The sequence below is a fragment of the Salmo salar genome, chromosome 20 (assembly GCF_965601325.2).
Source record: "Salmo salar chromosome 20, fSalSal1, whole genome shotgun sequence".
NCBI classification, from domain to species: Eukaryota; Metazoa; Chordata; class Actinopteri; order Salmoniformes; family Salmonidae; genus Salmo; species Salmo salar.
This window is the reverse complement of record NC_138310.1, coordinates 38865678-38937766: the sequence shown is the minus strand read 5'-3', so window position 1 is coordinate 38937766 and position 72089 is coordinate 38865678. Positions and strand designations below refer to the sequence as shown.

General features: G+C 43.8%; 3 protein-coding genes across 3 annotated transcripts; all 3 read right to left on the bottom strand.

Annotated features, from left to right (window-relative positions):
- Nucleotides 1-42773: 42773 nt before the first annotated feature.
- ga45g (Growth arrest and DNA-damage-inducible protein GADD45 gamma) lies at nt 42774-44468 on the bottom strand. Its single transcript, NM_001141471.1, is given in 4 exon segments — nt 42774-43534; nt 43755-43965; nt 44092-44193; nt 44322-44468. Coding segments are annotated over 4 exon segments (486 nt in total). The 5' UTR covers nt 44381-44468; the 3' UTR covers nt 42774-43420.
- Nucleotides 44469-47644: 3176 nt separating this feature from the next.
- On the bottom strand, nt 47645-54481 carry LOC106580597 (uncharacterized). The gene is made up of 10 exons (XM_014161839.3): nt 54345-54481; nt 53059-53196; nt 52417-52807; nt 51865-51971; nt 51487-51579; nt 50963-51069; nt 50699-50767; nt 50464-50548; nt 49672-49765; nt 47645-49445 (listed from the first exon to the last, which is right to left on the bottom strand). Exons 2-10 carry the CDS (start codon nt 53194-53196, stop codon nt 49018-49020), a joined length of 1512 nt encoding a protein of 503 aa, XP_014017314.2. The 5' UTR covers nt 54345-54481; the 3' UTR covers nt 47645-49017.
- A 4884-nt stretch (nt 54482-59365) lies between these two features.
- LOC106580563 (serine/threonine-protein kinase NIM1-like) lies at nt 59366-62458 on the bottom strand. Its single transcript, XM_045703369.2, has 3 exons — nt 62242-62458; nt 61769-61915; nt 59366-61266 (listed from the first exon to the last, which is right to left on the bottom strand). The coding sequence occupies exons 1-3, from the start codon at nt 62389-62391 to the stop codon at nt 60511-60513; spliced, it is 1053 nt and encodes a 350-aa protein (XP_045559325.2). The 5' UTR covers nt 62392-62458; the 3' UTR covers nt 59366-60510.
- Nucleotides 62459-72089: the final 9631 nt, after the last annotated feature.

Sequence of the window (72089 nt, the reverse complement as noted above, 5' to 3'; positions counted from 1 at the left end):
GGATTATTTGACAGAGGTTCCGTGTAGGTCTACTGTGCTGGGTATTGTGTTTGCACCACTGTCCTACTACACAGGGTAACAAGGGCATCCTGTCTGATGTCTCTCTTTCTCCTTATTTCCCTACCACTCATTATTTTCCTGGTTATCTCACTCTATCCCAGTTAGACACAGAGATGTTTACAGGTTGTAGATGATGTGTTAACTGCATTGAATCATGTCAATGTACAGTACATCACTTAAGGACCTCTTTTGGAAAAAGCAAGACACTAAGTTTTCTTTATTTCGATGTTGTAGGCTATTTATATGAGTAAGTTCTTGTCTTTTCAAAAGATTATACCCAGGGGATTTTTCCTCCAGAAGAGGAGTGTCAGAGCTGTTTTAGTCAGAGGCTTTTCTTTCCTTTAACATGCTGTACTGGATGAGTCAGTGTGCATAGCTTGGTGTCGGTTACATAAGTGAACTGTCCTTCTGTCCATGACAGTCAAACTGTCCTTGTCTCATAAGTCGGGTGGGGGAATTATAAATATACTTTTTTTTACTACGCATCCAAAACCAACAGTATAAAAACCACATGAAACCAGAAACTTTCCTGGGCAGCTGTCGCATGCAGCTGGTAACCGGAGACGCAGAGCTCTGAGAGTCCTTTAACGCCTCACATGTGGCGCTACCTGTCCAGCAGGGATTGGAGGATTTCACGCGCATGGGGCAGCTGCCACGAACCTTAAGACAGAAAAGGATAAAAGAGGGAGAGATGGATGGAGGGAGAGAGAGAGTGGAAGACTGTAAAACTGCCCCTGTGAGAACCATACTATCCAACTAACCAACTAACCATCCATCCATCCAACCATCCATTGGTGGCGGTTAGCACCATGTGTCTAGCCATGTCAAAGCCAGGGGAGTTAGGGAAAGCTGTCACCTCCAGTGAGTCTGTGTTTATGAAACATAATGACTCGCTGCACCCCCAAGGGCTCTGGGGACAGACAACTAAGTACAGAGGCCAAGGGGAGGTGGGGGGTAGTAGAGTCAATTTTGTAACTATTTCCTGGTTGTGATAATGTTCCTGAACCGGTCCCTGTTAGTTTGTGTTGTCTATGTGATCAGCATATGGTTAGTGTGGGTTAGTGGGTAAGTGCCTCTACTGGTTGTCTGGCCTAGGAGAAGGAAGTATCCTGAGGATGACATTAAGGACATGACAGTAACTGTTATGTGTCCTTTATGACAGACTGATGTTGGGAACTACATGTCCTTGTTTACAGGAATCACCTCAAAAGGCTCCCAGTCTGGCAAATTGATTGTAACACGCATGTCAACTATGTGTTTAGATTTGTGTGAGAGAAGAAGTGTATTTGTATGCTTGTGTCTTTGTGTGTGAAGTGTGTGTGGTGAAGCAGGTGTATGCTTGACTGTGAAAGGGAGAGTGTGTATGTGTAACTGTGTTTGGCCTCTGTGACTTCAGTTCAGCCTTCCTTGGCCTGCAGTACTGTACACATGCACTCTGCTCTCACCCATACCTCCTCTCCCCTCTTTATCCTTCGCCTGCTCTGGTCTGGCATCCAGCTCAAAGGACAGACCTCGGACATCCGTTCTTCTCACAGCCCAGAAGAGAGCGAGAGAGTGAGAGAAAAATTGAGGGAAAAAGATAGAGAAAGAGAGGGAGAGAGACACCTTTTGTGTTTGATGTGGTTACTCAGCTCAGTATACAGACGGTAGTGGACCCAGTTGACCCCAGATCATCCATGTGAGCAACAGCAGCAGGTTCCCAGGCCTTCTCTCTCTCTGACCCATACAGACGGATGTATACGCTCTCACTTGACAGAGTTGGCAAGCTGAATATAACAGGAACTGACCCACCCCTTCTCTGCTGATGCAGGCTTTACATCAAGGGGTTCTTAGTTAACCACACACACAGTTGAATGGTTGAAGTGGTGAAAAGTGGTCCCATTTCAATGAAACCCTTTCTTTTTTATGTGTTTTAAAAGCTGTCCATTCAGTAACACAGTAGACATAAATGGTGAGGATCTGAAAATGAAGTGTGACCCATGTGTAATTTCCTCAGCTGTGCATAGTTGCCTATGGGTGGGCCACTTAAGAGCCAAATGCCACTAGACACTTATCTAAGGCCAGTTTTGCACCCCAACCCAAACGGTTAACGTTAGGATTTTGGAGGAATGAGCTGATCCTGGAAACGTCATGTTTTTGATCAAAGATTTATCTATCTTTTGTTTTTTGAACTTAGATAAGAAAAGCATTCCTATCAGCCATAATGTTATCTGTGAAGTCCTTTTAGAAATCTAAGTGCAGACTTAAATTACACTCATCTCTCCATCTCGCAAAGAGAAAAACTCCCTGAAACAAAGATCAAAGGGGTTAAGAGGGTTTTTTCTTTCTCATTCTTCAAAGACTCTTAAAATACCTCATATAGTTATGTTTAAAACAGAGAAGAGAAAGCAGAAAAGCTGGAATGAACATGACTAATAAAATATATCTATCTCTCTCTAAAACAGAGAAGAGAAAGCAGGAAAGCTGGAATGAACATGACTAATAATCTCTCTCTCTCTTTCTCAGTGTCTGGTCTTTTCATGCCTTACTCTGCAGTTGTCCCAGAGTGTGAGTATGACAGCATGGTGAGTCAGCCTGGACTTATCAGACTCTTCTCTGTTCTCTCTGGAACTTACCTTCAAACAAGACACTTTTCCTGGCATCTGCTGCACACACATACGCACACAGACAGACACAGAGACAGACACACAGACACACAAACAAGACAGAGAGAGACGAGAGAGACGTACACACACACTTCGGATACTACTGCACCTGAGGCAGAATCACCTTGGGTAATAGAATTTAACACAGGGGTAGTTGTGGGGTACCTCCAGTATCTCCCTATTGTGTTTGGCAACATTATATCGGAAACTCTGTGTGTTTTCAGCATAGTGTGAGAGTGAGCCACAGGGGAATGTAGGTTAAATAACTGTAAAACAGTTATGCCACTTACTTAAAAGTTTCTGTAAAAAGCTAAAGGATGGGCCTGGAGAAATGTAACCACTCTCAAGTTCATAGACAGATCTATAGATGCAAGGACTCACCATGGTACTAAGCTCATGAGACATTTAGAATCAATGGGTACATATACAGTACCAGTCAAAAGTTTGGACACACCTACTCATTCAAGGGTTTTTCTTTATTTATATTATTTTCTACATTGTAGAATAATAGTGAAGACATCAAAACTATGAAATAACACATATGGAATCATGTAGTAACCAAAAAAGTGTTATACAAATCAAAATATATTTTATATTTGAGATTCTTCTAAGTAGCCACCCTTTGCCTTGATGACAGCTCTTGGCATGCTCTCAACCAGCTTCATGTAGTCACCTGGAATGCATTTCAATTAACAGGTGTGCCTTGTTAAAAGTTCATTTGTGGAATTTCTTTCCTTCTTACTGCGTTTGAGCCAATCAGATGTGTTGTGACAAGGTAAGGGTGATATACAGAAGATATCCCTATTTGGTAAAAGACCAAGTTCATATCATGACAAGAACAGCTGAAATAAGCAAAGAGAAACGAGAGTCCATCATTACTTTAAGACATGACGATCAGTCAATACGGATTGTTTTATCAGTCGCAAAAAAACATCAAGTGTTATGATGAAACTGGCTCTCATGAGGACCGTCACAGGAAAGGAAGAACCAGAGTTACCTATGCTACAGAGCTGTCGTGCTGTTAGGTGACCTAAACTGGGACATGCTTAACACCCCGGCCATACTACAATCTAAGCTTGATGACCTCAATCTCACACAAATTATCAATGAACCTACCAGGTACAACCCCAAATCCGTAAACACAGGCACCCTCATAGATATCATCCTAACCAACCTGCCCTCCAAATACACCTCTGATGTCTTCAACCAGGATCTCAGCGATCACTGCCTCATTGCTGGCATCCGTAATGGGTCTGTGGTCAAACGACCACCCCTCATAACTGTCAAACGCTCACTAAAACACTTCAGTGAGCAGGCCTTCCTAATCAACCTGGCCCGGGTATCCTGGAAGGATATTGACCTCATTCTGTCAGTAGAAGATACCTGGTTATTCTTTAAAAGTGCTTTCCTCACAATCTTAAAAGCATGCCCCATTCAAAAAAAATTGAGCCAGGAACAGATATAGCCCGTGGTTGACTCCAGACTTGACTGCTCTTGACCAGCACAAAAACATCCTGTGGCGTACGGCATTAGCATCAAATGCAACTTTTCAGGGAAGTTAGGAACCAATATACACAAAAGCAAAGGCTAGCTTTCTCAAACAGAAATTTGCATCCTGCAGCACAAACTCCAAAAAGTTGTAAGACATTCTACCTCACTCAATAAACTCAAAGGTCAGATGTGGAGGTATAACACACTCTACCTCACTCTACAAACTCAACGGTCGGATGTGGAGATATAAGATGCTCGAGCTCACTCTATAAACTCACCGTTCAGATGTGGAGGAATAAGACACTATCTTACTCTATATACCCACCATTCAGATGTGGAGGTATAAGACACTCTACCTCAATTTACAAACTCACCGGTCATATGCGGAGGTATCGGACACTCTACATCACTCTATGTACTCACCAATCAGATGTGGAGGTATACCTTTTCTACCTCGCTCTATAAACTCACCGTTCAGATGTGGAGGAATAAGACACTCTATCTCACTCTATAAACTCACTGGTTAGATGTGGAGGTATAAGATAACACTACCTCACTCTATAAACTCACCGTTCAGATGTGGAGGTATAAGACTCTCTACCTCACTCTATAAACTCACCGTTCAGATGTGGAGGTATAAGACACTCTTCCTCACTCTATAAACTCACCGGTCAGATCTGGAGGTATAAGACACTCTACCTCACTCTATAAACTCACAGGTCGGATGTTAAGGTAGACGACATTCTACCTTACTCCATAAACTCACCGGTCAGATATGGAGTTATAAGACACTCTAACTCACTCTATAAACTCACCGGTCACACGCGGAGGTACAAGACACTCAACCTCACTCTATAATCTCACCGTCCGGATGTGGAGGTAGAAGACATTTCACCACATTCCATAAACTCACCGGTCAGATGTGGAGTCATAAGACACTCTACCTCACTCTATAAACTCAACGGTCAGATGTGGCGGTATAAGACAGTATACCTCAGCCTATAAACTCACCGATCAGAGGTGGAGTTATAAGACACAATACCTCACTCACTCTATAAACTCACCGGTCAGATGTGGAGGTATAAGACACTACCTCACTCTATAAACCCACCATTCAGAGGTATAAGACATTCTACCTCACTCCATCAACTCACCGGTCAGATGTGAAGGTATAAGACACTAAATCTCACTCTATAAACTCACCGGTCATATATTGAGGTATTGGACACTTCCTCACTCTATAAACTCAACGTTCAGATGTGGAGGTATACGACACTCTACCTCACTCTATAAACTCTCCGGTCAGATGTGGAGGTATAAGACACTCCAACTCACTCTATAAACTCACCGTCAGATGTGGAGGTATAATACACTACCTCACTCTATAAACCCACAGGTCAGATGTGGAAGTATAAGACACTCTACCTTACTCTATAAACTCACCGTCAGATGTGGAGGTATAATACACTCTACCTCACTCAGTAAACCCACAGGTCAGATGTGGAAGTATAAGACACTATAAGACACTCTATAAACTCACCGTTCAGATGTGGAGGTATAAGACATACTACCTCACTCCATAAACTCACCAGTCAGATCTGGACGTATACGACACTCTACCTTACTCTATAAACTCACTGTTCAGATGTGGAGTTATAAGACACTGTTCCTCAATCTTTAAACTCAATGGTCAGATGTGGAGGAATAAGACGCTATCTTACTCTATATACCCACCGTTCAAATGTGGAGGTATAAGACACTCTACCTCACTCTATAAACTCACCCATCAGATGTGGAGTTATAGTACACTCTTCCTCACTCCATAAACTCACCTGTCAGATGTGGAGGTATAAGACACTCTACCTCACTCTATAAACTCACCCATCAGATGTGGAGTTATAGTACACTCTTCCTCACTCCATAAACTCACCTGTCAGATGTGGAGGTATAAGATTCTACCTAACTCTATATACCCACTGTTTAGATGTGGAGGTTTAAGACACTCTACCTTATTCTATAAACTTACGTTCAGAGAGGAGGTATAAGACTCTCTACCTCACTCTATAAACTCACAGGTCAGATGTGGAGGTATAAGACACTCTACCTTATTCTATAAACTTACTGTTCAGATGTGGCGGTATAAGACACTCTAACTCACTCTATAAACTCACCGTTCAGACGTGAAGGTATATGACACTCTACCTTAACTCTACAAACTCCCTGGTCAGGTATAAGATACTACCTCACTCTATACACCCACCGTTCAGAGGTATGAGACATTCTACCTCACTCTATAAACTCACCGTCAGGTGTGGAGGTATAAGACATTCTACCTCACTCTATAAACTCACCGTCAGATGTGGAGGTATAAGACATTCTACCTCACTCTATAAACTCACCGTTCAGATGTGGAGTAAAAAGACACTCTACCTCACTCTATAAACTCAGCAGTCAGATGTGGAGGTATAAGAAACATATACTTATGTTTCTCTCATACAACTCCCAGTTATTCATTCATCTGCCGGCATAATGTTCTTTGTGTTTGAACGCACACACACACAATATGATAAGGGAAATATTTAGCTACAAGGCCTGCCCATATGGTGCTTTTTGCACTGTATGAACACACACACACACACTCAACACACAATCTCTATTTCAAAGTGTGTCTGTTTACAGTCTGTTCTCCTGTCTCTTCTGTTTGCATTCATAACACACAATGCTCAGAGAGAGCCTGATAACCATCTGACTGGCTGCAGAGTCTGTCTGCTCGCACACCTGACGGTGTTTCCGTATCTGCCTTGCAGTCTGTCTGCTCGCCTACCTGACAGTGTTCCTGTATCTGCCTGCCTGTCCAGGCTGGTCACTAGATGACAGCACTGACTACCTGACTGCCTTACTGTCCATCCAGTGACATGTACAGTTTAAAAGATTATCATCAGGAGCGGCTATATACAATCTTTGACACTGACAGTGTTTCCAAATGAAACAACAGTCCTGGAGAGCAACAGAATTCACACAACATTGAAACATACAGTGCCCTTCTCTGTCCAGCTGCTCAAAGGAAAAGTTAATGGAGAACATGAAAGGAGTCACAGACAGCTGCATATACTGTAAAAACCTTATGAACACACACACACACACGCATGCTAACAAAGTTGACAGTCTGGTGTCTTTACAATGACTTCAGGCAGCAAACTAAGCAGCCCTTAAACCCTTCTATTGTAAAACCACTCTAGCAGACACAGGTGTGTGTGTGTGTGTGTGTGTGTGTGTGTGTGTGTGTGTGTGTGTGTGTGTGTGTGTGTGTGTGTGTGTGTGTGTGTGTGTGTGTGTGTGTGTGTCGACTGATGCAAAGTGTTTTCTTCCATAACTGTCATCCAGTGTGACGTGTGTCAGGTGTAAGGCATGATGGGATTCCTCCTCCATGATGGGCACATCTATACAACATGACCAAAAGTATGTGGACACCTGCTCATTGAACATATCATTCCAAAATCATGGGCATTATTACGGAGTTGGTCCCCACCTTGCAGCTATAACAGCCTCCACTCTTTTGGGAAGGCTTTCTGCTAGATGTTGGAACATTGCTGCGGGGACATGCTTCCCTTCTGAGCATTAGTGAGGTTGGGCACTGCACTAATGTTGGGCGATTAGGCTTGGCTTGCAGTCGGCGTTCCAATTCATCCCAAAGGGGTTCAATGGGGTAGTGATCAGGTTTCTGTGCAGGCCAGTCAAGTTCTTCCATACCGATCTCGACAAACCATTTCTGTATGGACCTTGCTTTGTGCACGGGGGCATTGTCATGCTGAAACAGGAAAGAATCGTCTAGAATGTATGCTGTAGCATTAAGATTTCTCTTTTCTGGAACTAAGGGGCCTAGCCCGAACCATGAAAAACAGCATCAGACCAATATTCCTCCTCCACCAAAGTTTACAGTTTGCACTATGCATTTGGGCAGGTAGCATTCTCCTGTCATCCGCCAAACCGAGATTCGTCAGTCGGACTGCCAGATGGTGAAATGTAATTAATCACTCCATGATGTGGCTGAAATAGCCAAATCCACTAATTTGAAGGGGTGTCCACATACTTGTACATATAGTGTGTATCTCATTGGTAGTGGATTAGGTGAGTTACCAAGACTTAAAACAGTGCATGTAGCTTGTTAAAAATGTAGCTTGTTAAAAATAATGACAAAATCAAAGCCACTTTGATCATTTTCAGCCAAGCAAGGAGTGTTAAGTACCCTTTTTTTGAAAGAGCAAACAGAGTGAAAAAAAACAGATCTCATGTTTTTACTGTTAAGAAACATTCAAACAGATCTACAGACATATTACAGGTTCAATGAAGTTTGGCATCTCAAACTCTGATCAGGTGCAGCAAACCACACACTTCCTGGACAGCCAGGCAGAAACAAACTTGCTGGACATCCAGGCAGAAACATCCTTCTGGACAGCCAGACTGAAACATCCTTACTGGACAGCCAGACAGAAACATCCTTACTTGATAGCCAGGCAGAAACATCCGTACTGGGCAGACACATCCTTACTGGACAGCCAGGCAGAAACATCCTTACTGGACAGCCAGGCATAAACATCCTTACTGGACAGCCAGGTGGAAACATCCTTACTGGACAGTCAGGCAGAAACATCCTTGCAGAAACGTCCTTACTGGACAGCCAGGCAGAAATATCCTTACTGGACAGTCAGGCAGAAACATTTTTACTGGACTTAGTGGACAGCCAGGCAGAACCCTTACTGGACAGCCAGACAGAAACATCCTTACTGGACAGCCAGGTAGAAACATTTTTACTGGACTTAGTGGACAGCCAGGCAGAACCCTTACTGGACAGCCAGACAGAAACATCCTTACTGGACAGCCAGGCAGAAACATCCTTACTGGACAGCCAGGCAGAAACATCCTTACTGGACAGCCAGACAAAAACATCCTTACTGGACAGCCAGGTAGAAACATCCTTCCTGGACAGCCAGGCACAAACTTCCTTACTGGATAGGCAAGCAGAAACATCCTTTCTGGACAGCTAAGAAGAAACATCCTTACTGGACAGGCAGTTAGAAACAGCCTTACTGGACGGTCAGGCAGAAATGCCCTTACTGGACAGCCAGGCAGAAACATCCTGACTGGACAGTCAGGCAGAAACATCCTGACTGGACAGTCAGGCAGAAACGCCCTTACTGGACAGGCAGTTAGAAGCATCCTGATTGGACAGGCAGTTAGAAACAACCTTACTGGACAGCCAGGCAGAAACATCCTGACTGGACAGTCAGGCAGAAACGCCCTTACTGGACAGGCAGTTAGAAGCATCCTGATTGGACAGGCAGTTAGAAACATCCTTACTGGACAGCCAGGCAGAAACATCCTTACTGGACAGCCAGGCAGAAACATCCTTACTGGACAGCCAGGCAGAAACATCCTTACTGGACAGCCAGGCAGAAACATCCTGACTGGACAGCCAGGCAGAAACATCCTTACTGGACAGCCAGGCAGAAACATCCTTACTGGACAGCCAGGCCGAAACATCCTTACTGGACAGCCAGGCAGAAACATCCTGACTGGACAGCCAGGCAGAAACATCCTTACTGGACAGCCAGGCAGAAACATCCTTACTGGACAGCCAGGCAGAAACATCCTTACTGGACAGCCAGGCAGAAACATCCTGACTGGACAGCCAGGCAGAAACATCCTTACTGGACAGCCAGGCAGAAACATCCTTACTGGACAGCCAGGCCGAAACATCCTTACTGGACAGCCAGGCAGAAACATCCTTACTGGACAGCCAGGCAGAAACATCCTTACTGGACAGCCAGGCAGAAACATCCTGACTGGACAGCCAGGCAGAAACATCCTTACTGGACAGCCAGGCAGAAACATCCTTACTGGACAGCCAGGCCGAAACATCCTTACTGGACAGCCAGGCAGAAACATCCTGACTGGACAGCCAGGCAGAAACATCCTTACTGGACAGCCAGGCAGAAACATCCTGACTGGACAGCCAGGCAGAAACATCCTTACTGGACAGCCAGGCAGAAACATCCTTACTGGACAGCCAGGCAGAAACATCCTTACTGGACAGCCAGGCAGAAACATCCTTACTGGACAGCCAGGCAGAAACGCCGTTACTGGACAGCCAGGCAGAAACGCCCTTACTGGACAGCCAGGCAGAAACATCCTGACTGGACATTCAGGCAGAAACGCCCTTACTGGACAGCCAGGCAGAAACATCCTTACTGGACAGCCAGGCAGAAACATCCTTACTGGACAGCCAGGCAGAAACATCCTTACTGGACAGCCAGGCAGAAACATCCTTACTGGACAGCCAGGCAGAAACATCCTTACTGGACAGCCAGGCAGAAACATCCTTACTGGACAGCCAGGCAGAAACATCCTTACTGGACAGCCAGGCAGAAACATCCTTACTGGACAGCCAGGCAGAAACATCCTGACTGGACAGCCAGGCAGAAACATCCTTACTGGACAGCCAGGCCGAAACATCCTTACTGGACAGCCAGGCAGAAACATCCTGACTGGACAGCCAGGCAGAAACATCCTTACTGGACAGCCAGGCAGAAACATCCTTACTGGACAGCCAGGCAGAAACATCCTTACTGGACAGCCAGGCAGAAACATCCTGACTGGACAGCCAGGCAGAAACATCCTTACTGGACAGCCAGGCAGAAACATCCTTACTGGACAGCCAGGCCGAAACATCCTTACTGGACAGCCAGGCAGAAACATCCTTACTGGACAGCCAGGCAGAAACATCCTTACTGGACAGCCAGGCAGAAACATCCTGACTGGACAGCCAGGCAGAAACATCCTTACTGGACAGCCAGGCAGAAACATCCTTACTGGACAGCCAGGCCGAAACATCCTTACTGGACAGCCAGGCAGAAACATCCTGACTGGACAGCCAGGCAGAAACATCCTTACTGGACAGCCAGGCAGAAACATCCTGACTGGACAGCCAGGCAGAAACATCCTTACTGGACAGCCAGGCAGAAACATCCTTACTGGACAGCCAGGCAGAAACATCCTTACTGGACAGCCAGGCAGAAACATCCTTACTGGACAGCCAGGCAGAAACGCCGTTACTGGACAGCCAGGCAGAAACGCCCTTACTGGACAGCCAGGCAGAAACATCCTGACTGGACATTCAGGCAGAAACGCCCTTACTGGACAGCCAGGCAGAAACATCCTTACTGGACAGCCAGGCAGAAACATCCTTACTGGACAGCCAGGCAGAAACATCCTTACTGGACAGCCAGGCAGAAACATCCTTACTGGACAGCCAGGCAGAAACATCCTTACTGGACAGCCAGGCAGAAACATCCTTACTGGACAGCCAGGCAGAAACATCCTTACTGGACAGCCAGGCAGAAACATCCTTACTGGACAGCCTGACATAGACATCATTCATGGACAGTGAGGAAGAAACAGCCTTACTGGACAGCCTGACATAGACATCATTCATGGACAGTGAGGAAGAAACAGCCTTACTGGACAGCCTGACATAGACATCATTCATGGACAGTGAGGAAGAAACAGCCTTACTGGACAGCCTGACATAGACATCATTACTGGACAGTGAGGAAGAAACAGCCTTACTGGACAGCCTGACATAGACATCATTACTGGACAGTGAGGAAGAAACAGCCTTACTGGACAGCCTGACATAGACATCATTACTGGACAGTGAGGAAGAAACAGCCTTACCGGGCAGCCTTTCTAGGACCACAACCACTCCATCAAACCGCTGTAAGTTTCCATGCTCCTAATTTACCCATGGCTTGAAGGGGGGGGGGGGGGTTATCTGACCATTCTTGGCCCTTTCCAGTGGGTTAAATTCAAGTTTATACTGCTATTATTGTAGGGTCAAATACTATCAAGACCCCAACTCATGCATTGTATATGTGTCCCTCTGTGACTGTGCAAAACAGAACAGTCAGTCACAGAATCAGCATCATAAAGGTTTATAAAATGATCATTAACAAATACCAGTTTACATACAGCAGCACAAATCCACTGAATAAAAGAGAGAGACAGAGAGACAAAATGTCTGACAGAATCAACTGTCATTTGAGTCATTGGAGCATAATTTGCACTAATTAGACATTTGCTCGTTAGTTGTCATGGGAGACAATGTCAACCTCAATGGGTCTGTCAATGTGCATCAGACAACAAGGCGAGGCCTAGAGAGCGGGATTTTTGAGGAACGTTGAGATGGAAGAGGAGGAGGAAGAGGAGAGGGAATAAGGCTGTGGAATAGGATGAGGAAGAGGGGACGAGATGAAATGGGAGGAGGAGAAGGAGAAGTAGGCGGTGGAGAACAGAATGTTTGTTTGCATGCGTCCAACCACATACACCACCCACCAACACTGAAGGCCAAATCCTTGAGTGACCCTGGATGACCCTGCATGAGTGACTATGTGTCTAACCTGAGAAGCACAAACGTTTCGCATCAGTCAACATTTAAGTGAGTGTGACATTTTCTAGGAAGTTCCATTTTGAGTTACTGTATCATAGATTGTATATAACCTTTAGGATGACTCAAATTGCAAACACTTTCACGGCTCCAATTCGTTTACAATTTCTCTATGCATTTTCCATGCTCCATTGGCATCATAGACCACTGGGGTTTTCTAGCATGAAACAGCGCCCTGTATCCTTTATGAGACATGTGTAGGAAAATCAAACTGATTGTGTTTGATTGTGCCAGATGGTCAGAATAGCTTTCTATTGTGAGATTTCAGGATGAGCCAGCCAGATGAGCATACAGCCTAATGCACTGTATTGCAGGGTAAATATCAGTCTGTTTTGAAGAACACGATGACTCCTTTATGACTCAGCACTCCTTTTGTGTTGTAATAGATTGGCATGGACAAAACAGCCACGTGATCTGTTCTCTAGGTGGTGAAAGTCTTCCTCCCCCCTTCCCTTTCTCCACCCCTACTCCCTCATCCAGAACACTCTTTTCATTAGCAAAAGAGACGTTTTGGTTGAAGTGTGCCGCTCTTCATGTCTGTGCAGACCCACCCAAAACCCTTAGCCCCATTACATACATGCACGCCTCGCCTCGCTTTATTTTTCAGACTCTTTATTTGTGAAAGGAACCTGCTCAAATATCTCTCTGCAGGAGTAACAGCCGTCACTAAGCCACCATGGCCCTCTCAGCACCTTATAGGGGCCCAACTCTCCTTTCTGTCTACATCCCTCTATCCTCCAAACCCTCTGTGTCTTCTGTCTATCTCCCTTTCTGTCTCTGTCTATTCTGCTGTCTATCTCCTTTTCTCTCTGTCTCTTCTGTCTATCTCCCTTTCTGTCTCTGTCTATTCTTCTGTCTATCTATCAATGGCTATCTTCTTTCTATTCCTAACTCTTCTCTTCTGCAGAGAGAGAGACAGAGAGACAGAGAGAGAGGGGCAGAGAGAGACAGAGGGAGAGGGGCAGAGCAAGAGAAAGACAGAGAGACAGAGACAGAGACAGAGACAGAGACAGAGAGAGAGAGAGAGAGGCGGAGGGGGGGATAAGGACTCCCCTTCCATTCATCCATTGTTGGTCTCCAAAGCAGGCAGCACGTGCTCTCAGCCCTCTAAGCTGTACTGTTCAGGCCTGGGGCAGCTGCTACTGACACTGCCAGACACCCAGCTGTCCTTACACACACACACACACACGCACAACACAGCACACAACACAACATACACACACCCCTCCACCACCTCATCCTATTCATGAGGCACAATGGAGGCAGGACAGGGGTCGAGAGAAGGGGGGGCTGTTGGAGTGTGCCGGGGAGGGGGGGGGTAATTTCACAGTCAGTAAAGTGGTTTTATGTTAACTGAGTTTCAGCAACAGTTGGCAGCACGTGTCTCAGTGATACGCTTCCCTCTGTTATTGTTCACCAGACGGGGTTTGAGGTCACCTGGGGCATGGACACAACGACACAAACACACCATCTCATACACATTCACATACACATACACACACACGCACACAGACACACACATACACACAGACACACACATACACGCACACACACACACAGACATATCCACTTGTGCATTTACACACGTGCACATGCATACATAGACATTATCAATCACATTTACACTCAGAATCATTTTGAAAGCAGTATTTGGGTGTTTTGTAGAAAGATACACATTTTGGAAGTGGTAAAGTACACTCACCCTTCTAACTATCGACTACAAGGTACACAATAACACTCACTCCTCTCTTTCTCTCTCTCTCTCTCTCTCTCTGTCTGGTCAGATACTCATACTGCAACAGCAAAGAAATCCTCTCTGATTGGCTAGCTCTTTCCGTTGTTCACTATCTCAGATTGGCTCAAAGCGTGCTGTGCCTCAATCTCTAGCTGCCTAGGTCTGTTGCTGGCTCCGTCATTGGTTAGCTCTATTGCTCTCTTATTGGCTTAACTTCCAATAGGCTGTGTCTGTGATTGGTTCTTTAGTTTTGTCTCTGGTAGAGTGTGTATATTCTGAATAGTAGAGGAACTGAATACTAAGTACTGCACACAACAGCAGCTATGGAGACTGGAAGAGTGGCTGATGAAAGTGTGAGCGTGTGGTTGTGTTCTGTAGGCTAATGGGTGATTGTATGGTTGTGTGAGTGTGTGGTTGTGTATAATTGGGAAAAATATCAGAATTGGGCTCCCTGTGTAAACGCAACCTTTGAGACTCTCAATGCCCCTGTACCCCAGCCAGTTGTGTCTCCTTGGCTGCGTTGGTCTTTTGACCCATTACATCAGGTCTTTTCACATCAGATCTTTTTCAGAGCTGATCTGATTTGCCAAAAGGCCAATTGGTGGAATTGGGCTGCCTGTGTAAACTCAGCCTGTGTGTGTGTGCATTCATTTGTGTGTGTGTGTGCGCGTGCATGCACGTGTGTGTGTATGTCTCTTTGTAGGGGGCATATCTCTGGTTGAGGTCTCTTTAAGAGCAGGAGCATGTTAAGCATGGAGACATCAGATGTGGCTGCCCCAGGCTGCAGACAGACTGACAGACACACTCCAGTTGGAGACAGAAACCAAAATCCATCTGGAATACTTACATAGACAGTCAGTCATGGATTGTGACTGGGCGGGGATGGGGGTGTTCAGGAGATGTGGTACACACGATGGAGGGGGAGTGATTTCATTGGGTTGGGGTTAGTTTAAGAGTGAATATGTAATTAGTGTGTCGGGGGTTGGTGAGGGTGTCAGGCGGTTGGCGAGGGTGTCAGGCGGTTGGTAAGGGTTTCAGGAGGTTGGTGGGGGTATCAGGAGGTTGGTGGGGGTGTCAGGAGGTTGGTGAGGGTGTCAGGAGGTTGGTGAGGGTGTCAGGTGGTTGACAATGGTGTCAGGGGTTGGTGAGGGTGTCAGAGGGTTGGTAAGGGTTTCAGGAGGTTGGTGGGGGTATCAGGAGGTTGGTGGGGGTGTCAGGAGGTTGGTGAGGGTGTCAGGTGGTTGACAATGGTGTCAGGGGGTTGGTGAGGGTGTCAGGAGGTTGGTGGGGGTGGGGGTGTCAGGGCGTTGTTGAGGGTATCTGGAGGTTGGTGGGGGAGTCAGGAGGTTGCGAGGGTGTCAGGAGGTTGGTGGGGGTGGGGGTGCCAGGAGGTTGGTGGGGGTGTCAGGAGGTTGGTGAGGGTGTCAGGTGGTTGACAATGGTGTCAGGGTGTTGGTGGGGGCGTCAGGGTGTTGTTGAGGGTATCTGGAGGTTGGTGGGGGAGTCAGGAGTTTGCGAGGGTGTCAGGAGGCTGATGGGGTGTCTGGGGGTTGGTGGGGGTGTCAGGAGGTTGGTGGGGGAGACAGGAGTTTGCGAGGGTGTCAGGAGTTTGGTGGGGGTGTCTGGGGGTTGGTGGGGGTGTCAGGAGGTTGGTGGGGTGTCAGGAGGTTGGTGGGGGTGTCAGGAGGTTGGTGAGGGTGTCAGGAGGTTGGTGAGGGTGTCAGGAGTTTGGTGGGGGTGTCCGGAGGTTGGTGGGGGTGTCAGGAGGTTGGTGAGCATGTCAGGCGGTTGACGATGGTGTCATGGGTTTGGTGTGGGTGTCAGGAGGTTGGTGGGTGTCAGGGGGTTGGTGGGGGTGTCTCAGGGTTGGTGGGGGTATCAGGAGGTTGGTGGGGGTGTATGGGGGTTGGTGGGGGTATCAGGTGGTTGATGGGGGTGTATGGGGGTTGGTGAGGGTGTTTGGGGTTGGTGGGGGTGTCAGGAGGTTGGTGAGGGCTTGGGCAGCCTCCCTTGCTGAATGGTGCATGGATGGATGGAGAGATTTAGAGAAGGGTAAAGAGATAGAGACATAAGGTATGAAAGCAAGAAAGAGAGGGAGAGGGAGGGAGATAGGTCAGGGGCAGGTCAGAAGGTCAGAAGGTCAGAAGCCAATTTGCCCTGACCATTTCACTTAGGAGTCTTTGTCCTGTTAGACCTTTGTCCTGTGAGACCTATCCATTCAGCTCAGCCACATGGGCACACACACATACACAAACTACACATAAACCAAATACACATACTGATCATCATAAATAAGCATCACACTGCGCATCTACACACACACACACACACACACACAAGCACAGACTCACACACAGTTATTTTCTCTGTTCTTTTGTGTGGTTCAGCAGATGGAGAGGAGTAGAGTGTGGTTGCTGGGTAGACTACGTAGCCCAGGAGTCACTCAGCCAGTGGTTACTTTTTGTTTCAGAGGACTGTCAGAGGACAGAGAGCCAAACCAAGCTGCAAACTTACTTATTAGATTACTACTGCCCTATCTTTTTTTACGCTCCTTCTGTTGAGAGACAAGGAAAGAAGGGCCTTCTATGCCATCATAAGATTTGCTAAAAATACTTGAATCAGTTATAGAACCCATTGCCCTTTATGGTTGTGAGGTCTGGGGTCCGATTACCAACCAATAATTCATTAAATGGGACAAACACCAAATTGAGAATGAATGCAGAATTCTGCCAAAATATCCTGGGTGTACAATGTAAAACACCAAATAATGCATGCAGAGCAGAATTAGGCCGATACCCGCTAATTATCAAAATCCAGAAAATAACTGTAATATTCTACAACCACCTAAAAGGAAGCAATTCCCAAACCTTCCATAACAAAGCCATCACCTACAGAGAGATGAACCTGGAGAAGAGTCCCCTAGCAGGCTGGTCATGGGGCTCTGTTCACCCCAGGACAGCAACACAATTAGACCCAACCAAATCATCAGAAAACAAAAAGATAATTACTTGACACATTGGAAAGAATTGACAAAATAACTGAGCAAACTAGAATGCTATTTGGCCCTAGACAGAGAGTACACAGAGGCAGAATACCTGACCACTGTGACTGACCCAAACTAAAGGATAGCTTTGACTATGTATAGATTCAGTGAGCATAGCCTTGCTATTGAGAAAGGCTGCCGTAGGCAGACCTAGCTCTCAAGAGAAGACAGGCTATGTGCACACTGCCCACAAAATGAAGTGGAAACTGAGCTGCGCTTCCTAACCTCCTGCCAAATGTATGACCATATTAGAGACACATATTTCCCTGAGATTACACAGATCCACAAAGAATTTGAAAACAAACCCAATTTTGATAAACTCCCATATCTACTGAGTGAAATACCACAGTGTGCCATCACAGCAACAAGATTTGTGACCTGTTGCCAAAAGAAAAGGGCAACCAGTGAAGAACAAACACCATTGTTAAAACAACCCATATTTATGTTTATTTATTTTCCCTTTTGTACTTTTACTATTTGCAGATCATTACAACACTGTATATAGACATAATATGACATTTGATATGTCTTTATTCTTTTGGAACTTCTGTGAGTGTAATATTTACAGTACATTTGTATTGTTTATTTCATTTTTGTTAATTCTACTTCACTTGCTTTGGCATTGTTAACATATGTTTCATGCCAATAAAATCCTTGAATTGAATTCAATTGAGAGAAGAGAGAGAGTGCATGGGGCATAGAGAGACAAGACAAAACAATTGGCATTGATGTTGACAGCAACATTTGGAGAAAGGCAAAATCCACAAAGACGTGCAGACAAACACACACACACACACACACACACACACACACACACACACACACACACACACACACACACACACACACACACACACACACACACACACACACACACACACACACACACACACACAGACAGACAGACATACTGTACATGCTATAGTTGCACATCTACCCAAACTATCTGCAGCTGCATCCTGTGTGGCTGAAACCACAGGGCTCTCCTGTCACACACACACAAACACACACATATATACACACATACAGATATAGTCACACACTGCATGTTTACACATGTTAAGAAAGCTGAAAAACACAACCAAGACAACTGCCATGAAGTCTTCTCAAAAAGTAAACAGAGAGCAGACACACCAACAGACACAAAGACATCAAAGTTCTAGAACTTAATTTGATTGACAGGTGATAATTAATTAGCTCAGAAGATGTCAAAGCAAATCCCCAGACATGACAAGCCTCAGTTGCAGATCACTCTTTGTCTGGGTGATCCCGAGTCATTTAATCTTAATAGTGTAATCACAACTGAGCAGATAACATTCTATTTGATTACTATGTGTCAGATGAATAATCCACTCTGCCCATAAGGAAGTTTTGCTGCTTGTTTGAATAACGGGTTGAATGTAATATCTTCTTATCTTATTGCAGAGTAAATATGAGTGTCACGCCCTGACCAGGTGAACTCTTCTATTTTGGTCAGGGTGTGGCATTTCTATAGTTTATTTTCTATGTTTTGGTATAGCCTTGCTTTGGGGCGTATTTCTATGTTGGGTTCTGTCAATTCCCAATCAGAGACAGCTGTCGCTAGTTGCCTCTGATTGGGGAATCATATTTAAGTTCCTTTTCCCCCCACGATGTTTGTGGGTTGTTGTCTCTTTTTGTTGGAGCAGTAGCGATACGTTTATTCTCTGTTTTGACCGTGTTATTTCAGTCTGTAATAAATAACATGAGTTCGCTCCCAGCTGCGCCTTGGTCCACTTCTTCCTTCCTGCACGACGATCGTTACAGAACAACGAACCGAACCAGGACCAAGCAGCGGGAGGAAAAGGAGCGTGAGAGATGGGCTCGCGAGGGAAAGGAGTTCTGGACCTGGGAGGAGATCATGTCGGGGAAAGGACCCTGGCGGAAGGATTCCCAGGTCGAGGAGGTGATGCCAGCCGGTGGAAGGAGTCGCAGGCGGCGGTCGAGGAGGCCCGGAAGACACCCCCAATAATTTTTTTTGGGGGGGGGCTAATGGGGTGGTCCGGAAGGGCAGAGGAAGAGCCCAGACCACTGCTCTCGTGGGGGATAACGGCGAAGGAGGAGGCAGAGATGTGGCAGGTCCTGGAGGACCTGCGTAGGGACAGCGTGGAGGAAGAGCCTTGGGTAGCAGAGGTGCGCACGGTATCGCCAGTGCGCCTGCACAGCCCAGTGCGCTCTGTGCCAGCGCCCCACATTTGCCGGGCTAGGGGGAGTGTTCAGCGAGGACTTGTTGTGCCAGCTCAGCGCTCCTGGCCTCCGGTGCCCCTTCTCGGTCCGATGTATCCTGCGCCGAGGACGCGCACTGTGTCTCCGGTACGGCTGCACAGCCCAGTGCGTTCTGTGCCAGCGCTCCACACTTGCCAGGCTAAGGTGGGTGTTGAGCCAGAACGGGTGATGTCAGCTGTGCACTCCAGACCTCCAGTGCGCCTCCTTGGTCCAGGATATCCGGCGCCGCTTATGCGCACTGTGTCGCCGGTGTGCGGTCACAGTCCAGTCCGGCCCGTCCCTGCTCCCCGCACCAGGTTAGTGGTGCGTGTCCCCAGTCCTGTCCGGCCCATCCCTGCTCCCCGCACCAGGTTAGTGGTGCGCGTCCCCAGTCCAGTCCGTCCCTGCTCCCCGCACCAGGTTAGTGGTGCGCGTCCCCAGTCCAGTCCGGCCCGTCCCTGCTCCCCGCACCAAGCTAGTGGTGCGCGTCCCCAGTCCTGTCCGGCCCATCCCTGCTCCCCGCACCAGGTTAGCGGTGCGCGTCCACAGTCCTGTCCGGCCCATCCCTGCTCCCCGCACCAAGTTAGTGGTGAGTGTCCCCAGTCCAGTCCGGCCCGTCCCTGCTCCCCGCACCAAGTTAGTGGTGCGTGTCCCCAGTCCGGCCCGTCCCTGCTCCCCGCACCAAGCCAGTGGTACGTGTCCCCAGTCCAGTCCGGCCCGTCCCTGCTCCCCGCACCAGGTTAGTGGTGCGTGTCCCCAGTCCTGTCCGGCCCGTCCCTGCTCCCCGCACCAGGTTAGTGGTGCGTGTCCACAGTCCTGTCCGGCCCATCCCGGCTCCCCGCACCAAGCCGGTGGTGCGTGTCTCCAGGCCAGTCCGGCCCGTCCCTGCTCCCCGCACCAGGTTGGTGGTGCGTGTCCCCAGGCCAGTCCGGCCCGTCCCTGCTCCCCGCACCAGGTTGGTGTCCCCGGTCCTGTCCGGCCCGTCCCTGTTCCCCGCACCAGGCCCACGGCGCGTGTCCACAGTCCGGCACGGCCTGTGTCCGGTCCACCGGTGACCAGTCCTGTTCCGGTCGGCGGCTCCGCTCCGGAGCCTGAGCATGCCGCTCCACCGTGGTCCAGTCCGGGCCAGAGGGGTAGGGCTAGGGTGGAGGCAGGAGGAGAAACACGCCCGGGGCCAGAGCCTCCACCGAGGGTGAGGCGCCCACCCGGGTCCCCCCCCTAATAGACTTTAAGTTGGTGCGCCGGGAGTACGCACCGTTGGAGGGGGGGGTACTGTCACGCCCTGACCAGGTGAACTCTTCTATTTTGGTCAGGGTGTGGCATTTCTATAGTTTATTTTCTATGTTTTGGTATAGCCTTGCTTTGGGGCGTATTTCTATGTTGGGTTCTGTCAATTCCCAATCAGAGACAGCTGTCGCTAGTTGCCTCTGATTGGGGAATCATATTTAAGTTCCTTTTCCCCCCCACGATGTTTGTGGGTTGTTGTCTCTTTTTGTTGGAGCAGTAGCGATACGTTTATTCTCTGTTTTGACCGTGTTATTTCAGTCTGTAATAAATAACATGAGTTCGCTCCCAGCTGCGCCTTGGTCCACTTCTTCCTTCCTGCACGACGATCGTTACAATGAGGCTTCACTGTGTGTGTTCATGAGATAAATATGCAATATACAGACAGTTTGCGGGGACGGTTATTGGGGACAGCGGTACTAAAAACAATATTGATTTATTTAGAAAAAAGCTACAACATTTTAATGATAAAGTGACACATTTTTGTGAGACACACACACACAGAGAACCACACGCGCACACACACCTCTGGCTGACCCCTGATGTACAGGTTAAATCAGAACCAGGGTGACCACATTCAGTAATGTCTTACTGTCATAACAATAACAACTGTATTAAAAAGTAAACACACAGACACACTCTCACTAGCTAGCCCCTGATGTCCAGATTATGACTATGGTATTTAATTGGTTTAGCAGCATTTGTTTGATCCTGGTTCTTATGAAAACAGCTCTATCAAACATGCTGTTTGATAGAGCTGTTTGTTTCACACACACTCTCTCCACCCATTCACACACACTAATTATAATCATCTCTGCCCATTGGCTGCTGTCAGAGCCCTGTCTCCAAAGCAACATCAGAATGCAGAGTTAGGCTACGCAAGGAACGCTGTGTAAATATGTAAACAAACAGTGCATGTGTCAATTACAGTGTGTGTCAGCGATGTCTTTGTGGGGGGGAAATTATGTAGAAAATCAAGAAAAAATGTACCTCATCACAGGTTGTGCTATGGCAACTTTACTCACGACTTTCAACATTTAAATATTAACTGGAATGGTGATTAGAACAAAACTATTTATAAATTGATACCTGATGAAATGTACGGTGGCGAAGTCGCACACAGTGCATGTGAGCACCTTACCCCAGCAGAAACTAAAGAACGTATAAAAAAGTACACAATTGTCAGAAAATGCGAGAAAATGCCATTCTGTATGACGTTTACCAGAGCGTTCTGTAGTGAAGCTGGAGCTGTTTTGTTAAAAGTCAATTTTGTCCTATGCCGAATTGTAGCGATGAAGAGAATTTAGAACACGTTTTATTGGACTGCTACAGAACTAAAGAAATATGGGATCTGATGAGAAGTATTGATTTTGATCTATGTATAAATCCCAAGACAGTCTTTCACTGTGTTTTTGATACTCATATGGATGACAATACTAAAGATCTATGGTGGACAATAATATGCATTGGGAACCATAAGATTTGGAAGACAAGATGTAATATGACTATAAAACAATACCTTATTTTTAAACAAATCAAAATGAATAAAAAAAGAAGAAAGTTGACTTACAAAAACTTCCATGGACAGTATTAAGTATGTGACCGACTGGCTCAATTCAGTCTTATGTAGCAACATTTGAAATTGTGTTTTGTACATTGGATAAAAGTAGATACTCGGAGATAGAAAATGGTTTTTCATAGACTACAGTTCTGTAATGCTGCTTTTGAGAAAATGCCGATGAATGTTTTGCTACCCCTACTGGAGAGCTCTTCTTTGTCTACACCCATTCAGCATCGTTCACACCCTTTTAAGCCTTAGCCCCACCCATCTCTTTAAGGATTCACATGTGAGGCCATGTGCTAAACAGAGTAAGTACTGTAGTGTACTAAACAACCAGAGATATCAAGATTAAAGGATGGTTTATACTAAGTCTATCAAGATGTCTGTATACAGTTGTCCCAGTGACATCATGAACATTCTATTGTCATCAATCTTGTATAAACACAAAAAGCATGAACACAAAACGTTCTAAACAAAGTTTTGCATTTGTTTCTAGCTTGCTAGTTAGCTAGCTAACTTTAAGTTAGCTGACTAGCCAGTTCAAATAATGACCATTTCATATAGCTGACAGCATCTTAACTTTAGCTAATTTGTATTGATTATTACAGGAAAAGAAACTCACAACAATATCATTATTTACAAGTTAAAGGCAAGCTAATTACAGAAAATAGCTTACGGTTGTGAGTGTGATGAAATAAAAGCAGGGCATTCTACTGGAGAATTTTAGAACTTGGACACTGTCACATTGGCATGAAGGATAGGGAGCCAGACACAGGAATGCGTAATAGGGTTTTTTATTAAGCCCAAATTATGGCGTGCCATGTAAAGACATGGGGACGAAGACCAAACAAACAAGTAACAAAACACAGGGTTGAACCCCAAACAAAAGAGTGAGGAGTACCTCGAATAAATAACACTAGCGCACAATGATTATCACACAGGACGAGACCTGTAATCATCTGCGCAATCCACAAGGCACGAAAGCCCAAAACACACTGCACAGGTACTCACACGCACCAACGGACATAGTAACAATATTCGACCTCCCAATGGAAACCAAAGGGCACATATATACAAATACAATCAGTGGGAATAGGGGCCAGGTGTGTGTAATGAAAGTTCCGGAGGGATCCGTGACAGACACTGTCTCGTTGGCCTAACGTTATATTCTCGTTGGCCTAACGTCATGTTGTTCTTCACATTACCGTATCTGGTAAACACACACTATATCATATAAAATCTAAGTTCATTTGTCACATGCACAGGATACAGAAGGTGTAAACGATACAGTGAAATGATTACTTGCATAGTGGAGTATTTTGTTTAGACATGAAGCTAGCTAAACAATTAACTATAATCCCAATTCATAATGTTACTACCTTGCATGAATCTAGAGGTAGCTAAAGCTAACCAACTAGATTCAATATTAGCTAGCTAGCTAATATTGGGCTAAACTAGCAATGCAAATGGCTCTGAGATACAAATAATATTACTACACAAGATCATACACATAATGTTAGCTAGCGAGCCAGCCAGCCAGCTAATGTTAGCTAGCTAGCTTGAGTTTGAGTTTATTTTATTTTTACAGGGACAGTGCACATTAATCAACGTTTCAGTAAAAGTGCCAGTTTTAGCCAGCCGGCTAATTTTCAACCGCAGTCCCTGGGCAGGTTATTAAAAACAATTACAATATAGACAATCATTGAGCAGTGAGCACACGCAGAGCAACATAGGACAAGCAAGACATAGCATACAGATAGAGCAACATAGGACAAGCAAGACATAGCAACATAGAACAAAAAGCAACAAGACAAAATCCATAACAGCAACAAAGTGTTTCCAAACCTCACAAGCTACAGACAACAGACAACATGGAAAGCGGCAATACACAGCTAGGGATTATGTTCACAAATCTGATTTAGCTATGTCTTCATGCATTTTGTGAAAGTGTGATAGGTGGTGCAGTTATGTGTGTCTGATGGCAGTGTTTTCTAGACATGGGAAGCTCTCACAGAGAAAGCGGATTTACTAAAGGTGCTTTTCCTTAAGGGAACTATACAGTCACCTCTCATGGCAGACCTTGTGGATCTGCTGCCATATGTTTGGGTTTTCTGTTTAACAAAAATACTGAGTGGAGGGGGAGCCAGGCCATTTAGGATCTTGAATACAAGGCATGCGTCGGTGTATTGCACAAGATTTTCCCAACTCAGGAGCTCATGCTTTCTGATGGCTATTGGGCTTCCTATCAAGCACTTTGAGAGCCTGGTTGTAGACATACTGAATAAGTTTTAATGTTGTACAGCAAGCTTGGGCCTAACTAGTCAAGCAGTATGTTAAGTGGGGGAGTATCATAGATTGGAAGTACAGTTTTGCTACCTCTGTAGTCAAACAATTTCATATAAATTGGAAATTAGCTGGGTTGAATTTGGTTATTTGAATTACCTTTGTCACATGCTTTTTAAAAGAGAGGTTGGAATCAAGTATGATGCCAAGGTACTTAAAATCAGATGCCACCTGGAGCTTCTCCCCTGACACATTGACATCTGGCTCAGTAGCATCTGTTGCCCTCTTTGTGAAGAACATGCAGACAGTTTTTTTCACATTGATATGCAAACACGAGTCACTGAGCCACTTTGTAACCTGGACCATTACAGTAGTGAGTTCTTGTGCAGCTTGTTGTTTTCTCTTTGCATGCACATATATCACTGTATCATCTGCATACATTTGAACTTCAGACCCAGTACAGACAGAAGGCAGATCATTCATGTACAGGCTGAACAGGAGGGGCCCCAATATTGACCCTTGGGGCACGACCACATCATAACTAAGAGTGGGCGACAGCTCATTGCTCACTCTGACACACTGAGTTCTGCCTTCAAGGTATGATTTCATCCATCTCAAGGCATCGGGGGAAAAGTTGAACTTGGACAATCTCATGGTTAACAGTATCAAAAGCCTTCCTTAGGTCCAGAAACACAGCCCCAACAACGCCCCCTTTGTCTGTCTTGGACTTCACATTTTCCAGAAGAAAGCAGTTGGCTGTTTCTGTGGAGTGTTTCGCTCTGAAGCCAAACTGCATGGAGAGTAATGTGAAGGTTCTGTTATTGAGGTGGGCAATCAGTTGTTCTGCTACACACTTTTCACCAACATTCGACACCACAGGTACAGTCGTGGCCAAAAGTTTTGAGAATGACACAAATATTAATTTTCACAAAATCTGCTGCCTCAGTTTGTATGATGGCAATTTGCATATACTCCAGCATGTTATGAAGAGTGATCAGATGAATTGAAATTAATTGCAAAGTCCCTCTTTGCCATGCAAATGAACTGAATCCCCCAAAAACATTTCCACTGCATTTCAGCCCTGCCACAAAAGGACCAGCCGACATCATGTCAGTGATTCTCTCGTGTGAGTTTTGACGAGGACAAGGCTGGAGATCATTCTGTCATGCTGATTGAGTTCGAATAACAGACTGGAAGCTTCAAAAGGAGGGCGGTGCTTGGAATCATTGTTCATCCTCTGTCAAACATGGTTACCTGCAAGGAAACATGTGCCGTCATCATTGCTTTGCACAAGGATATTGCTGCCAGTAAGATTGCACCTAAATCAACCATTTATCGGATCATCAAGAACTTCAAGGAGAGCGGTTCAATTGTTGGGAAGAAGGCTTCAGGGCGCCCAAGAAAGTCCAGCAAGCGCCAGGACCGTCTCCTAAAGTTGATTCAGCTGCGGGATCGGGGCACCACCAGTACAGAGCCTGCTCAGGAATGGCAGCAGGCAGGTGTGAGTGCATCTGCACGCACAGTGAGGCAAAGACATTTGGAGGATGGCCTGGTGTCAAGAAGGGCAGCAAAGAAGCCACTTCTCTCCAGGAAAAACATCAGGGACAGACGGATATTCTGCAAAAGGTACAGGGATTGGACTGCTGAGGACTGGGGTAAAGTAATTTTCTCTGATGAATCCCCTTTCCGATTGTTTGGGGCATCCGGAAAAAAGCATGTCCGGAGAAGACAAGGTGAGCGCTACCATCAGCCCTGTGTCATGCCAAGAGTAAAGCATCCTGAGAACATTCATGTGTGGGGTTGCTTCTCAGCCAAGGGAGTGGGCTCACTCACAATTTTGCCAAAGAACACAACCATGAATAAAGAATGGTACCAACACATCCTCCGAGAGCAACTTCTCCCAACCATCCAGGAACAGTTTGGTGACGAACAATGCCTTTCCCAGCATGATGGAGCACCTTACCATAAGGCAAAAGTGATAACTAAGTGGCTCGGGGAACAAAACATCGATATTTTGGGTCCATGGCCAGGAAACTCCCCAGACCTTAACCCCATTGAGAACTTGTGGTCAATCTTCAAGAGGCGGGTGGACAAACAAAACCCCACAAATTCTGACAAACTCCAAGCATTGTTTATGCAAGAATGGGCTGCCATCAGTCAGGATGTGGCCCAGAAGTTAATTGACAGCATGCCAGGGCGGATTGCAGAGGTCTTGAAAAAGAAGGGGCAACACTGCAAATACTCTTTGCATCAACTTCAAATAATTGTCAATAAAAGCCTTTGACACTTATGAAATGCTTGTAATTATACTTCATTATTCCATAGTAACATCTGACAAAAATATCTAAAGACACTGAAGCAGCAAACTTTGTGGAAATTAATATTTGTGTCATTCTCAAAACTTTTGGCCACGACTGTAGTATACTAATGGACCTGTAGTTACTCACTTCAGGAGGGTCGCCCGATTTAAAGATGGCCGACTTCCACACCCTTGGAAACACCCCCAGACCAATAGATGTGTTGGTGACCTTAGTAATGGGGCCAATGAGTGACTCTTTGTAGTTTTTAAGAAAGGTAGAGTTCAGCCCAAACACATCTTTGGCTTTAGAGTTCTTTAGTGAGCTAATCACCTTGTTCACCTTTGACTCAGAAACCTCCCTTATGATGAAGACAGGTTGAGTGTAATTTACTAGCACTGAGCCCAAGAAACCAGTGGAGGGGTTCTGTGTCAGTACCCTGACAGAGTCAATAAAGTAGGAATTGAAGGCTATTGCTATTTCGACTGCATCCTGTGTTAGATTGTTATTCATCATGATTTCTAGTCTTTTTGCAGTGTTACTATGGTCTTTCCCTGTTAACTTCTTATGGGCAGGTGGGACGGTAGCGGCCAACATCCGGTGAAATTACAGAGGGTGAAATTCATATTACAGAAATATAAATATTTAACATTCATGAAAATACAAGTATTATATATCAAAATAAAGCTTAACTTCTTGTTAATCCAGCCACTGTGTCAGATTTCAAAAAGGCTGTACAGCGAAAGCACACCATGCGATTATCTGGGAACAGCGCCCCGCATACAAAAGCATGAAAACCATTTTTCAACCAGGCAGGTGCGACACGAAAGTCAGAAATAGCGATATAATAAATGCCTTACCTTTGAAGATCTTCTTCTGTTGGCACTCCAAAAGGTCCCAGTTACATCACAAATGGTCCTTTTTTTCCATAAAGTCCTTCTTTATAGCCATAAAAACTCAGTTTTGCTGGCGCGCTTCATTCAATAATCCACCGGTATCCCTCCTTCAAAATACACACAAAATGAATCCCAAACCTTACCAATAAACGTATCCAAACAAGTCAAACAACATTTATAATCAAACCTCAGGTACCCTAATATGTAAATAAATTGTAAAATTTAAGACGGAGAATAGTATGTTCATTACCAGAGATAAATAACAAAGAACGCGCTTTCATCCACGCGCATGGAAACACTACAGCCAAAATGGGAGCCACTTAGAAAAACTACAACTTCTAGCTCATTTTTCCAAAAAACCAGCCTAAAACTCTTTCTAAAGACTGTTGACATCTAGTGGAAGCCCTAGGAACTGCAATCTGGGAGGATTTCGCCTCATAATAAACATGAAAGCCATTGGAAACAGTGGTAGGCTGAAATTTGATTGTTTTTGGATGGTTTGTCCTCGGGGTTTCGCCTGCCATATCAGTTCTGTTAACCTGTTGGGGGTAGGGGGCAGTATTTGCACGGCCGGATAAAAAACGTACCCGATTTAATCTGGTTATTACTACAGCCCAGAAACTAGAATATGCATATAATTATTGGCTTTGGATAGAAAACACCCTAAAGTTTCTAAAACTGTTTGAATGGTGTCTGTGAGTATAACAGAACTCATATGGCAGGCAAAAACCTGAGAAGATTCCTTACAGGAAGTGGCCTGTCTGACAACTTCTTGGGCTTCTTGACTCTCTTTATTGAAAACTGAGGATCTCTGCTGTAACGTGACACTTCCTACGGCTCCCATAGGCTCTCAGAAGGCGGGAAAAAGCTGAATGATGTCTTTGGAGCCCCTGGCTGAAAAACATTAGCGCCTTGGGTAAGTGGTCGATCAGAGTACAATGAGACTGAGGCGCGTGCACGAGGCGACCCCATGTTTTTATTTTCTCTGTCTTTGAACTAAAACAGGGTTTCCCGGTCGAAATATTATCGCTTTTTTACGAGAAAAATGGCATAAAAATTGATTTTAAACAGCGGTTGACATGCTTCGAAGTACGGTAATGGAATATTTAGAATTTTTTTGTCACGAAACGCGTCGGGCTCGTGACCCTTATTTACCCTTTCGGATAGTGTCTTGAACGCACAAACAAAACGCCGCTATTTGGATATAACTATGGATTATTTGGGACCAAACCAACATTTGTTATTGAAGTAGAAGTCCTGGGAGTGCATTCTGGCGAAGAACAGCAAAGGTAATAACATTTTTCTTATAGTAAATCTGACTTTGGTGAGTGCTAAACTTGCTGGGTGTCTAAATAGCTAGCCCTGTGATGCCGGGCTATCTACTCAGAATATTGCAAAATGTGCTTTCACCGAAAAGTTATTTTAAAATCGGACATAGCGAGTGCATATAGGAGTTCTGTATCTATAATTCTTAAAATAATTGTTATGTTTTTTGTGAACGTTTATCGTGAGTAATTTAGTAAATTCACCGGAAGTGTTCGGTGGGAATGCTAGTCACATGCTAGTCACATGCTTATGTAAAAAGCTGGTTTTTGATATAAATATGAACTTGATTGAACAAAACATGCATGTATTGTATAACATAATGTCCTAGGTGTGTCATCTGATGAAGATCATCAAAGGTTAGTGCTGCATTTAGCTGTGGTTTGGGTTTATGTGACATTATATGCTAGCTTGAAAAATGGGTGTCTGATTATTTCTGGCTGGGTACTCTGCTGACATAATCTAATGTTTTGCTTTCGTTGTAAAGCCTTTTTGAAATCGGACAGTGTGGTTCGATTAACGAGAGTCTTGTCTTTAAAATGGTGTAAAATAGTCATATGTTTGAGAAATTGAAGTAATAGCATTTCTAAGGTATTTGAATAACGCGCCACGGGATTCCACTGGCTGTTGAGTAGGTGGGACGATTTCATCCCACCTACCCTAGAGAGGTTAATACTCACAGACATTATTTTAACAGTTTTAGAAACTTTAGAGTGTTTTCTATCCAAACTATATGCATATCCTAGCTTCTGGGCCTGAGTAACTGGCAGTTTACTTTGGGCACGCTTTTCATCCGGACGTGAAAATACTGCCCCCTACCCAAGAGAGGTTCACTTTTTTAGATTCTTCCAGATCAATTTAGAATTTCCCTTTGCTTCACCAATTATGTTAATAAAAAAGTTTGCCTTGGCCTGTCTGATTTCTTTCATCACCTTATTTCTCAACATGGTGAACTTACATCTGTCATGCTCTAATTTGGATTTTAGGGCTGTTTTTAGAGCATAATCTCGTTCTTTCATCAATTTCCAGATTTCTCCATTTAGCCAAGGAAGAGTGCTCTTTTGGCCAGGTTTGGATTTGTAGGCTGGATTGTGGATAGAAAAATCTGACCATCACCTTCCACATCTGTATAGGACAAGAGATCATTCCAGTTAATTCCCTTAATTGCGTTTTAAAAATAGTTTAAAATTCACTCTTCGGTATTCTTAGTTGATACGGCTTTCTAACAGTAGAGAGGTTAAACCTGCTCTTAGAAAGCTGTCTGGCTATAAGGTCTTCCCTGTGGCTCAGTTGGTAGAGCATGGTCTTTGCAACGCCAGCATGGTGTGTGCAACGTCAGGGTTGTGGGTTTGATTCCCATGGGGGGGCAGTACAGAAAAAACAAAATGCATGAAAGTAAATATATGTATTCACTACTGTAAGTCGCTCTGGATAAGAGCATCTGCTAAATTACTAAAATGTAACCATATTGAATAACAGTACGCTCTAACTTGCAATGTAAATGACTTTCTGACAAAAATAGAAACGTACAATAACTGAAAATGTATCGAGCTAGATTATCTTGTGTACATGCTTTTCCCTCTCTGTCATGGATGCCACAGTTGCTCTTAGTTTGAAGATGTAATCCGGAGACAGGTTTTTTGCAGTTCTTAATATCTTTCAAAGAAACCGCGTTAGAAAGCTGCGTTACCTACACATACTGAGCAGCTTATGTTATAGACAGAAGCGTCCTACATAGCAGACCAATCCAAACTCATCTCTCAGCATCACCAGCCCACCCATGATCTCAGCCAATCATGGCTAGTGTGAAGGTTCCTGACTTTCTCCGTGGCTAAACCAACTCGTAATTTGTATTTGTATTTACAGATGGCATACAAGTTTGTTATTAAGGAAAATGAAAGTTAAAATGTTCCAGAAGACATTTACACTCAAATGCCTCTCCTGTGAAGTAGTGATGCGCAACATATGCCTAGTTTCCTGAAACGAGTCACATACATACACTGAGAAACAATTCCAAAGATTTAACTGAATTACAGTTCCTACTGTATAAGGAAATCAATCAATTAAATCAGTCAATTAAATCAATAAATTAAGCCCTAATCTATATATTTCACATGACTGGGAATCCAGATATGCATCTGTTGCTTACAGATACCTTAAAAATGTAGTGGTGTAGATCAGAAAACCAGTCAGTGTCTGGTGTCCACCATTTGACACATCTCCTTCGCATAGAGTTGATCAGGCTGTTGATTGTGGCCTGTGGAATGTTGTTCCAGTCCTGTTCAATAGCTGTGCGAATTTGTTGGATATTGACGGGAACTGAAACCCGAACACGAGAGATCACATTTAGAGGGAGGCCCCAAACCACATGACCTTGTACTGCAGAGAGATGAAAAGTCAATAGTAGTCATGCGTCAGTAAAGGTATGCAGTAGATGTACACACACACGTGTGCGCACACACACACACTCTATCCCACACTCTATCCCACACGACCACTAACGTCACATCTTCTCCAGACTGCCCAATGCTTTTGTCAAATACCCACACACTTTGGGACAGCTATCCAATTGTGCAAGAACATTTTGAGCCAATCGCATCTCTGTTACCAACAGCAAACAACCAGTGTTTGAGTTTGTCAGAGCCTGATTCTGTGATCTGATTGGCTGCTACCACTTCCACCCCTCCCCCTCTCTATCCTTCCATACAGATTAAGTAACACCACCAAAACAAAAAGAGCTTATTTTGTTTTTCATTAGCAGCAGAGAAACCATAAACACCGGGCTTGTTTTGCTTGAACTAGCTGTGCTAGAGAGAGAGAGAAAGAGAGAGAGAGAGCGAGAAAGAGAGAGAGAGAGAGAGAAAATAAGACGAAGCACTGTTGCTAGGGACACCTTGGTGTGTTACTAGGGCAAATGTGATGTGTTGCTATGGAAAAGCACATGTGTAACCAAGAGGGGCAATTGCATCATTTCCTCCATAAGCCTGAAAAACATTTCTCCCATACTTTACCCTAATTTACCCTATAAGCAAAACACAAATGTTATCCTCAGTTTATCCGTTGGGGGATAATGGAATTCTAAATGTTTCACACGTCTTCATGCAGACTCTTAAACACTTTGTTATTAAGTCATGCATGGGAGAAAATTATGAAATAAAAACACTTATTCTGTGTCTCTTGATATTGTCTTTGTCGCTAACACTAGTTTACTGTTATTGTTAAACGTCACTGTGCACATGCTCGTGGTGATAACTGTAGTCCACTGTTCTCCCTAGGGAAGGAGTGTGTGAGTATGAACACAGCTGCTGTTTGCTTGTCCTCTCACAGTACTATGTGTTAGTCCACAGACTGTTCTGAACGTTGATAGACCTGTAGAGATGATGTTGTTCACGTGGCCAGTGGTCCCTAGCATCATTAATGTAATCATGTAATCATGGTTCAGGAGGGAATGTTTTCACCTCTTTGGTTATCTTCTAAAGATCATGCACCCTTCCACACTGTGTTACACAACATGTGATGCCCAGTGTTACATCAGTCTATTTTGCATGCTTTCACAGTCCACTCTTGTCACTCTCTTGATGAAAACTAAGCTGTTTGTGTGAGGAGCCAGTGCAGCATCACTCCCCTAATTCCCTACAGCAGGGATGGGCAACTCCAGTCCTCTGGGGCGGAGTGCTGTCACACTTTTCCCCCATCCCTTGTTAATACAGCTGATGAAACTAACTGCATTCTAACCTGAATATCGTGATTAGTTGATTGTTGGTGTCAGATGTGTTAGCTGGGGCTGGGGCAAAAGTATGACACCAACCAGGCCCTAGAGGACTGGAATTGCCCATCCCTGGCCTACAGTGTCACCTGAAATTACATTTTAGGAATGCCCATCTATGTGGTAGGCCTACCGTTAGTAAAACACAAAAAACAAAAGATGGAAATGCAGAAGTATTTTCTCTTTCTCTATTAAATTTACCGATACAAACTTAAAACCGCTGATCATGAAAATGTAGCCCACGGGATGAAACTCCTGGACAGCAGTTGTGAGTAGCATGATTGTCCATTCCATATTGTCCATTTTACTTTGACCTGTCCTTTTTTTAGGATTTGTTGTTTGTTAACATGTCAGAGCATTTTTTATTTGATTGGGCGCCATTTACAGTGCGTTGGGAAAGTATTGACACCTTGACTTTTTCCACATTTTGTTAAGTTACAGCTTTATTATGAATTGGATTAAATAAATACAAACTTAGCATCAATCTACACACAATACACCATGATGACAAAGCAAAAACAGGTTTTTAGCAATTTGTGCAAATTTCTGAAAAATAAAAACCAGAAATGCCTTATTTACTTAAGTATTCAGACCCTTTGCTATGAGACTCAAAATTGAGGTCAAGGGCATCGTATTTCCATTGATCATCCTTGAGGTGTTCCTACAACTTGATTGGAGTCCACCTGTGGTAAATTCAATTTATTGCACATGATTTGGAAAGGCACAGACCTGTCTACATGTATATAAGGTCCCACAGTTGACAGTGCATGTCAGTGCAAAATCAAGCCATGAGGTCGAAGGAATTGTCCGTAGAGCTCCGAGACAGGATTATGTCGAGGCACAGATCTGGGGAAGGGTACCAAAAATATTCTGCAGCATCGAAGGTCCCCAAGAACACAGTGCCCTCCATCATTCTTACATGGAAGAGGTTTGGAACCAGCAAGACTCTTCCTAGAGATGGCCAGCAGTCCAAACTGAGCAATTGGTGGAGAAGGGCCTTGGTCCAAGGGATGTGACCAAGAACCTGATGGTCACTCTGACAGAGCTCGAGAGTTCCTCTGTGGAGAAAGGAGAACCTTCCACAAAGACAATCATGGTAGAGCGGCCAGACAGAAGCCACTCCTCAGTAAAAGACACATGACAGACCGCTTGGAGTTTGCCAAAAGGCACCTAAAGACTCAGACCATGAGAAACAAGAGTCTCTGGTCTGGGCAAACCAAGGTAGAACTCTTTGGCCTGAATGCCAAGCGTCACATTTGGAGGAAACCTGGTACCATCCCTACGGTGAAGCATGGTAGTGGCAGCCTCATGCTATTGGTATGTTTTTCAGCAGCAGGGACTGGGAGAATAGTCAGGATCGAAGGAAAGATGAATGGAGCAAAGTACAGAGAGATCCTTGATGAAAACCTACTCCAGAGCGCTCACGACCTCAGACTGGGAGTGAGGGTTCACCTTCAAACAGGACAACAACCCTAAGCACACAACCAAGACAACGCAGGAGTGGCTTCGGGACAGGTCTCTGAATTTCTCTGAGTTGCCCAGCCAGAGTCCAGACTTGAACATGATGAACATTTCTGGAGAGACCTAAAAATAGCTGTTCATGCGATGCTCCCTATCCAACCTGACAGAGCTTGAAAGGATCTGCAGAGGAGAATGGAAGAAACTCCCGAAATACAGGTGTGACAAGCTTGTAGCGTCATACTCAAGAAGGCTCGAGGCTATAATTGCTGCCAAATATGCTTCAACAAAGTACTGATTAAAGCGTCTGAATACTTATGTGAATGTAATATTTGTTTTGCATTTAAATAAATTAGCAAAAATGTCTAAAAAACTGTTTTTGCTTTGTCATTATGGGGTAGATTGATAAGACGTAACAACGTAACAAAATGTGGAAAAAGTCAACGGATTTGAATAGTTTCCGAATGCAATGTATCTATCTATCCTTCCATCCATCCCACCAGTTTTTAAACTAGCCAATCTGCCTGCCTGTAAGTCTGAATACCCAGACACCAGAACCTATCATCAAATGAATATGCAAATGAAGCAACAGACTGCATCTACAGGGCAGCTGTCTTCTACAGTCTGTTGATGAGCCAATTTCATGGTCAACCGTTACAACAGCAGTCTGTGGCATTACTCCCCAGGACCTACACCTATGGCCATGAGTGGCTGGGGACTGGGGATTCCTGGCATGTCCTAGAGACATGTGTTCCTGATGGGCTAGGGTCAACTATGTCAGTAATGTGTGAGGATTTATGCTAAGTGTTGAGGCTGCTCTGCATCCCATATCTGGGCGAATGCTTAGCATATCCCTCCCTGCCAAGGCATGACTGGCATCCACGATAAACTGGCAAATATGGGTTGCATGTGGGAAGAGGTGGAGGGTGGGAGTAAGGAAAGGGCTGCTGTTTTCTGCATTGTGGCTGGCACTTTCTCCTTCACGAAAATAACTGCTTGCCTCCAACTACGTGTTTGCACCACCCAACTCCATTAGCACCCATGAACATTATAAAACTCAGTTTGCAAAACTATACTGTATATCTCAGTTATGTTTCCATTTTCCCGAAACTCTCCATGCTTCCGCTCCCAAGTTGTGTGCCCATACCAGGAGAGGCAGGCTAAACCAGGCTGTGTGCCCATACCAGGAGCGGCAGGCTAAACCAGGCTGTGGCTTGGCGGTGTGGCCTCCCTAGGATATTTAAGGAGCGCTCTCTCATTTACACTTATCTCATGTCAGCTTACGTAAGGGGACAGGCCTGGACCCCCAGCCTAATGTGATCAACAGGAGGGGAATGTGTTTGGCCTGACAGCACCTCAAGGTACTAGGACCTGGCCTACACTGGGTTGGGTTCACAGTAAGACGTCTATCTCACATTTTATTGTTTCATACCATTATGTTTTCATTGTTTTAGATTTGTACAATTGTTAAATGGGTTGGGACCATGTATAAAATGCACTACGAATAAAAACAAACTTAAAATGTGAACATTTACTGTTTAGTTGCTAGTGAGATTGTTTGAGGTTGTGTTATGCTATGCTGTGTGCATTTTTCATGCATTTTGCTGTTTGCTTGTCTGCAGTTGGTGACCACTAATGAAGACTAGACCAAAGACCATGACCTAATACAAGACCTTCAGTATGTGTCATCCAGAGGAGGCTGGTGAGATGAGCTATAGGAGGATGGGCTCCTTGTAATGGCTGGAATGGCATCAATGGACCAAACACATCAAACATATAGAAACCACGTTTGACTACATTTCATTAATTCCATTTCAGCCATTACAATGAGTCCATTATCCTATATCCCCCCCCCCCGTTGCTCTTGGTCCTCCTCCCTTCAGGTCAAATACAGCTGTTTTACTGTGGCTGATTACAGGGTACTGAGATAACTACAGTACAGCCAGTCACTCTACAAAGAGTTTCCGTGGAGGTGAACTCATCCCTACCTGTCCTCCACTCCACCAGGTGTGCTGCTTCTATCTATACCCCTATCTTTATGTATACCTCTAACTACACCCCTACCTGTATCTATAACTCCATCTATACCTCTATCTCTACCTCTATATCTATCTATACTACATATACCTCTATCAACACCCCTACCTCTATCTAAACCTCTAACTATACCCCTACCTCTATCTATAACTCTATCTATACCTCCATCTATACCTCTACCTCTATCTAAACCTCTACCTATACCCCTACCTCTATCTATAACTCTATCTATACCTCCATCTATACCTCTACCTCTATCTAAACCTATACCCCTACCTCTATCTATACCTCTATCTATAACATTATCTATACCTCCATCTATACCTCTATCTAAACCTCTACCTATTCCCCTACCTCTATCTATACCTCTATCTATAACTCTATCTATACCTCCATCTATACCTTTACCTCTATCTAAACCTCTAACTATACCCCTACCTCTATCTATACCTCTATTTATACCTATATCTATACCTCTATCTCTACCTATATCTATACCTTTAACTATACCTTTAACTATACCTCTACCTCTATCTATACCTCTACCTCTACCAATACCTCAAACCATACACCTACCTCTATGTATAACTCTATCTATACCTCTATCTATACCTCTACCTATATCCCCACCTCTATCTATAACTCTATCTATACCCCAACCTCTATGTATACCCCTACCTCTATCTATACCCCTACCTCTATCTATACCTCTAACTACACCCCTACCTGTATCTATACCTCTATCTCTACCTCTATCTATACCTCTATCTATACTATATATACCTCTGTCTATACCCCTACCTCTATCTAAATCTCTAACTATACCCCTACCTCTATATATAACTCTATCTATACCTCTATCTATACCTCTACCTATACCCCTATTTCTGTCTATACCTCTATCTATACCTCTATCTCTACCTCTATCTATACCTCTACCTATATCCCCACCTCTATATATAACTCTATCTATACCTCTATCTATACCTCTAACTATACCCCTACCTCTATTTATAACTATATCTATACCTCTATTTATACCTCAATTTATACCTCTACCTATACCCCTATTTCTGTCTATAACTCTATCTATACCTCTATCTCTACCTCTATGTATATCTCTATCTATACCTCTAACTATGCCCCTACCCCTATCTAAACCTCTATCTATAACTCTATATATACCCCACCTCTATCTATAACTCTATCTATACCTCTATATATAACTCTATCTAAACCTCTATCTATAAGTCTATCTATACTCCTACCTCTATCTATATCCCTATATATACCCCTACCTCTATCTATACCTCTAACTATACCCCTACCTCTATCTATAACTCTATCTATACCTTTATCTAAAGCTCTATCTATACCCCTATCTCTATCTATACCTCTAACTATACCCCTACCTTTATCTATACCTCTATATACACCCCTACCTCTGTCTATACATCAAACTATACCCCTACCTCTATCTATACCTCTATCTATACCTCTATATACAACTCTATCTATACCCCTACCTCTATCTATACCTCTACCTATACCTCTAACTATACCCCTACCTCTATATATACCTCTAACTATACCCCTACCTCTATCTATACCTCTAACTATACCCCTACCTCTATTTATACCTCTACCTATACCCCTACCTCTATCTATACCTCTAACTATACCCCTACCTCGATCTATACCTCTAACTATACCCTTACCTCCATCTATACCTCTAACTATACCTTTACCTCTATATATACCTCTAACTACCTCTATCTCTACCTCTATATACCTACCTCTATCTCTACCTCTATATATACCTCTAACTATACCCTTACCTCTATCTATAACTCTATCTAAACCTCCACCACTATCTATTCCTATACCTCTACATATACCTCTTTCTATACCTCTACCTCTACCTCTATATACCTCTATATATATCTCTAACTACTGTACACCTCTACCTATATCTCTAACTATACAGTGAGGGAAAATTATTTGATCCCCTGCTGATTTTGTACGTTTGCCCACTGACAAAGAAATAATTTTAATGGTAGGTTTATTTGAACAGTGAGAGAAAGAATAACAACAAAATCCAGAAAAACGCATGAATTGATTTGCATTTTAATGAGTGAAATAAATATTTGACCCCCTGTCAATCAGAAAGATTTCTGGCTCCCAGGTGTCTTTTATACAGGTAACAAGCTGAGATTAGGAGCACACTCTTAAAGGGAGTGCTCCTAATCTCAGCTTGTTACCTGTATAAAAGACACCTGTCCACAGAAGCAATCAATCAATCAGATTCCAAACTCTCCACCATGGCCAAGACCAAAGAGCTCTCCAAGGATGTCAGGGACAAAATTGTAGACCAACACAAGGCTGGAATGGGCTACAAGACCATCGCCAAGCAGTTTGGTGAGAAGGTGACAACAGTTGGTGCGATTATTCGCAAATGGAAGAAACACAAAAGATCTCACCTCGTGGAGTTGCAATGATCATGAGAACGGTGAGGAATCAGCCCAGAACTACACGGGAGGATCTTGTCAATGATCTCAAGGCAGCTGGGACCATAGTCACCAAGAAAACAATTGGTAACACAGTACGCCGTGAAGAACTGAAATCCTGCAGCGCTCGCAAGGTCCCCCTGCTCAAGAAAGCACATATACATGCCCGTCTGAAGTTTGCCAATGAACATCTGAATGATTCAGAGGACAACTGGGTGAAAGTGTTGTGGTCAGATGAGACCAAAATGGAGCTCTTTGGCATCAACTCAACTCGCCGTGTTTGGAGGAGGAATGCTGCCTATGACCCCAAGAACACCATCCCCACCGTCAAACATGGAGGTGGAAACATTATGCTTTGGGGGTGTTTTTCTGCTAAGGGGACAGGACAACTTCACCGCATCAAAGGGACGATGGACGGGGCCATGTACCGTCAAATCTTGGGTGAGAACCTCCTTCCCTCAGCCAGGGCATTGAAAATGGCTCGTGGATGGGTATTCCAGCATGACAATGACCCAAAACACACGGCCAAGGCAACAAAGGAGTGGCTCAAGAAGAAGCACATTAAGGTCCTGGAGTGGCCTAGCCAGTCTCCATACCTTAATCCCATGGAAAATCTGTGGAGGGAGCTGAAGGTTCGAGTTGCCAAACGTCAGCCTCAAAACCTTAATGACTTGGAGAAGATCTGCAAAGAGGAGTGGGACAAAATCCCTCTTGAGATGTGTGCTAACCTGGTGGCCAACTACAAGAAACATCTGACCTCTGTGATTGCCAACAAGGGTTTTGCCATCAAGTACTAAGTCATGTTTTGCAGAGGGGTCAAATGCTTATTTCCCTCATTAAAATGAAAATCATTTTATAACATTTTAGACATGCATTTTTCTGGATTTCTTTGTTGTTATTCTGTCTTTCACTGTTCAAATAAACCTACCATTAAAACTTTAGACTGATCATTTCTTTGTCAGTGGGCAAATGTACAAAATCAGCGGGGGATCAAATACTTTTTTCCCCTCACTGTACCTCTACCTCCAATGATACATCTACCTATATCTCTACATATATCTATACCTCCAACTATACCGATAACTCCACCTCCACCTCTATCGCTACCTCTATCTATACGTTTAACTCTACCTCTACCTTTAAATCTGACCAGCAGCATACCACCCTGCATACCACTCATGGTTTTTCCTCTAAAGCTAAGCAGGGTTGGTCCTGGATGGGAGACCAGATGCTGCTGGAAGTGGTGCTGGAGGGCCAGTAGGAGGCACTCTTTCTTCTGGTGTTGGAGGGCAGTGAATGGGGACATTGCCTTGTGTAAAGAGCTGTCTGTTAAATGGGTGTTCTGACACTCTGTAGTCACTGAAGAGCCAATGGCACTTATTGTAGGAGTGCTAACCCTGATATCCTGGCTAAATTCCCAATCTGGGCATCATCCACAGCTTCCAATTGGCTATTCCCCAGGTTGTTGCTGTAAATGAGAATGTGTTCTTGGTAAATTTACCTGGTAAAAGAAGGATTAAATAAGAAAACATCTACTTAGAACCAGACAGTGAAAAGTAAGTAGACTCCCCAGTCCCCACCATGTTAACAGTGAAATCATTATTCCCTATCCAAAACAAGGAGCAGGGTCGTGAACCAAGGCCTGTATGTCAGTAAGCAGAGCTCCAGAGTACAGCCCCTTCTCTACAGTATGTGACACCTGCTTAGATTAGCAGCACATAACCAGCCAGCATGAGCTCAGCCTCATGGCATTAAAGCAGGGGACAGTTGGAATGCCACTGGCTTGGTGTTTAATGTCGGGAAGGAGGAGCAGGGAGTGGGAAGCCACTCTATTCCTCTAACCTGTCTGCCTACCTGCTCCCAGATGTCTATGTACTTTAGCCTAACCGATCTCACAAGAATGGCATGACAACAATAGTCAGCGAAGTTGGCTAAAGCACATATAAGAAGAACCAGGGTGCTCTACCTAGACAAGAATACATACCAGTATTACAGTTGACCCCTGATATGTACAATGGTTTGGGGGTTTTCTGAATTCTAAACTGGAGCATGTTGTACATCCAGAGCATGGAGAATGAAGATAGATAGAGAGATGATAGTACATCCTTAGATAGTTATTGTTTAGAGACCTTTAAGCTTTCACACAGGGAGGGAGAACAGTGTCTGGACTAACCAACCTGCTGATAACTCTCCATCTCTGTTTTACTCTCTTCATTTCCCCTCTCCATCTAGCACAGATCTCAGCATAGACAGTCAGTATGTGTCTCTCTTAAAGGGTGCCTGTTGCTGCAGGGGGTTTAGTGGAACAAAACGGAAAGCAGCACGAGGAGGGAACCTTTTAGTAAACCACAAAAACAGCCTGTCTGTCTGTTCTCCAGCTGGAGCTCTATATTCCAGCCAACAGACACTTCTTTCCCACACTGGCAACATGATGCACCTGTAAAGAGAGGAGGTAAACAGACACATTTTTCTTCTTGGCACAAAGGAGACGTTTCTCCACTCAGCCAACGACAGTAGCAGTGATCCTTTGTTTTCATTTCACCTTGATACGTCTTGTTAAGATACTATCTAATTTCCAAGGGAGGTAGCGTATTCTCCTAGGGTCTAACATTTCATTAAAGGCAATCGTATACAGCCCCATCTAAACTGGGTCAGGGAGCTTTCCAACAATAATCAATGAAATGCTACTAGCCAAGGCAATTCTGTTTACCTAGCATATAATGCGAAATAGCCAGACTCTTTGATGTGGAACATTGTTTAGCATCAGCTCAAGCCCACACCTCAACTGCCTTTCCTGTGACAGCCTTGCCTGCTTTCCAAGTAACAAGCCCCAACCGTGACTCTAAATACCATTTCCTGTCATGTCAAGGTGTGTGTTTTACTGGAACGTGCTGATTACTCAGAGCTACACTCACTTTCCCGCTTGAAAAAGTTTTAATCTTTCCTTTCTTTCAGTTTTGTTTTACAATAGCTACAGCGTCTGTGAAATCTGTCACTCAGGATGTACAAGTGTGCGTTGCTATTTCCTAAAAGCATTCAATCCCTGTCAGTTATAGTGTTTGCAAGTTAACTTCATGATTTCTTCACAAAAATCCAGTTTGCACACTTTTCTGGACACACAATCCTCCCCAGCCACACACACGCACCACCAGCCCCTCGCTGACAGTGCAGAAGCCATGCTCTGGAGACAAAAGAGAGGCCCGGGCCCAAGCCCCTTTCCCCAGCCCTCTAACCCCCCAGCCCACTGGCCCCCAGCCCTGGTTCTTGGCTCCGGCGGTTGTGCAAGCTGTCGCAGTAAGCAGCTGGTATATGGGATGGGAAAAGTCCCTGTCTGTCTGAAAAAGCATGTATCTGAACTGCTATTGTGTTGCAACCACGCTCTCTTACTCCCTCCCTCTACCATTCTTACCCTCTCCTTCTGTTACTCTCTCTCTCTGTCACCCCACCCCCTTCCCCTCTCTCTCTTTCTTGCTTTCTTTGCTGCAGCCTGGGGTTCTTTGTGCCACACTTCCTGCCTCAGCTATCTCTGTCCAAACAGAAGCCACTCTGCAGCAGGTTCATCCTATCAGATTCCACTCTATCAGACTGGGTCCAATGAGTGCAAACTGCTCATCCCTGGTGATGACTACACAGGACAATAACTTTTGCACAGAACTTGAGTAAAGTTTAAAGCATTTATTAAGAAATTGTGTAAAATGCTTTTACAGTTTCATAACAAAACAACGTTGCATGTGTTTTTGCATCATTTGACAGCAAAAATAATCAAGAAAATAATAATGTTAAGAAAGTGAATGTTTGAGTTTCAATCCGAGCATTGCCCATTGGCTTTGGAAAAGTCCAACATTTTCCTTTCTCTTGTGAGATTCACCTTCTTTCACGTGTCTTTCTGCCACCACCTTACATCCAGCCATGTTACACATTTTCACTCATCCGTTTCTTCTCCCTTCTCTTTCTCTGACCATCTCCTCAGTTCACCCCGTACCATTGGTCCTTGTCAGGGCAGCTATAGGATCATGAGCAATGTACTGCAGAGTCCAGTCCAGTTCAACTCCTTACCCTGGTCCGGGCTTTAATGACATGACATGGGCCCAGTCCACATACACCTGAGCCAGTCCACATGTGAGCCCTGACCCCTCCACAGGGTAATCCAGAACCTGCACTGCCATCCCAGACTGCACATTGAGTCCTGGGTTACAGCCACAGCCGTGTATTCCAATAGGCAGACTTCAAACCCTGAGGTTCCGGTCATTTTATGCTCTCTTCATCATCTTCATCATCAACAAATGAAGCATGCAGAGGGTTGGTTGTTCAGCGTTCAGGGAGAGTGATAGTGGGAAGCCAGTCATACACACTGCGGCTCTCCTCACAAAACAGATGCAGTTTGTCCAGAGCAGGGTCTTTCCATGACTCAGCACCAGGGCTCTGTGAGAAAGAGAGGAAGAGATGATTAGAATCATGACAATGACATCAGATAGACAGCTAAACGATATAATATCGAATTAGATTGAATGATTGACATTCTGATTGCATTGACAGATTGCGTTGACAGCGCACAGGGCGACCGTTATACGCAATAACTATGTGCATGGGGAAAATATGCTGACTGGATGACTCGTGATCAAACTCCTAGATCAGGACGTACCGTGACAAGAATGCAATGTGCGTCCTTGGGTTCGCCAGCCTCTTCTGTGCCCACGAGGTCAGCCAGGCGCTCGATATCGTTAACGCGTACCACATTTATGTCGTTATCGAAGCAGAAAGCCTGGATGAGGGTGAAGTGGATCTGGAGAGCGATGTCGCATTCGTACTCCTCGTCTGTCGCCAGAACGCAGAATGCCACATTGTCTGGATCACTGTTGGCATAAACAATAGTAGCTGTTTAGAAGCCGGTCCTATGCAATTGTAGACGTGGCTATGTAGCATATCTGTGCATGAATAATTGTTCTGCATGACATATAAAACAATAGGAGTGTACTTACACATTCATAATTTTGGCAGACTCGTAGACTCCCACGGTAAGGTAGTCCTGTTTCTTTGCAGACACCAACAACTCCTCCAGGGCTGTGCCTGCACTTTGCACTCTAAAGACGAAAAAAAAGACACCGGTATTATTATAAAGTCATCACAGTAAGTAACACATTATCAAACATTTCCGACTACAGTAGCCTAGGTTTGCATTCGTATTAAGAATGTTAAAATGTGTATTTACCTATCAGTGGTGTCGAGTGCGCTCTCCTGTCCAAAGATCTCTTCCAGTTCCAGTGTCATGATTGTAGTCCAAGTGTGTACCGTGATTGTTAAAGAATAGACAGATAAATACAGGTTCGGTGTTCACCAGTAGATCTTGCGTTATTCTGAGGTATGGCAGTGCTTCAATGCTTATATAGCAGGTCAGCGGAGTTTCTCGGCAAGAGGCGTGGTTTTCCCCTCCTGACTGTAGTGATGTGCTTTGGGTATGTGACTACTCCAACGTGTTACAGTAGCGCTTCTTGACGACCCCAAGTGGGGGTAGGATTACAATGTTACAAGAAATCTCCCCCACCTCACTCTTGGCTTGTTGTCAACATCAGCACTGTGAAAAACTAAAAGTCCCCCTTTTCTTTCGATTTGAAAACATCACCGCAAAGAGCAACGAGCCTTGATGAGCTGTAACTGAATCAAGCTTCTAACCTGTTATATTTTGTTGTGTTGTATAATTGTTATGCACTCCCTGGACATGTGTGCGTTTTGGTGCATCTTATAAAACAAGGTGGAGGCTATATGCAATGCTTTTACTTATGCAAATGGTCATGGACGATTTTTTTACGATTGCACTAAAACCAAACGTTGTAAAGATGTTGATATAGGCTACTTACAACAACTTCAAATATAAAAGGTATGCCATATCTAGTTCCACAAAGTTGTTCTTGGCTCCAAGACTAATTTTAGCAGTGTCGCTTACTGAAAAATAAACGTGTTTTATTTTCACGGACAATGACAAGCTGAGGACAACAGCTTGCACCCGGCACACGCCTGTGTTTTGTTTCGCGTCTGAGGGAGCAAGCATATAATTGCCCTTCTTGGCGCGTGGCGATTTGTCGCCAAGACAAAAGCGGCTCTGTCAGAATAATAGGCGCGTGCCCCACCTGCCTCCTGTTCTTTCAAGATGAGGACGGGGGCTCGGTGGAGGCTCGGTGTTGTGTGTGTGGTGGGAGGCAACTGAAACCGATGCGGACAGATGCATGCGCTCATAAAGTGTGGCACCGGCCGCCCTTCACTTTGTATTATTCTGATTGATCGTTTGATTGATACGTTTTACCTATCCACACTCTTTTCAGTAATCTGTCAGAGCACGAATAAAGACTTGATAGGCCAATCTCATTGGCTCGCCAAAGTTCAGCACTAATAGCATGCTTGAAATTTAAAGGTAATTTCCGACATATGCAGCATTTACGGTGAATGCAGTCTCCGCTAATGCGAGAACATTTCCTGTAAATGTCAATCGCGCTACAAAGCTGATATTCAGCATTATGGATTGAATCGACCCCTAACTATTAGCTCTGGCCTGCCGCACACTGACATTGGAATGCAATTTACGGCTAATCCTATAGGGACTCCACTAGGACTATTTTTATGTTTTCTTCATAAATATTAATTTAGCCTAACCTATTCATAGAGTGCATCGTCAGTCGTCTCTGTCTACGATTGCCTCCAAACGCTTAGTCTACTACAGGCTACAGGCCTACGCACATTTAGTCTGATTAGGCTTCTCAAACGCACACCAATAGAAAGTTAGATAATACATATAATTATTTTATGGTTATTATAACACAGTGACTATTATTAGATCTGATATACAATATAAGCTAACATGGGCAGGCCACCCTTTACACGTTGTTGGGCATTAGTCAAAGGACGCATAATGCTAAAACTGTGCAGAAGTCGCCCCTTGGTGGTAGTACATGAGAATGACCATTCTCATAAAACCAGTCAAAGCTTGCTGAATAACAAAGATGATGACACTCCATTGTGAGTCATATTCCTTACAGAAAGTTATAATCATGTGCTGTTATTCTCTCTTCTGTTATGAGTGTTGAATCAATGATGCTATCACACACTATCCTTAATTCCCTCCATCCCTCCATCCACCATCATACATCCTTTCATCACTCCATCACCTTTCAAGTGAAGTAGCCTACAAATGTCTAAAATTGGGCCAGCTTTAGTGGTCCCAAATCTGTTTGTGCTCTTGCAATCCCTTGCTGACATGGTCAAACCGAACTTGAAAATGTTTGGCATGATGAATGGCAGCCGTTGACATGATAGCCTCAATATCAGTCTATTTGTTCTAACAATTTCTACATGTATGCTGTGTTTAAAAAATGGAATTGAATGTCTAACTTAAATACATAGTTGGCCCAATAGCTCTTATTTCCCAATTGACTAAAACAAAAATGGAACCATCAAATAATAACAATTTATCAATGTCAATTCAAAGCCCTCATATTTGAGATTAGCAGCCCAAAAAGCAAATAGAAGCCAGGAGGTGGTGATAGGTAGCCTAAAGGTTAACCATAACATCTCCTCCTGCCTCCACACCTTCCAGGGCCGGTTCCAGGCATAAGCGGTCACTTATGGAGTTCAGTCTGGGTCTCAGCTTACTATTGAGAGTAAGAAGAGTATACACCGGGTGCAATTTCAAAATGTGGTATTGCATCAGCAGTTATCTTATGTCAGTAACTGATAGTCAGTCAATTAGCCATTTCAGCTAACATTTTTTTTTTGATTGGTAGTTAGTCTAGCCAGCTATGTAAACTTGTAGTAATTATGGCCGAATACCATACGGCACGTGCCCAGGGGCCCTGACCTCCAGAGGGCCCTCACTGATTTTGTTAAACATTCTCACACATATATTGGCATGAGTCATTACAAAAATGTGTAGAATTGCAGGAAACTGGCTTTAAAACTGCAAAGCTTTCTCTAAACCCCATGCCAAAATGTGTAGAATTGCAGGAAATTAACTTTAAAATGTACATTTCTCTCCCCCGTTAAGGGGGCCACTACATTTTATTACTGGGAGGTGGGGTGGGTGGTGCCCAAAATTGGTGGGTGGCATCCAAAAGGCAAGAGCCGGGTCCTCGCGCCTTCCATGCAGACATGCGCCTTCTGTGGACGGCGCGGGCTGAGGAGCATCTCCGTTTGGGCATTTTCATAGACTATACCAAATGAGCGGTGTGCTCACCTTTTAAAGCTTTCGGTGGGTGTGACATCCTAACATGTACATAACGACTCCGGTTCGTGTCCTCCTGTGCAGAAACCATAGCTTCTGAGGAAGAGATCCAACAAAATCAACTAGGCATTGGGGGAAGCCGCAAGTAAATTAAGACAAAATCTCTAACCTGTGGTAACCCATTTCTCCCATACAAAACGGCACATACAGGCCAAACAACGTTACAGCACCACGGACAGTAGACCTACCTGATCTGCAGTTTCAGCACCACTGCCACTGAACTGCACCCTTCCGCACACAACTCAGCATGAAACTGGAGATCATTTGAATTAAAAAAAAGGGACTTTTAATGACGGTCAGTGTCAAACAGTTGAAAACGTACATTACAATCGTTCCGTCCGATTTACATTTCAAACCGGGATTAGTAATTTCTTTTAACCTGATTAACCCAAATGAAATCTCTTTATAGGTACAAAAATAACCAAATGTTCCAATAAGCATTTAGATTTCATAAATCACTGATAACCCAGATAATACACAATGTACTCTAACAAAAACGCCTCACTGAATGGACTGACAGGCCATTACACTGGAGTATAGTTAAATTGCAACACTGAATTAACATAAGGAACATATGTTAAAATGTTCACCTCTCCATATGACACGGACTTGAAAGGTGTCCGGGGGTAAAAACAGGTCCAGGCTGAACCACTGGATAAAGGACTGAAACAGCTCCTAACTAAAAAGGTCTAAACTAGTGAAAATGGGGACTCATTACAGAGCACCCTTTGTCATATTGCAATTTGTTCCAAAAGCAAAACAAATCAAAGAAAGCACGAATACCCTTGTTACAAGGGAAATACATATATATATATATATATACACACATACATACATACATATATATACATACATATATATATATACATACATACATACATACATATATATATACATACATACATACATATATATATATATATATATATTATTATTATTATTATTTATTTTTTTACACAAAATCTAAAATGGCCAAATGTCCTGCAATGGCTAAAGCAGTGTATACAGATCAACAGTTTTGATCTAGAATCATGAGAATGCATTTATACTATGGATGCTGACTGTTCAAACTAACAGAGAACTTAACTATACACTATGAAAGGAACTGGTAAATCACTAGCAAGGTACATATCAACACCTGCTGGAGATGCACCACACAGGTGGACAGAATTAACTGTTGTCAGTTTGTTTTGTTTTTAAATAGAGAATTCAGGTTTTAAAAAGTCTTCAGCAATCATGGGATGTCAACACATTACTACTCATTTTCATAGTGCGCTTTCCCCCCCCCCCCCTCGATGAGAGGATGATGACTATGCATAACAATGGAAATCTCAGTAGTCCATTCTAGCACTTGAACAAGGCATTAGAATAAAGACTATGCATAACAATGGAAATCTCAGTAGTCCATTCTAGCACTTGAACAAGGCATTAGAATAAAGTGCTTCAAGAAGAACAGTAGTATCACCAGAAGGAGGACAATCAGGTAGAGACAGAGGATACTGTAATAACAAAACATCAATACCCTTTTCTCTTCATCCACCAAGTTTCAATTAACATGATCAATAACAACTGAAACCTTTAATTAACCCTCTCCCACCATTCCCTTCTATAGTTCATTCACCACCAGCTCTTCTGTTTACATCTCGTCCGAGCGGTGTTGCTGTATAATGATGGATGTAGTCTTCCTGTCGATCCAGTTCTCCTTGGTCCCTCGAACCTCATAAGCCACAGCCGTTCCCACTGGATCCCTGGATCCCTCCTGCAGGCCCCCAGCCTCGGGTCCGGCCCCCTGCTTCAGCTCGGCCTGACCAGGACTGGGGAAGTCTGCAGACGAGTTGCTGTTGAACCCACTCTCAGATTCAGACTGCTCCACCTTCTGGTAGTCTGGTGTGTGGTTCTGCCCGCCAGTGAACATGGCCTTGGTGTTCTCCACCTTGGCCACTAGGAGGAGACTGAGAGGGGGAGGCTCAGCGTCCTCTACTTCCTCCCCAGGCTCAGAGTAAGCCAGGGGCAGAGGGTCTGGGGTGTCATCAACAGCAACAGAGCGCAGGGTCCTGGAGACAACTACAGAGGGGAAAGGTTTAACATCTGCTCGAATCTTAAATACAGCACTCGTCTTAATAACGGGAAGAGACAGGAAATGTTTGAAGAATTTTAGATGTTATTTATTGTTGTATACATAACATGACTTTAAAGAATAAAGAGCTATTTTGAACAGAAGAACATTTTATTCATATTATTTTTTAAACATAGCTTTAGCATTTCAGACCATCCTTGTTTTTTAACTTACCGGAGGAGGGGGTGTATATCTCCTTCTGTCCAGGACTGCGGCCAAACGGGTTGACAGAGGGGAAGACGATGAGGCAGAAAGACAGCAGGAACACCTGAGCAGAGAGAAGAGAGAACTAAGAAAGCTGACAGAAATGTGGTGCGCAACCTAGGCTTACAAACCCAATACAGGAGGTACATCCGTCTACAAAGAATTATGCAAGAAGTATTTGCGTTAAAAAAAGTATATCTTCCATTAGTTTTTCTATGCTAAAATAACATTGTCTTGTATAAGAATATCATTCTTCTCATTACAGACCCAAGCAGGGCTCCAGTCTTTATTAACTAAAGCGTAAGTACTTGTTGGTTTATTGTTCCAACATACCATTATTTGGCAGTGGGACAATATAACGGTTTTAGCCTCAATAGTACACTTGTACAGTACAGGCACTCCTGGTCCTAAAGAGGGAGACACTTAAAACCATTGAGCTAAATCTGGAGCACCATATGAAAACATAATCAAGCCTATAATGTCCAAATCAGTTATAATAATGTCCACATACAGGCTGAGCTGGCACCCTGAAAGAATAGGATGTAGCAAGCCGCCTCAGCACACACCGTGTTAACAAAGTTTAACTTCAATTTGGAAAAGATTGACAACCTAACTGTCAACCAAATACATCTGCAGACATAAACTTGTGTGAGATTCTTTCAGTACCAGTAAATTACTACAAGCGCTAATTCCCAGCATGCCAAACAGAGGCCATGAAGTGGTGTGAGGGTTAAGCTCTACTCTGTGCGTTAGTCCTCTTACCATGACACATGTGCTGGTGGTGGTTGTCTTCATGGTAGACATCTTCATCATGCCCTGCAGCTTCCTCAGCTGCTCTATTAGAGACCTAGACGGGGGGGAATAATAATAATCGTCAGAAACATTATTCTCAATGAACAATACTAGTCTACAAACATCATTCATTCATTCTCAGATGCATATCATACATAAGAACAGTGGTTCCATAATCATGGTAATGGCAGTAGTGGCGTCTTACATGTTTTGGTTCTGCAGCAGTTGGACCTTCTTCTGCAGATCCTGGTTGTGAGCAGTGCAGATGGAAACCCTAGGGACCAATCAGCAATACACTCAGCCAACCAACCAATCAAACTATTTAAAACAAACACCTTTTGACCCAATGACGACACAGCAGGCTAAACATTGGTGAAGTGAAACAGTCTAAATCATATAATGACTAATGCACTGTGTGTGCCTTTGATTTCATTTTCAGAGATCTCTCCATCCATTCTCTCTCTCTCACCTGTTCTCCAGGCCATCCACATACACCTTCTTCTTCTTCCTACTCTCCTGGGCCGACTGCTTGTTGCGGATCTTCCTCCTCACCCTCTTCAGTGTCCTCTCCTCAGTCTGAGACAGCGAGAGACAGACTACTCACTTGACATGGTAATGTACACAGTGCTGAGGAGCAGTCTGCGGTCTCACTGCTAGAGATAAACAAGCTGTCTGGGAAGGTTTCTCATTTAGTGTGATTGGAACTGATTCTGCAGGAGACAGGAGTCATTTGAATAATTTAATAGACATCTTCTGTTCACTAGTCATTGGCTATCCCTTGATATTATCAACCTCAACACTAAGGCAGCTACAAAGTAGCTAGTGTGTCACATCTCCCTTGTGAACCTCATTAGCCATTGTCTGCCCTGTCCTTGGATAACACCATAATCTGGCTTTGTGATTCTTGAGGAGTGTATGGCATTTGGACCAAAGTTCAATGGTTTCGGTGGTCTCCAGTGTCAACAACCACTTGTAATAACTGGAGGAAATGACCTTAGTAAGAGGCATGCAAGACGGTATGGTTGCTCCTTCTTTAGCAAGAAGTCTCTTTTCCTCATCAGTCAGGACAATCTCCTTGACCTGGAACTGAAGGGAAGAAAACAGCAATTTTTAAGAGATGAGGCCTTCAACAGATCTTCAGCACAGTTACATAACTTTGCCACTGGGTGGAGACAAAACTGTAAGATTATGTGTTGTGAAATTTAAATTGTTCATGAACTCAAGTACAGGTAATGCCATTCTTATTAAAATAATGAGAATAAGTTTGACAAGCATATTAAATACTTGTTTGATCTGTGGGTTTGACAATAGTGCTTCTGCTTTTCTCGTCTATAATACCCATTTGATGATGTGAAACTAAGTGAAGCTCACCAGATCCGCTTGGTTGTCCTGCGTAGAGTCCTCTATGGAAAAAGCGCAGGGTAGTTCTTCACTGGAATAATCTTGTTCCATTTCCATCCCCTCACTGTCCAGGTCGTCTGATGAACACGAGAGAACCAGATCTTTATTGTCTCACATGAACAGTAAAGTTATGGAACCTTACAAGGATATTTCTGTGAAATGTTCTAATCCAAGGATGAGTCAAGTGACTCTGAACTCAAAATCAGCTTTACTTAATCTCAAAAGCATGGGAAAGAGAAAGACCGGCACCACCTAACTGATCATCTGATTGTTGATTGGCTGGCGTGCTACATTCTTCAGGATTCATGACCAGCTGGGCTGGGGGCGGTGTATGATTACACACCTGGGAACACCTTCATATGTGTAGCCCCCTAGAGTTAGTTTGCAGATGCTCAAACTACCAACAAACTATTCAATTAACTGAACTGTCAATGGCCATTTTGTTGTCATGCAACTACTCCCTCATACCACCCAAAGCTATGAACCTGTTAGCCAAGTATAAAGGTCTAGATCAACACTTACCCAGATCAATAAAGACATCCATATCCAGCTTCTCTGCCCTCACGCTCTGTAGAGCATCCATGTCCTCTTCCTGGAGCAGATAGTAGCTGTGGTCTGTCTGCACAGTCAGGGCTTGAGGGTTCTCAGCCTGGAGCTCCAGAGCCATCAGGGGATTGTTGGAATAGTTTGGGCTGGACTGGGAGTACCCTGGGCTGGGTGCAGGGTCACCGTCACTCCCCTGGGAGCTGGTGAAGGCAAGGAAATTCTGGCCGACTATGCCGCCAGTGCTGCTGTCGTCAGAGATGCCGCTATCACTGCCCAGTGGAGAGTGGGAGAGACAGGAGGTGGCCATGTTGTTTTCTCCCTTAAACAAGCTGGACAGGAAGTCCTCAGTGTCCATGCCTGTCAGCATCTACAATACAGCAGGAAGTTAGTGTCCATTCTATTCAACATGACTTGTTTATCCCACAAAGAACAATTGTGAAATAGAGTTCTTCTTCTGCTTTAAAATAAGGAAGTGTCACATTTTGATGTAATTCGATAACAAATTACTTCTGCTTTACTAGTACGACATGCCATAAAATGAAAGGTTTGTTTCCTGCCAATCAAACTATTATCGGTTAGTAAACATAAAACAGTGTTATTCCTGAGTGGAAGACATACATCTTGCTCAGAGAGCCAGTTTTCTAACTCATTTCCATATGGGAAGAAGGGGTCGTTAGCTCCCGTCTCTCCTTCCTGGAACAGGATCCCCAGAAGATCCGCCCCATCCATTACAGGAACATCCTCAGTGACTGACATCTGGCAAACACAATCAGCAATAAATACATGCGAGAGAACTCATTTATTTGTTAAAGTAATAGGTAAATAGGGATATCCTACACCATATAAATGAATTATAACTATCGTTACATGTAATTTCATGACAGGAGGTATTCTTAAGAGAGACTGCATTGAGAGTTGCCACGTCCTAGTGTTTGGCAGCTACCACACAGTACACAGCAGATGCATGAATGGGTCATGTCTAGATGAGATACAGCTTTTGTCAAATTTTACGTCAAAAGTTGTTTTTATACATTTTAGCTAACTCTTTACCCTTTTCCTTACCTGCTGCGTAAATTCTAAACCTGCTACCAAAAGTACATTTTGACAAAAGCTGTATCCCTTCTAGACATAACTCCATGAACGAGCTCATTCCTATACTTCGCCCCGCCCACTTTCAACTTTTGTCACAAGAGAATCAACAAAACAAGCCCGAGTGAGCCCACAACTGTTAGTATAGAAGACAAACATTGCACTTCAAATATGGATAAAGTAGTTTCATTTCAAGTTAATTAGTTACATACCATAATGCTGTCAATCGAGCTAGTAAACTATTTTAACACCAGTTTCTGTGCTCAGTAGGCTGGAGGTTAGCAAATTAGTTAGCTGGGTAGCCAGTTTACGTTACATTGTCATTGTCCTGGTAGTTTATTTTGCTAACGTTATCTAGCTAGCTACAAGAGCATTGTTAGCATAGACACGATGCATTGACAGGCACAAGGATGAGTAGTTGTCTGATTGCACAGTGCCTACCTACTAGCTTAGCTAGCAAGATAGCTAATGTAACTAATCAAGAGTTTGTTGAAAACATATGATTTTCTGCATAGCTGACCTGCCAATGTAATGCATAGTCCATGGCCAACCAATTTGATAAATTACATCTCCATTAAATATGAAGAATCGATGGTCATAATTAGCTGCACACCTCGGCCACAGATAGAACAATGAGATAGATGGTTAGTTTGAAAAAAATCTGACGGTAGCTAGATAGCCAACACGATAGATTCCTATGAGCAAATGTAGCTGAGAGGGCGTGGTATGTTTTCGTTTACGAATCAAAAAAAAATAATAATGTTTAAAAAATGTTTTAAAAAAGCATTAATTTCTCATGCCTCAAATGTTCTTACCTTTCTCAGTATACAGCCTGATATGGTAGGATATCATTCGTGTGAGTCGGTGCAATTATTTTTGTTGTTGTTTCTTAGAAGTTTCTGTCTCGTACACTCTTCCAGATTAAATCGCCTTCCAACAAGACAGATATTGCGTCATCAGTAAAGACAAATTGGCGTGCGTAAGATTTCGCCCTTGTCCTTATGGGAAATGTAGTATGGTGTGTGCTGCTGGAACGAAGTGTGCTGCTAATGAAGTGGATGTTGATATGACACAATGCCATTTCTCCTGTTTGATATTTTTGTTTCTTCAGAAAATATTGAGATGTGTGAAGAGGGCATACAAGTTTCATTCACAGGTTACAGCCGACATAATTCGACTAAGGCCTGTTGTGGTTATTAAAGTGAAAGTAAGACAAGGGTCGTTTCTTATCACAGTACCTTCAGCATCTTTATTTTCCATAATATAAACCCATTAACCCCAGAGGAACTTTACAAAAAGTTTAGTAAAAAACACGTACAGTTTATCAAAACATTTCAAGAGAACAAACGTAGCATTTCATAATTGTGTTTAATATTTTAACAAGACAGGGCAATAATATGGCATCATAACAATCAAAAAATCGGCTCCTTGGAGTTGACAGGTATGGTGTACAAAGTAACTTTCAACCCAACCAGGCCAATAGGCCAATGTGTTAATTTCAACAATTGATCTGGAGTTCTCTAGCCTGGTCCCTGATCTGTTTGTGCTCTTGGCAACTCCATTGTTCATCGTCAAGCCAAAGCATTTTAGCGCAAACAGACCGGCACTCAGGCTATATCATGATTCCTGGAAAATGAGTGCAAAGCATTACATTGACATGCATTTATGAAATAGAAGATCACATTTTCTATTGAGTCATGGTGTAGGCCTAATGTAACTGGAAAGAAAAACGAAGGCATGGAAAAGTGCAATAGAACATTCAAGACAGAAATTATCACATTCTTCATTCTCATTAGCTGGGACTCTTTCTGCGTTCAACAATGCTACATCTGGGTTACCAAGGCTCAGTCACTTCATGTAGAGATTGTGCTCCTGATTGGCTCAGTGGTCTTAGGCACTGCATCTCAGTGCAAGAGGTGTCACTACAGTCCCTGGTTCAAATCCAGGCTGTATCACATCTGGCTGTGATTGGGAGTATGGGGTAGGTTGTCACTGTAAATAACAGTTGGTTCTTAACTGAATTACCTAGTTTAGTAAAAAAATATATATATTTATAAAATTGCAGCATCAGATTTATGGGGTTGATTGCGGCATCATTCAGTATCCTTTTTTAGCATTATTTGATATATGTAACATCCACAATGGTTGTGGTTGTGGTTGTGATAAATATTGATGTATCATGTCTTAGCTTCAGAAGCTTGAGCATGTCCCACATTTTGTGTGCTTGTTCTAAGATGTATTCTTCAGATTTTTACTGAAGCAATTGTTGTCGAAAATTATCTTGAAAATGATGTGTTCTAGCTAAGATTCTCTCAGAAAACATATTCTGAAGTGCATTTCTCATACATTTCAGTACTGTTTTATAGATAGAAAGATGGGAAGTATTTCGCAAAAATCTATGAATAGTCTTAAAGAGTCTTTTTCAAATGAAAGCCACCCAAAAAATACTGATTTCATCAAGTGTTCAGAAAAGTGGATTGGCACATGTATATTGTTTAATTTGCATATTGTATTGCAATATTTCAGATGAATATTCTACATTCAACTGGTAAAGGTTACTTTTGATATGCACTACTGGTCAAAAACACCTACTCATTCAAGGGATTTTCTTTATTTTTACTATTTTCTACATTGTAGAATAATAGTGAAGACATCAAAACTATGAAATAACACATATGGAATTATGTAGTAACCTAAAGTAGGTGTTCTAAAACTTTTGACCAGTAGTGTATATGTATATATACTGCTCAAAAAAATAAAGGGAACACATAAACAACACATCCTAGATCTGAATGAAAGAAAAAATCTTATTAAATACTTTTTTCTTTACATAGTTGAATGTGCTGACAACAAAATCACACAAAAATAATCAATGGAAATCCAATTTATCAACCCATGGAGGTCTGGATTTGGAGTCACACTCAAAATTAAAGTGGAAAACCACACTACAGGCTGATCCAACTTTGATGTAATGTCCTTAAAACAAATCAAAATGAGGCTAAGTAGTGTGTGTGGCCTCCACGTGCCTGTATGACCTCCCTACGACGCATGGGCATGCTCCTGATGAGTTGGCGGATGGTCTCCTGAGGGATCTCCTCCCAGACCTGGACTAAAGCATCCGCCAACTCCTGGACAGTCTGTGGTGCAACGTGGCATTGGTGGATGGAGCGAGACATGATGTCCCAGATGTGCTCAATTGGATTCAGGTCTGGGGAACGGGCGGGCCAGTCCATAGCATCAATGCCTTCCTCTTGCAGGAACTGCTGACACACTCCAGCCACATGAGGTCTAGCATTGTCTTGCATTAGGAGGAACCCAGTGCCAACCGCACCAGCATATGGTCTCACAAGGGGTCTGAGGATCTCATCTCGGTACCTAATGGCAGTCAGGCTACCTCTGGCGAGCACATGGAGGGCTGTGCGGCCCCCCCAAAGAAATGCCACCCAAAAACATGACTGACCCACCGCCAAACCGGTTATGCTGGAGGATGTTGCAGGCAGCAGAACGTTCTCCACGGCGTCTCCAGACTCTGTCACGTCTGTCACATGCTCAGAGTGAACATGCTTTCATCTGTGAAGAGCACAGGGCGCCAGTGGCGAATTTGCCAATCTTGGTGTTCTCTGGCAAATGCCAAACGTCCTGCACGGTGTTGGGCTGTAAGCACAACCCCCACCTGTGGACGTCGGGCCCTCATACCACCCTCATGGAGTCTGTTTCTGACCGTTTGAGCACACACATGCACATTTGTGGCCTGCTGGAGGTCATTTTGCAGGGCTCTGGCAGTGCTTCTCCTGCTCCTCCTTGCACAAAGGCGGAGGTAGCGGTCCTGCTGCTGGGTTGTTGCCCTCCTACGGTCTCCTCCACGTCTCCTGATGTACTGGCCTGTCTCCTGGTAGCGCCTCCATTCTCTGGACACTACGCTGACAGACACAGCAAACCTTCTTGCCACAGCTCGCATTGATGTGCCATCCTGGATGAGCTGCACTACCTGAGCCACTTTTGTGGGGTGTAGACTCCATCTCATGCTACCGCTAGAGTGAAAGTACCGCCAGCATTCAAAAGTGACCAAAACATCAGCCAGGAAGCATAGGAACTGAGAAGTGGTCTGTGGTCCCCACCTGCAGAACCCCTTCTTTATTAGGGGTGTCTTGCTAATTGCCTATAATTTCCACCTGTTGTCTATTCCTTTTGCACAACAGCATGTGAAATTTATTGTCAATCAGTGTTGCTTCCTAAGTGGACAGTTTGATTTCACAGAAGTGTGATTGACTTGGAGTTACATTGTGTTGTTTAAGTGTTCCCTTTATTTTTTTGAGCAGTGTATATTGTACCAGTCAAAAGTTTGGACACATATGGAATCACGTAGTAACCAAAAAAGTGTTAAACAAATCAAAATATATTTTATATTTGAGATTCTTCAATGTAGCCACCCTTTGCCTTGTTGACAGCTTTGCACACTCTTGGCATTCTCTCAACCAGCTTCACCTGGAATGCTTTTCCAACAGTCTTGAAAGAGTTCCCAGATATGCTGAGCACTTATTGGCTGTTTTTCCTTCACTCTGTAGTCCAACTCATCTCAAACCATCTCAATTGGGTTGAGGTCGGGTGATTGTGGAGGCCAGGATATCTGATGCAGCACTCCATCACTCTCCTTCTTGATCAAATAGCCCTTACACAGCCTGGAGGTGTGTTGGGTCATTGTCCTGTTGAAAAACAAATAATAGTCCCACTAAGCGCAAACCAGATGGGATGGTGTATCGCTACAGAATGCTGTGGTAGCCATGCTGGTTAAGTGTGCCTTGAATTCTAAATAAATCACTGACAGTGTCACCACCAAAGCACCCCCACACCCTCACACTTCCTGCTCCATGCTTCACGGTGGGAACCACACATGCAGGGATCATCCGTTCACCTACTCAGAAAGACACAGCGGTTGGAATCAAAACTCTCAAATTTGGACTCATCAGACCAAAGGACATATTTCCACTGGTCTAATGTCCATTGCTCGTGTTTCTTGGCCCAAGCAAGTCTAAATTTCTGAGGCTGGTAACTCTAATGAACTTATCCTCTGCAGCAGAGGTAACTATGGGTCTTCCTGTCCTGTGGTGGTCCTCATGAGAGCCAGTTTCATCATAGCCCTTGATGGTTTTTGAGACTTCAAAATTTTCTACATTTTCCAGATTGACTCACCTTCATGTCTTAAAGTAATGATGGACTGTCATTTCTCTTTGCTAATTTGAGCAGTTAGGGCTCAAACAGGGCTATCTTCTGTATACCACCTCTACCTTTTCACAACACAACTGATTGGCTCAAACTTATTAAGAAGGAAAGATATTCCATAAATGAACTTTAAACAAGGCACACCTGTTAATTGAAATGCATTCCAGGTGACTACATCATGAAGCTAGTTGAGAGAATGCCAAGAGTGTGCAAAGCTGTCATCAAGGCAAAGGGCAAAGGGTGGAGAAAGTGGTCCTCATGAGAGCCAGTTTCATCATAGCCCTTGATGGTTTTTGAGACTGCACTTGAGGAAACTTTCAACATTTTTGACATTTTCCAGATTGACTCACCTTCATGTCTTAAAGTAATGATGGACTGTCGTTTCTCTTTGCTAATTATATATATATATATATATACACCGTGCAGGACGTTTGGCATATATATATATATATATATATATATATATATAGGCACCACACCCTAAAGGTAATTTAAAGGTAATTATTTTAAGATAGTTTAAAATAATTACCTTTCTGGTAATTCATTAGAGTTACTTTGAAGAATCTCAAATATAAAATATATTTTGATTTGTTACATTTTTTTTAGTTACGACGTGATTCAATATTTCATAGTTTTGATGTCTTCACTATTATTCTACAATGTAGAAAATAGTAAAACTAAAGAAAACCCTGGAATGAGTAGGTGTGTCCAAACTTTTGGCTCGTACATTAATTATTTTAATCTATCTTAAAATAATTACCTTTAAATTACCTTTAGGGTGTGGTGCTGCCTATACTATTCAGGCTACCTGTAATTACGCAATCCCAAGGTACTATGCCTTCTGCTGACATTTTACAAACTTTCCAAATGACAACAAATGTGTTAGGATAGATTTTGATCAAGAAATGTTTAAGATTTGAATGTCTACTTCAGACTCTGTAACATCCATAACGATAAGTTTTCCACTCTAAAGTAATCATGGACATTGTAATCTTTTCAAAATGTTCTTTTTTATGTTCAGCCAAGTCTTTCCGTCGAAATGGCTATCCATGTTTTGACCTAAGACTTACAAACTCACAGAATTTTGCTAATGTGTTTAATGTTCCCATGAAGCTTACCACTGGGCACACACTGGTTGAATCAACGTTGTTTCCACATCATTTCAAAGAAATGGTGTTGAACCAATGTGGAATAAACGTTGAATTGATGTCTGTACCCAGTCGGTTGTCTATTTCATGTAACATCCAGAACACTTCTTATTTTCTTTATTTCTCCAACATGCTAATATTTAGAAGTCCACTTTTTTAGGAATACAATCCCCCTGGTGGGTACTATAGACACACACATCAAAAATTCTATTCATATTTTGTTTGTCCATTCTGTGAGACATTTAAGTTGTGATTTTGTGAGCAAAAATTATGAGCATAATGCTGGAATCGCCCAGGTTTCTTTGGAGAAAAATGTCTGCTGGATAACCATATGTTACATGTTTGCCTTTTCTAGTGAGATAAAATAGGGAAAGACTGGCACCCAGGCTAAAGTATATTCTCACAAAGACAAATACTCACTTGAATCCCAACTTTAAGACTTTTTTAGTCTTTCTTAGCGTATCTGCGATGAATGTTTTGCCGATCAAAATTCAAGACAGAAATCAAACTGATTTAAAATTGACCATCTCATTCCTCATTCACAGTAACATACATTCTAATCGTTTGAAAAAACAATACAATAAAGTTCAACTATAGGAGCAAAGGCTTTTCATCACAGAATCACACAGAGCTTGGAGGTGTGCCGTAAGCTGCGGTACGCCTTTAGCCGGTCCTTTTTACTCACTCTGGCCCCGACCACATGCGTAACCGCAGGCATGCTTTCCACTGCCCGCCTCTTGTGCGCACGGTGCAACAGAATCCTATAAACACCTGTTATAGAACTCCTACAGTCCTTCCCCTGATTATTCAAGATATGCTCCGTGGTGATCCCTAGTGTCTCCAGTGCCCCCCTCACCTCCGCCTCGTCCTCCTCCAACTCTGAAGGCGTGCTCTCGGCCAGATAGTACGGGTCCAGTTTAAAGGGCTCCATGGCCCGGGGGAAGTCCACACTCAGCAGCCACTCACAGCCCATCATCTGCTCTACACTGCAGCGATCAGAGGGCTGAGGCTGGAGGATGCTTCTGATCAGCCTCTGGCAGGGCTCCAGTATCCAGGAGGGCAACACATAGGACCCCTCCAGGATACAGCGCTTCAACTTGGCAACCGTGTCCGCCCTGAAGGGCATGCTTCCTGTCACCATGAAGAACAGCATGACGCCCAGGGCCCAGATGTCTACGAAGACGCCAAGATAGTGTTCGTCCCGGAAGAGCTCTGGCGCGGCGTAGGGTGGGGAGCCGCAGAAGGTGTTGAGAGTCTCGTCGCGGCGGCTCAGAGTGCTGAATCCGAAGTCTCCCACCTTGACGCAGGTGCTGCAGGTGTAGAAAACGTTCTCTGCCTTCAAGTCACGGTGGATGATGCTGTTGTCATGCTGTGGGTCAGGTCAAAGATTTATCTGGTTAATACACCGGTATATACTGTAAATACATCTCAGACTCTTTAAATGACATTGAATCACAGGAGGTTGGTGGCACCTTAATTTGGGAGAACAGGCTCATGGTAATGACTGGAGCGGAATCAGTGGAATGGTATCAAACACATGGTTTCCAGGTGTTTGTTGCCGTTCCATTTGTGCTGTTCCGGCCATTATCATGAGCCGTTCTCCCCTCAGCAGCCTCCACTGCATTCAATGTTGCACCACAGAAAATAGACAATGTTTTTAAGCACTTTTCATATACGGATGTGGAGTCTGAATTGTGCTTATGACCCCAGCATAATATTTATTTGGGAAACGATGACACAAATTTAAAAGAAAGCAAATGAGGTCAGGAAGCCTTGTGATATTACTGACTCAAACACATACAGTATGGACACATAATAAGCTATATTAAAGTGTATGTGAGCAGGACTGTAGCCCTGGGCCAGGAAAATACCATGTGTTTGACAGCTGAGAGGATCTGAGAGAAGACGATCTTGCTGTCGATGTCAGACAGTTTCCCCTCCGTGCTGATCTTGGTGTAGAGCTCTCCTCCGCCTGCATACTCCATCACCAGATGTAACCGTGACAATGTCTCCACCACCTGCCACCCACCAGGAAGAAACAAAGAGGATGGTCAAGTCATCTACTGATAATTACACTACTCTGTTTAATTACACTACTCTGTTTAATGACACTACTCTGTTCAATGACACTACTCTGTTCAATGACACTACTCTGTTTAAAGTGCACTGCACTGATGACGTTAGTTTCTGACCATGCTTTGTGTAACTCATTACTTATCAGTAATAGGTGTTTAACAAGGCCTGGGAGGCTGTGTGTGTGTGTGTGTGTGTGTGTGTGTGTGTGTGTGTGTGTGTGTGTGTGTGTGTGTGTGTGTGTGTGTGTGTGTGTGTGTGTGTGACCCACCTCGTAAAGGCGTATGATGTTGGGGTGTTGCAGTCTCTCCATGCTGGATATCTCTCTGGATAGCAACCTCTGGGTCTTCTGGTCCAGCTTGGTCTTATCCAGGATCTTAATGGCCACCTTGTCTGAGGGAGGATAAAGGGACATGTTCATTTATTTATTAGGATTCCCATTACCTGTTCCTGATGCAGCAGCTACTCTCCCTGGGGTCAGCGTTAAGCCTTTGTTATCAAATCAAATCAAATGTATTTATATAGCCCTTCGTACATCAGCTGATATCTCAAAGTGCTGTACAGAAACCCAGCCTAAAACCCCAAACAGCAAGCAATGCATGTGAAAGAAGCACGGTGGCTAGGAAAAACTCCCTAGGAAAAACTCCCTAGAAAGGCCAAAAACCTAGGAAGAAACCTAGAGAGGAACCAGGCTATGAGGGGTGGCCAGTCCTCTTCTGGCTGTGCCGGGTGGATATTATAACAGAACATGGTCAAGATGTTAAATGTTCATAAATGACCAGCATGGTCAAATAATAATAATCATAGTAGGTCAACATAGAAAGTAGAAATAAAAGGCAGGCATTGAGAGAAGAGTTAGGCAAAAATAAAGAGATATTACTGTTTTAGCTTTTGGTGTTTTATTCTCTACAGATAAAACGGTGCAATATTTTGTGGATGTTAACACACACTTCATATTTATATATCTCTATGCATTAGCAAGCTATGTGGCTGATAAAACATGTCCATTCTATAACATTCCAAGCCAAACATAAATAAACACAACGCTTGCTCAATTATGATGTCATAATATTACTGTTGATGATATCTGGAAATGTGCATGTACACCCTGGCCCATCTACTGTTGCTAGCCCCAATTCTGACTTGTTCTCTGATATCTGCTTCACTGATTTCTGCTCTCGTAAAAACCTGGGTTTTCTGCAAGTTAAAACACTAGAAGCTTATTACCTAAAATGCATCAATTGAAAGTGTAGGTTCACAGCTCCAATCCAGATGTGTTGGTCATTACTGAGACGTGGTAGAGTGTTTTGAATACTGATGTTATCCTTTCTGGTTATAAACTTATTTGGCAAGACAGATCTTCTAAAGGTGGCAATCTTTACCAAGGATCAGCTTCAGTGCTCGGTTGTCTCCACCAAGTCTGTCCTCAAACAATTTGATTTGCTGTTTTTAAGCATTAAACTTTCAAATAGCTCTTTGTTGACTGTTGCTGGGTGCTATCGTCCTCCATCAGCTCTGGCCTGTACCTTACCTGCCTTAAGCTCTCTCCTGGCCCCTTACACTAAGTCTGAATTTGTCCTGCTAGGTGACCTAAACTGGGACATGCTTAAACCACCTGACCAAGTCCTAGAGCAATGGGACTCCCTAAATCTTTCTCAGATTATCACCAATCCCACAAAATATAACTCCAAACACCCAGAAAAGGATAATCTCCTTTTTTTATTTAACCAGGCAAGTCAGTTAAGAACTAATTCTTATTTACAATGACAGCCTACCCCAGCCAAACCCAGGCCAAGTGTGCACTGCCCTATGAGACTCCCAATCACAGCCAGATGTGATACAGTCTGGATTCAAACCAGGTACTGTAGTGACACCTCTATGTACTGAGATGCAGTGCCTCTGACCACTGCACCACTCGGGAGCCTGTGATGTTATCCTCACAAATAATCCTGATATGTATCAGTCTGGTGTTTTCTGTAATGACCATAGTGCTCACTGTTTTAGCCTGTGTTCGTAATGGCTGCTCAGTGAAACGACCTGCCCTGATTTGTTATAGACACTTGCTAAAAAACTTGAATGAGCAAGCCTTCGTTCATGAACTGCCCCTTGTAAAATGGTACAGAATCAGCTTGATCCCCTCTGTCGAAGACGCTTGGCTCGGCACACGCATACTCTGGCTAACAGGCTCTCGTTCAGGCAAATGAGAAATAAGTGCACTCAGGCTATCCGGAAGGCCAAAGTTAGTTACTTTAAGGAGCAGTTCCCTCTCTGTGGGTCTAACCCCAAGAAGTTCAGGAAAACGGTTAAAGACCTGGAGAATAAACTCTCCTCCTCACAGCTACCCATGTCCATTAATATTTACATTTAAGTCATTTAGCAGACGCTCTTATCCAGAGCGACTTACAAATTGGTGCATTCACCTTATGATATCCAGTGGAACAACCACTTTACAATAGTACATCTAAATCTTTTAGAGGGGGGGGGGTTAGAAGGATTACTTTGTCCTGTCCCTGGTATTCCTTAAAGAGGTGATGTTTCAGGTGTCTCCGGAAGGTGGTGATTGACTCCGCTGTCCTGGCGTCGTGAGGGAGCTTGTTCCACCATAGGGGTGCCAGAGCAGTGAACAGTTTTGACTGGGCTGAGCGGGAACTGTGCTGATGTGCTGATGATGTGGTTGTTACTGACAAGAAGCGCATGGCTAAGCTCTTTAATCACCACTTCATTAAGTCAGGATTCCTATTTGACTCAGCCATGCCTCCTTGCCTGTCCTCATCTCCCACCCCTTCTACTGCAACTTTCAACCCTGCCTCGCTACAAAGTTTCTCCCTGCAGGCAGTCACTGAGTCAGAGGTGCTAAAGGAGCTCCTGAATATTGACCCCAAAAAAACATCTGGGTCAGGTGGTTTAGACCCTTTCTTCTTTAAGGTTGCTGCCCCTATCATCTCCAAGCCTATCTCCGACTTGTTTAACCTGTCTCTCCTTTATGGGGAGGTTCATTTAAAGGGGGAGATCAAGCTGATCCTAACTGCTTTAGGCCTATTTCTATTTTGCCCTGTTTATCAAGTGTTGGAAAAACTTGTCAATAATCAACTGACTGGCTTTCTTGATGTCTATAGTATTCTCTCTGGTATGCAATCTGGTTTCCGTTCAGGTTATGGATGTGTCACTGCAACCTTAAAGGTCCTCAATGATGTCACCATTGCCCTTGATTCTAAACAATGTTGTGCTGCTATTTTATTTTTGACTTGGCCAAAGTTTTTGATACGGTAGACCATTACATTCTTGTGGGCTGGCTAGGGAGTATTGGTGTCTCTGAGGGGTCTCTGCCCTGGTTTGCTAACTACGTCTCTCAAAGAGTGCAGTGTATAAAGTCAGAAAATCTGCTGTCTCAGCTACTGTCTGTCACCAAGGGAGTAACCTAAGGCTCAATCCTAGGCCCCACGCTCTTCTCAATTTACATTAACAACATAGCTCAGACAGTAAGAAGCTCTTTCATCCATTTGTATGCAGATGATACAGTCATACTCAGCTGGCCCCTCCCCGGATATTGTGTTAAATGCTCTACAACAAAGCTTTCTTAGAGTCCAACAAGCTTTCTCTACCCTTAACCTTGTTCTGAACACCTCCAAAACAAAGGTCATGTGGTTTGGTACGAAGAATGCCCCTCTCCCCACAGGTGTGATTACTACCTCTGAGGGTTTAGAGCTTGAGGTAGTCACCTCATACAAGTACTTGGGAGTATGGCTAGACCTTATAGTGAAATGCTTACTTAAAAGCCCTAACCAACAGTGCAATTTTTAAGTAAAAAATAGGTATTAGGTAAGCAATAGATAAGTAAAGAAAACAACAACAAAAACGTTTAAATGACAGTGAAAATAACAATTGCGAGGCTATATACAGGTGGTACCGGTAAAGAGTCAATGTGCAGGGGCACCCATGCCAAATATTTTCAGTCTCCTGAGGGGGAATATATTTTGTCGTGCCCTCTTTACGACAGTCTTGGTGTGTTTGGACCATTCTAGTTGGTTGGTAATGTGGACACCAAGGAACTTGAAGCTCTCAACCTACTCCACTACAGCCCCGTTGATAAGAATGGGGGCGTGCTCGGTCCTCCTTTTCCTTTAGTCCACAATCATATCCTTTGTCTTGATTACGTTGAGGGAAAGGTTGTTATTCTGGCACCACCCGGCCAGGTCTCCGACCTCCTCCCTATAGGCTGTCTCGTCGTTGTCGGTGATCAGGCCTACCACTGTTGTGTCATCTGCAAAGTTAATGATGGTGTTGGAGTCATGCCTGGCCATGCAGTCGTGGGTGAACAGGGAGTACAGGAGGGGACTGAGCACGCACCCCTGAGGGGCTCCAGTGTTGAGGATCAGCGTGGCAGATGTGTTGCTACCTACCCTCACCACCTGAGGGCGGCTTCTGTTTCATTCTGTCACTATGGTAATGGAATTTTTATATTCAATATCAGTTGATGTGGAATGTTGTTCAATATCCTGGGAAACGTTGAGACCCTGATTAACACAGCTAGTAGCAAGCCTATGCAATGGAGTGTCACGACTTCCACCGAAGGTGGCTCCTCTCCCTGTTCGGGTGGTGCTCGGCGGTCGTCGTTGCCGGTATACCAGCTGCCACCGATCCTTTTTTTCTTTTTAATTTGGTCTTGTCTGTTTTGATTGTGCACCTGTTCCTTGTTTAGGTTAATTAGTGTGGGTATTTATTTTCTTCCTACCCGCTTTGTTTCGTGCGGGTTTATTTTTCGTTTCCCTGTTTCTATGTTGGGTAACATTATTTTGTTAGATTATTTTCCTTCTGGTGTTTTCCCTAGATTGTATTTTCTAGGGGTGTTGTTGGACTGTGTATTTAAGTCCTGGGCTTGTATGTTTTTGGGTGGACTCATTAAACATTTTTTGATTGCATCTACTCCTCTCCTGCGCCTGACTCCTACACCCACCTCTCATAGAGAGCTCTGACATGGAGAGTATCTGCAGATTTTTCTCTGGTTGAAGTGGCCTGGTTGTCCCTGTTGCATTTGCCATCAGCATTGTGGGTGCCACAGGGTTCAATTCTCGGGCCGACTCTTTTCTCTGTATACATCAATGATGTCGCTCTTGCTGCTGGTGATTCTTTGATCCACCTCTACGCAGACGACACCATTTTGTATACATCTGGCCCTTCTTTGGACACTGTGTTAACTAACCTCCAGACAAGCTTCAATGCCATACAACTCTCCTTCCGTGGCCTCCAACTGCTCTTAAATGCAAGTAAAACTAAATGCATGCTCTTCAACCGATCGCTGCCCGCCCCTGCCCGCCCGTCCAGCATCACTACTCTGGACGGTTCTGACTTAGAATATGTGGACAACCTCAAATACCTAGGTGTCTGGTTAGACTGTAAACTCTCCTTCAAGACTAACATTAAACATCTCCAATCCAAAATTAAATCTAGAATCGACTTCCTATTTTGCAACAAAGCATCCTTCACTCATGCTGCCAAACATACCCTAGTATGGCCCTCGTTTCATACTTGTCGCCAAACCCACTGGCTCCAGGTCATCTACAAGTCTCTGCTAGGTAAAGCCCCGCCTTATCCTCAGCTCACTCGTCACCATAGCAGCACCCACCTGTAGCACGCGCTCCAGCAGGTATATCTCACTGGTCACCCCCAAAGCCAATTCTTCCGTTGGCCGCCTCTCCTTCCAGTTCTCTGCTGCCAATGACTGGAACGAACTGCAGAAATCACTAAAGCTGGAGTCTCTTACCTCCCTCACTAGCTTTAAGCACCAGCTGTCAGAACAGCTCACAGATCACTGCACCTGTACATAGCCCATCTGTAAATAGCCCATCCAAACTACCTCATCCCCATACTGTATTTATTTATTTATCTTGCTCCTTTGCACCCCAGTATCTCTACTTACACATTAATCTTCTGCACATTCTACCATTCCAGTGTTTAATTGCTATATTGTAATTACTTCGCCCCCATGGCCTATTTATTGCCTTACCTCCCTTATCCTACCTCTTTTGCACATGCTGTATATAGACTTTTCTACTGTATTATTGATTGTATGTTTGTTAATTCCATGTGTAACTCTGTGTTGTTGTATGTGTCGTACTGCTTTGCTTTATCTTGCCCAAGTCGCTGTTGCAAATGAGAACTTGTTCTCAACTAGCCTACCTGGTTAAATAAAGATGAAATAAAAATAAAATAAAAATTGCTCTTGGTACTGGCTTCCTTCACTGGAAGAATCATGAGAACCAGCAGGAGGAGCTTGAGGAGGAGTTAAGAGCCAGTCAATGTTGTGGATGTGAGTCCTGAGATGAGGAACATCTTTATATTGTCACAGCTCCTCTGCAGTGCAGGGGCGGTTCCTCCTGCAGGCAGAGGAGGGTCATTAGTGATTGGAGCTGGCATGATTGGAGCCACCTGGGCTCAGGGTATAAAACTGCTCCACTAACCTCTCTCTCTCTCCCTGCTGCTCCAGGTATGATCCTGTTTTGTTTGTTCCTTTGTAGGTTTATTTAGTTTCCACTCAGTCATGTTCACACACACATATTCACGCATCCATGCACCTTACATACACCTTACATTATGACTTTTCCACACCTCATTCCTTTTTCTTTGTTTAGAGTTAATAGTTTTGTTTTACAATAAAGAACCTTTTGAATTGGCCTATACCTGTTGTTGATGTCCCCTCACTTTTGCCACAGGCTATGAGCCGGCCTGTGACATTATGGAAACCACTGAAGGAGCTGAATAATGCTGACTTTAACTATGTGGAATGGCTTAACATTGAAAACCTCAAAGACCTCTATCTGATGTCTGGGGTTCAGCTCATTTCATAGTCCATGTGTTTGAAATATTTTATACCATTCCGCTCCAGCCATTACCACGCGCATGTCCTCCCCAATTAAGGTGCCACCAACCTCCTGTGTTCTCCACCCATCCCTTGTGGGTAAACCAGAGCAGCAGCCAAAGCCTATGACTAGACCAAATCCCAGAATGTAGCTTACACCAATCTGTGAATTGTTAAATGTAGAGTGCTGTATTTTAAGTGCTTGTATATACCAGGGGTATTCAACTCCTACCTTACGAGGTCCGGAGCCTGAGTTTTCTGTTCTACCTGATATTTAATTTCACACACCTGCTGTCCCAGGTCTAAATCAGTCGCTGATTAGAGGGGAACAATGAAAAATAGCAGTGGAACTGGCTTCTTGGTCCAGAGTTGAGTTTAAGGGGGGTGTACTATGTAACTTATGCTGTGTTTTTACAGTTTCTAAGTAATATATGTATGCTTCTTACATAGTTTTCTGGATCCCAGAACTCACTGTGAAGTAGTGGCATTTGCTACTGAGTGGATTATCCTGGCTAAATAAATGAAACCAAGTGGACAAATACATTTTCTCTGAGGCAATTCATTTTCACATTTTCTCTGACTGAGGCAACATAATTTGGACCTGCTTTTCGTGGAAACCCATCTTCTCGATTTTTGTCTATTCTAAAGCAGTCAATTGAAGCATAAAACCCATTTGAACAAGAGCATTATTTTCTTGGAAAGTCTTATTCTATTGATGATGACAGGAGAAAGCTGAAATAACCAACCGGAAATTATGACAAGACATAACCAACCTACACAATACTGTAGATATACTTCAACACAAATATAACATAAACATCCAATTCAACCCATTTAGGAGATGGGTGAAGTTGGTTATGGTTTGGCTTTGGGAAGGGTAAGCTGAGCTTTGATCTGTGCTTAAGGGCAATCTCTACCCATAACACCCATATACTTAATATCAATAGAACACATAAACAAAGACCCTGTAATAGAGAAGGGAAAAGTCTATTAAGTGGTGAGATGGTGCTGAGATCTCATTTTATTTTGACATGCATTAAGACTAGTATTAGTCTTCTCTTTCTGCCGAAGATTTCAGTGCCAGCCTTTAATGCCCCGGGGCTCATTTTGCTTTGTAGGACTAAGCAAGTGATATCACACACGTACACGCACACACAAAACACACTTCAGTCTTTGAAGCATGCAGGAATTCCACCCATCCCTAAGATCTCTAATCAATCCATATTTTCCAGGGCAGCAGTCAGACAGGCTGTCTTTCTGTGGCAGATTCAGACTACAGGCTTAACCCACTGGGTTAACTGGTTGAATCAAGTGTTTCTACATCCTAAAAAAAAAAAATCTATGACATGGAATCAATGTGGAAAACTGACTGTATTTCCAAAAAGTCATCAACGTAAGGGAATTCATTTTTTTACTTTTTAATCCAAATCCGTAGATTTTTTTGTTGTTGTTGCCGATTTCACATTGAATACACGTTAGTAGACAACTCAACCAAAACTAAATCAAAACTAGATGTTGAAAGGACGTCTGCCCAGTGGCAAACCACTGGCTCAATAGCAAACAGCTATCCAAGGAAATGTACTATTAGCTCATTGCTGAAAACAGCTTGCCAGTCATCACTGCGCTTTGAGATTTTGCTGGAGCATAGGAGCTGGGTTTTCTAATAAATATTTAACTCAAGCCAGCATATTTAGTGAATATTGGCCAGGCGGCCTACATAGCTTTTCACTTTTTTATTGTCCATGAATGCATAATTCAAAGGTTTGGTGAGCATCTGCAGTAAAGCAGGGCTGTGCGTGTTATGTTAAATATCAGTTAATGTGTTTCCTGCCTGGCAGGTGTCTTCCTTACCTTTTGTGAGGGCGTGGATCCCCAGTTTGACGTGGGAAAAGTTTCCACAGCCGATCTCCCCACGGACCTTGTAGAAGCCGATACGCCGGCCCAAGGTGAGCTCACGGACCACCCTGTTAATAAAATAAACAGCACTAACAAATTATCCAGAATAACAATACATGTGATAATCCATTTATGTTTTTTTCTTAGAGCGTTGTATTGCTCCTACCCGCCGTCCTGCTCCTACCCGCCATCCCTCTCCTACCCGTCGTCCTTCTCCTACCTGTCATTCGTTCTGCTCCTACCTGTCATCCGTTCTGCTCCTACCTGTCGTCCTGCTCCTACCTGTCGTCCGTTCTGCTCCTACCTGTCGTCCGTTCTGCCCCTACCTGTCATCCGTTCTGCCCCTACCTGTCGTCCTGGCACATGTCCAGGTTTAGCCTCTCCAGGGGGGTGACGCGGTGGCCAGGGACCCCCTCGTCATCTGTAGTGATGTCCGAGCTCTCCAAGCGGCTCCAGCGTGCATATCTCTTGTCCTGACCCCCTGTACTCCCAGTCAAAACCCCAGCCCCAGACCCCCTGGAGCACCCCACTGTAGCCCCAGCAGGTCCCACCCCAGCGGGGCACACAGCCGTCATCCTACCCAGGATGCCTAGGATAGGGAGGGCTTATCTCATGGCTGGAAGGGGTTCTGGTGCAAGGCACCACCTATGGATGAAAACACAGAGAATAAGTTGTTGTGTTGATGAGGGAAATACCCAGAGCCCTGTTCAATTCATCCTGTCAAACCCATTATCTGCCCTGCAAAATGCAAATTTCTTGTATTGTATTCACGATCGCACCAAAAACATGTTAAATGTGGGAATCTCACCTTTATACATGAGTCCATGTAGAGAGCTTTGCTGCTTCACCGAGTGTCCAGACAACGACAGATAACAAATAATTTATAATAATTTGGCGGATGCTTATATTTGTATTAATTCATGCATGTGTGAATTGGAAATGTGTTTCTTGCATATCCCAACTCTCCCGAAGAAACCCTAGGGAGAATGGGGTCACAGCCAGGGTCCAACCCAAAACAGAGGCTATTAGTCTATTTCTCCAGACCTTCGATGGACTGCAGTTTGAAAATACTGCCTTAACCAAGGCAGTTGATGTCGGTTTTTGATTCGTAGCTCAAGTATGTTCAAGGAAGGTATCTCCAGACCGTTTGTAAGCACAGCTTGTTCCTCAATATCATTCTGTTGGGGTTCGTTCCTTGTCCCTTGTCAATCATTGGCTCATTGGTGAAATTAGCATTCAGACAATATCTTTAATTAAATAATTAAAAAACCTTTATTAATGCAATTGCAGACAGAAGTTGACAACAGGAACATAGCACACATGTTTCCGAGTAAGTTCTGAAAAATAGAAAAGGGTCCGAGTTGTTT

Bases quoted from the DNA above. Each gene is read 5' to 3' on its own strand.
- LOC106580563 (XM_045703369.2), bottom strand. From the start codon at position 62,391: ATGAACATGTCCCTTTATCCTCCCTCAGACAAGGTGGCCATTAAGATC. The intron at 61,916-62,241 runs GTGGGTCACACA...GGTGGGTGGCAG, and splicing joins ACATCATACGCCTTTACGAG to GTGGTGGAGACATTGTCACG. The intron at 61,267-61,768 runs GTATTTTCCTGG...CCTGACCCACAG, and splicing joins TCTCAGCTGTCAAACACATG to CATGACAACAGCATCATCCA.
- LOC106580597 (XM_014161839.3), bottom strand. From the start codon at position 53,196: ATGTCAGTCACTGAGGATGTTCCTGTAATGGATGGGGCGGATCTTCTG. The intron at 52,808-53,058 runs GTATGTCTTCCA...GCTGTATTGTAG, and splicing joins ACTGGCTCTCTGAGCAAGAT to ATGCTGACAGGCATGGACAC. The intron at 51,070-51,486 runs GTCATTTCCTCC...TCGCTGTCTCAG, and splicing joins CTTGCATGCCTCTTACTAAG to ACTGAGGAGAGGACACTGAA.